Below are 72,089 nucleotides of genomic sequence, written 5' to 3' on the forward strand. Positions count from 1 at the left end.
ATGGTTTTTTCCCAGATACAAAATACCTCCTGGAAAAAATCCTGCCTTTGCAGCGTGTCATTCCTGGGGTTTTTACTGGAGCTCGGAAGACAGTGAAAGCAAGTAACACAACCGGAGGCTCCAAGGCAGTGCTGAGCAAGCTGCAAGGCCTGCACATAGCTGGGGCTGGGCTGATGTTTGAGGTGGTTACTTCAGCCCTCTCACTATGGGCAAAATTTCACTCCACATTTCCCTCCACAAACCAAAACTGGAAAAATGTCTGGTTTCAACTGGGCAGAATGTGCAATTCCAGCCCTCCATAGAGATGCACTGTTCACCACGGGAAGGGTAGGGGCTGAACCAGCAGCACTGGGGTTTTGCCTCTTTCCTTCACACCTACTTTGCCTTTTCTTTCTCCTACCAAGCAGGACTCACGCAATATCACAGTGCCACATATGGGTCCCCTCCAACCAATTCACCAAAGCTGGGTTTTTACAGTGCAATTTCTTTTTAAGGCTGATTCCCAGGTCTGGAGGGTGGGAAATGGGGAAAACTGGGGGTTTGTAACTGCACCTAGTACTTCCCATAGTTTTCTAGGAGACTGGCTGCCAATGCCATGAATCAGCTCTCAAATTCCATCAGCTCAGCTTGGTTATCAGATGAGTCATTGCTCCTCCTTGAGCTTTTGTTCTGAAAGTAAGCTTCTTGACACTTAGTAAGCACGGCAGAGCTGGTGAAAACACCAAGCAGTGCATCACACCCACTTACAGGTTGGTCTCACTGAACTAACCCAGCCCTGGCAGCGGGATCTACAAGCTCTCTTTCATTTTTCACATCACAAGATGAGGAATGGGTAGGCAGGAAGAACCATGTGAGTTAAGTGATTTCCAGCAGGGCACTTCTGTAAAGCAGTTTTAATATAATACAATTGTGATCATGAAATTCACTTCCATGACCAAAGCGTTTGGTGGTTGTGCGTAAGAAGCAGCTACTTGGCCATAGACAGAGCAGAATCCAAAGAGCTCCAGAGGTACCATGCTTTTAGTATTACTGTAAGGATGACCCAGAGCAGAGTTTCTGTCTCACCATTGTCCTTTCCAGCATGTTTTTTGCAGTCCTGCACTGAAATTGCCACTGCTCGAAACAGAAGCAAAGTGGAGGAACACCAGTGAAATAATAAAGAGCAATAATAATAATAATAATAACTGTTGTTCGACCACACAGCTGTGTTGGAACAGCAGAAGCCAGTACCCACAAGCAGAGTGTGCGGGAAAGCGGCACCCTGTGCCCTGGCCCAGGAACCAAACACGGGGAAGGCAGCTGTGAACACAGACTGTTTATTTGAAGTGGGGACCTAAAAAGGGGATGGGGGGTGCGGTGAAGGGTGGGAATTACATATTGACAGTTAAAAAATAGTAAAATGATAGCAAAACTATGGTAAAAACGTTAGTTTAATTGTTACAACGAGGGTAGAACAAAAGTATAACAAAAAAACCCTACGATAAAACAACTACCATTTAAAAACAAAATCACTACAGTTTAACAACAAAACAACTACAGTTTAACAACAAAAGAACATTAGAACAGGTGAAGAACAAACATAGAACAATAAAATCTTCAATGCATCTTCAGAGCCGTGGACGTTTTGCTGCTGATGGCCCAAAACGCCACTTGGCGTCGGAGCGGTCCTCCTCCTTGGGGAAGAACAAAAACCAAACAGGACAGGTTTAGTCACATCCACGTACATCACGGTTTAGAAGCAAGGAGCTGCTGTAACAGCTCAGCTATAAAACCAAAGTGTTATTCCATTAAAGAACATTTAAATATTTGTGGGTTTTCTGTAATTTAGACTCCACCCGACACACACACAGAGTTCAGAGTAAAGGAGCAGGCAGCTATGCCCTCCTGGGGGTGGTGGGGACAATGCGGGCAGGGGGGGCAGCTCCCGGGTAACCCCTGGCTCTGGCAGCCTCTGCCCCTCTCCCACTGAACGGCCCCAGGGGAGACAGCACTGCAGCTCCTGGGACATAGTAAACCCCAAACAGGTGGGGATGGGCCAGATTGAAAACAATTTGGATGTGGGGAGGATCCCCATCCGCTCTGGACTCCCCAGCTGGCTCCAGAGCACCCAAACATGGGGAGGGGCAGTGGCAGAGAGGGGAAAAGGAGGGAGCGCAGGGATTGTCAGGACTGGAGCAAAGGTTTGCACCTTAGGAAACACGGCAAAATAAAGCCAGGAAGGAAAGGCTGCAGAGATGCAGAGACGTTCATCCAGCCTTGGGGGTGGAACGCTTCCAGTAGGAAGAGTTCAGTTCACCCCAAGCCACCCTGGGCGCTGCCACCCAGCACGGTTTCTTGCTGGCAGAAAAGAAGGGGCCTGACCCCATCACTCTGGTCCCCCGTAGGGGCTGCTCTGGATCAGAGCCCCACGGGTGGGGGGCCAGCAGCACTGGCCATTACTTATTATGGAAATGATGGGTCGTGCCTTTAGCCGCTTGCAAGTTCCCTGGGTCCTGGATCTTGCCGGCATCAAAGAGGCAGGGGTGGATGAACCTGGAAGCACAAAGTTTTGCTCAGGTCTCTGCAGCCACACTCCGAGCTGGCACCGGGGCTACCACAATCCCTATCCCAGGGGGTATGGAAGGTTTTACATCCCCAGAGCCCAGCAGCCACCACTCAAGCCGGCTCCTACAGCACAGCCTGGCCCTTCCACCATCCCCCAGCCCAAGGGGACAACATGACCCATCAGCTCCTCCAGGCTGAAGCACCAACTCCCTCACTACCAGGGGAAGCGACGCCTTCTCCAAGGCCTGAGGGGCGCTGGCCAAGAAGGGTGCAGGAGTTCCTGGAAAGCAACACACCACTGTGAGCCAGGGTCAGCAAAGGAGGAAGAGCATGGCTTTAGGGAGCTGGCAGCACCCGCAGGAGCCGATGCATCCTGTGCATCCAGATGGGGCAAGGAGCGACATTTCAGATTCCCCTCCCCGCCTCAGGGCTGGGGACCGGGGCAGCGAGTGAGGGAAGCACCTTCCCTTCACAAGACAAGGCTCTGCACAGCTTCAGCACCAGCTCCTCGGGGCTGCTGAGCCTGGGAAGCTCAGCCAGGTCTGGCAGGAAAGCTGCTGCCTAAATCTAACCCTGCCCTTCACCCCCGCAGAAGCCCCATCCGCCCCGACTCATCTCCCAGCACAGGCAAGCTCCCGCTTCTGGGCTGCTTGGTGTCAGTAAGGCCGGTGGTGCTGGAATTGCCTAGACCAGAAACCACCGATGTTGCGGTCGCAGACACTGCCCGTTTGCGGCTGGTGCCCGAGGAGCCCTGGGCGATGGCTGTGCCCAGGGACATACCTTCTCCACTGGTGCTGGGAACCTCATCTGCTGGGAGGGAGCACGAAATCAAGACCCACAACTTGCTGTATGGGACTACCCGTTAGCAGAGCCTGCCAGCATGAACAGGTCACAGCTCCGGCCCTGGGGAACCTTGCCCATCACCCTGGGGACTGCGGGGCACAAGATCTCCTGCCCGAGCCTTCACCAGGCTCTAGGAGTTCCAGACCCGGGCACCAGGCAGCACCGGCCCAGGAGCTTCCTCAGCCTGCGCTGCGCGGACACCCCACAGCCCTGCCAGCCTGCGCCATGGCTGTCTCCTCCTTGTCGTGCCCTTCATATTCCCAGTCTGCCCTTACCCGCCTTATACCCCAGGAGTTGGCACAACCGCTGCTGCGCTGCCTTCCTCTCCTCCTCTATGATGTCCTTCGTGATGGGGTAGCCGGGGTCAGGCCAAGGGGGCTGCCAATACAGAGCAGTAGCTTAGCTCCTTCTCAGGGAAGCCAGCAGAGCCGTTATGAAGGAGGTGGGGAAGCAGGCTGGCGCCAGAGCCAGGAAGCTGTGGTTCTGCCACAGCCACCGCAGAGCTCTGGTCCCCGTTCATTTTGATACCCAGCTTGGGGCTGAGGGCACAGCATCCTTGCCCAGCCAGTACCTGCTCCGGTAGCGGGCAGCGCAGTCACGCACAGCCCACCACATACTGGGGCAGGGGAGAGCATCACCTCCCACTCAGCCAAGGACAAGTCCTCCTGCCCCAAGGCAGGCAGGTAAGCCTGCCCCCAGCCCTGCAGGGATTGCACTGGGCACATTCTGTCCCCAGACGAGGGCAAAAGAGGCTGCAAGACAGCGACTTACCAGCACCAGTGGTTCATTACCCCAAGGCACCAGCAGGCAGATGCTCCTCCCTCGTGGCCTTCCGTTTCCTGGCGATGGCTGCGGGCTCGGGGACTTCCGCAGCTTCTCCTCAACCCTCTTGACAGCTACAGGGGGAGACAAGTTAGGAGCAGCTCCCAGCAAGGGCGTTTGGCCTGTACCGAGGGGTTCTCTCTTCTCATTCCCCTCTGGATGCCCATCTTGGAGGGCAGAGCCAGGGAGACGGCCTTCAGCCGCGGACAAGGCTGCGATGCCCTGGGGCAGCACCAGGCCACAAGAGATCCACGGGGAAGCTGTCACAAGAGCCCAATGGGGCTTCACAGGCCAGTGGCCCCATCCACCTCCACAGACACTCCTTGCACGCTGCCCACCCGAACCACAAACCACACAAACTGCCAGACGTGGCCACATCTCGCACTTTGCCACGGGACCCTATCCACAGTGGGCACATGGGAGAAAACGCCACTGCCTCAGGGCCAGCACGTTCCTAGTTTCCAGGGGACAACTCAAGCCCATCCCACCTGCAGACCTGAGCTACCTCGTGTCCTGCAGCTGGCCTGCACCAGTGCCAACCCTGGCACAGAGCTGAGCCCCACCTGCACTCACCTTCCTCCATCTGCACAGCCCTGGGCGCTGTCACTGGCGCATAGCTCCATCATTGCACCTGTGCAAGTGGGAGAGAGCCAGTTAGGGTCCGCCCCCTGCCCTGAGAGCAGGACAAGACCCAACACGCCAAGGACTCCCACAAGCAGCCCTGCTGTGTTTCTTTGTCGTCTTTGCCAAAGAGCGGAGCTCAGGGCAACAGCCTTGAGTCACCGCAGCAGCTTGACCGTGGCTCCAGGCAGAGGAGCTGCTCCGCTCCCCTCCAAAGGGCCCCGGCTCGGGCAGCTCAGGGCAGTAGCTGGGGATCTCGGGTGGGAGCCGCTGCTCCTCACAGGGCCCTGGTCAGATCCACCCTGTCCTGCTGTTCCACATCACTGCAGGGGAACAAGGCTGCAGGGATGCTGATCAGCACAACACCAGGGCTTCCCCACAGCTGGGTGACCCAGCAGCCATGTCTCAGGGGCCTGGAGCGCCCCGGCTCCGGTGGAGCACAGGACTTGGGTACTGGGATGGCTGGGAAGGCGAACTCTTTCTTCCCAGCTGGCACCGACAAGCAGGCCCTCGCTGGATGACTCTGGCACCTCACAGCAGACTCCTCTGCAGGTCTGTGGGGACACCCCCACACACATCCACTTCTCCTGGAACACAGGAAGAGACCAGTAGTAACTAATTTGGTTCTGGGGAGCACAGCCTCCCGTTCTCCTCATCACCGTAGAGTAAATCCCAACTCCCAGGCACTGGCTACAGAGCCCAGAGCCTCTCTTGGTTCAATGCTGCTCAACTCCCCTCCAGAACATCCATGGAGGGCAAAGTCTGAGCACCCCAAACTGGATCCACTCTGGGAGCAAGCAGCCTCCAGGCTCTTTATGACCGAGGCGATGGGGAGGGAGGATGCTGCTGGCCCAGACACAGCAAACCCTTCCCTACTGACCCACCCTGGACAAAACCTTTCCCTGCACAGCTGCAGAGCTCCATTAGCCACGACTACGTCCCACTCCCACATCTGCAAGCCCAGCCCAGGATGTGAGCAGTGTTTTATTACAGCTCAGCAGGTGCTGAGGAGACCCGCATCCAAGTGGAAACACAGGGCTCCCAGGCATGCTGCTGCCTCCGGCAGAAAAGCTGTCAGCACAGAAAAGAGATTTTGTCTTCCCCTTTTCCCTGGATGTGTCCTCCCTGCAGTGGGGCCAGGGCAGAGTGTGGAGAAGCAAAGAGCTGCGCGCTGGGCTGCGGAGCGTGGCTGGGCTTCGGGCCCATGGCGAGCCCCTGGGCATCTGACTGTCCCAGCGTACCGGCGGGAAAACAGTCCTAGGGCTCCAGTCTGGCGGCAGCGGGAACTGGCGGCGCACGGTCGGCGGCGGGGCTCTGCGGGGACAGAACGGTCAGCACCACTGTTAGCGGTGGGAGGATCCGATCCCGTCCTCCCTCGGCGCTGCCTCAAGGCAGGAGTGGCTGGACTGGGTGCTCTCAGCACAGGCGGTACCTGCGTAGTGTGGCATTAGTGTTGGGGTTAGGATTAGGTTTAGGGTAGGTTAGGGTTAGGTTGAGGGGTTAGGGTTAGGGTTAGGGTTAGGGTTAGAAGTTAGGGTTAGGTTTATGGTTAATGGTGGGGGCTTAGTGTTAGCTGTACAGTTAGGGTAAGGTTTTGCGTTAGGTTTAGCTCTTAGGGTTAGGGTTAGGGGTTAGGATTAGGGGTTAGGGTTATGATTAGCGTTAGTCTTAGGGTTAGGGTTAGATTTAGGGTTAGTTTCGCCTAGGAGTAGCTTTTTGAACTAGATCTTTGGCTCAGTTAGCAGAGTTGAAACGTTACTGCTCTACTCTCTCTGCTGCTGCTCTGCAGAGATTGGGCTTCGGAGAGGTTTTATTGAAGCGTAGTTTTAGGGGCCAAAGCCATTAGAGATAGCAATTGTAACAGTTTCAAAGCTCTCTGACTGTTTGCTAGGGATGCCCAGGAAAAGCTGACTGGTCATGCTATTCAACTATAGTAGCAGAGTCCATACTTCACTGTTCTGCTCACACTGATCCTGCTCAGCTGAGAGTGGGAACCAGAGAGGTTGCATTCAAATGCAGTTTTATGAGATAAAGGGAGGACTTGCAGCAATTTGTATGTTACAGTTGCAATTCTGACTGTGTGCTGAATATGGTCAGCAGGAGCTTTCCTTCCTGGGTCTTCTGCTCTTTTAGCAGAGCCCAAACTTCACTGCTCTACTCACTCTGCTGCTGCTCACAGAGGGAGGGCACAGGAGATGCTGGATTCAGTTTTACTTTGAGGTAGGAAATTAGGAGCGACAGCAATGTGTGTGTCACAGTTGCAATGCTCACTGTATGCTGAAGATGCCCAGAAGAAGCATTCTGGCCTTGCTCTTTGACTGTGGTTGCAGAGTCCAAACTTCACTCTGCTCACTCTGCTGCTGCTCAGCACAGACCGGGCACCGGAGAGGTTGCTTTCAAATGCAGTTTTAGGAGATAAATTGAGGAGTGACAGCAATGTGTGTCACAGCTCCATATCTCATGACTAGCACATCCTGGGCATGTGCTGAAGATGCCCAGCAACAAATTTCACTCCTGCCTCTTTAGCTCTGGGAGCAGAGTTCAAAAGATCGTGCTTTACTCTGCTGTGCACAGCCGAAAGCAGGCACCGGAGATGTTGAATTCCAATGCACTTTGAGGTACGAAAGTGAGAAGTGACAGCAATGTGTGTGTCACCCTTGCAAAGCCAAATGTGTGCTGAAGATGCCCAGCAACAAGTTTCAAACCTGGCTCTTTTCCTGTGGCAGCAGAGTTCAAACGTTCGAGCTTTAGTCTGCTGTGCTCAGCAGGCACCAGGCACCAGAGATGCTGGATTCAAATGCACTTTAGGGTAGGAAAGTGAGGAGAGACAGCAATGTGTGTGTAACCCTTCAGAGCTCAATGTGTGCTGAATATGCCCAGCAACAACTTTCAAAGCTGGATGTTTTCCTGTGGTAGCAGAGTTCAAAAGTTTGAGCTTTACTCTGCTGTGCTCAGCCGGCCCCAGGCACCAGAGATGTTGAATTCAAATGCACTTCGAGGTAGGAAAATGAGGCGCGGCAGCAATATGTGTGTCACCCTTCAAAGCTCACTGTGTGCTGAACATGCCCAGCAACATATTTCACTCCTGCCTCTTTAGCTCGTGAAGCAGAGTTCAAACGTTTGTGCTTTACTCTGCTTTGCTCAGCAGAGAGCAGGCACCGGAGATGTTGGATTCAAATGCACTTTGAGGTAGGAAAGAGAGGAGAGACAGCAACGTGTGTGTCAACCTTGCAAAGATCTCTGTGTGCTGGAGATGGCGAGAGAGATCTTTCACTCCTGGTACTTTTCCTTTGGGAGCAGAGTTCAAACGTTCGTGCTTTACAGTGCTGTTCTCAGCCCATACCAGGCATCGAAGTTGGATTCATATGCGCTTTGAGGTAGGAAAGTGAGGAGAGACAAGAATGTATTTGTCACCATTGCAAATCTCACACTCTGCTGAGGATGCCCAGCAGCATCTTTCACTCCTGCCCCTTTGTATCTGGGAGCAGAGTTCAAACGTTCGTGCTTTACCCTGCAGTGCTCATCTGGCAGCAAGCACCGGAGATGTTGGATTCCAATGCACTTTGAGGTAGAAAGTGAGAAGTGACAGCACCGTGTGTGTCACCCTTGCAAAGCGCACTGTGTGCTGAACATGCCCAGCAGCATATTTCACTCCTGACTCTTTTCCTGTGGGAGCAGCGTTCAAGCGTTCGTGCTTTACTCTGCTGTGCTCAGAGAGCACCAGGCACCAGAGATGTTGGATTCAAATGCACTTTGAGGTAAGAAAGTGAGGACAGACAGCAATGTGTGTGTCAATCTACAAAGCTCCCTGTGTGCTGAAGAGGCCCAGCAACATATTTCACTCCTGGTTCTTTGGCTGTGGGAGCATAGTACAAACGTTCGTGATTTACTCTGCTGTGCTCAGAGAGCAGCAGACACCAGAGATGTTGGAATCAAATGCACTTTGAGGTAAGAAAGTGAGGAGAGACACCAATGAGTCTGTCACCCTTGCAAATCTCCCCGGGTGCTGAACATGCCCAGCAACATCATTAACACCTGGATCTGCAGCTCTGGGAGCAGAGTTAAAACGTACTTGCTTTAATCTGCTGTGCTCAGAGAGCACCAGGCGCCAGAGATGTTGGATTAAAATGCACTTTGAGGTAAGAACGTGAGGAGAGACAGCAATGACTGTGTCACCCTTGCAAAGCTCACTGGTTGCTGAACATGCCCAGCAACATCTTCACTGCTGACACTTTTAATGTGGGAGCAAAGTTCCAACGTTCGTGCTTTACTTTGCTCTGCCCAGCCGAGAGCAGGCACAGGAGATGTTGGTTTCAAATACACTTTCAGGAACGAAAGTGAGGAGAGACAGCAATGTGTGTGTCTCCCTTGTAAAGCTCACTGTGTACTGAAGATGGCGAGGGAGATCTTTCACTCCTGGCTCTTTAGGAGTGGAAGCAGAGTTTAAAAGATTGTAACCTACTCTGCTGTGCTCAGCCGAGAGCAGGCACCGAGTAAGATGGATTCAAATGCACTTTGAGGTAGCAAAATGAGGAGAGACCGCATGTCTGTGTCACCCCTGCAAAGCTCACTGTGTGCTGAAGATGCCCAGCAACAACTTTCACTCCTGACTCTTTTCCAGTGGCAGCAAAGTTCAAACATTCGTGCTTTGCTCTGCTGTGCTCAGCCGAGATCAGGCACCGGAGATGTTGGATTTGAATGCACTTTGAGGTAGGAAAGTGAAGAGAGACAGCATGTGTCACCCTCGCTAAGCTCACTGTGTGCTGAAGATGCCCAGCAACAACTTTCAAACCTGGCTCTTTTCCTGTGGCAGCAGAGTTCAAACGTTTGTGCTTCAATCTGCTGTGCCCAGCCGAAAGCAGGCACCGGAGATGTTGGATTCAAATGGACTTTGAGTTAGGAAAGTGAGGAGAGACAGCATGTGAGCGTTACCCTTGCAAAGCTCAATGTGTGCTGAAGATGCCCAGCAACAACTTTCAAACCTGGCTCTTTTCCTGTGGCAGCAGAGTTCATACGTTCGTGCTTTGCTGTGCTGTGCTCAGCCGAGAGCAGTTACCGGAGATTTTGGATTCAAATGAACTTTGAGGTGGGAAAGTGAGGAGAGACAGCAATGTGTGTGTCACCCTTGCAAAGCTCACTGTGTGCTGAAGATGGCGAGGGAGATCTTTCACTCCTGGCTCTTTAGGTGTGGAAACAGCGTTTAAAAGCTTGTGACCTACTCTGCTTTGGTCAGCCGAGAGCAGGCACCGGAGATGTTGGATTCAGATGCACTTTGAGTTAGGAAAGTGAGGAGACACATCATGTGTGCGTCACCCTTGCAAAGCTCACTGTGTGCTGAAGATGCCCTGCAAAAACTTTAACTCCTGGCTCTTCGGCTGTTGGGGCAGAGTTCGATTCGTAGTGCTCTACTCTGCTGTGCTCAGAGAGCACCAGCCACCAGAAATGTTGGATTCAAATGCAGTTTGAGGTTGGAAAGTGAGGAGAGACAGCAATGTTTGTGTCACCCTTGCAAAGCTCACTGAATGCTGAAGATGCCCAGCAACAACTTTCAAACCTGGCACTTTTCTTGTGGTAACAGAATTCAATCGTTCGTGATCTAGTCTGCTCTGCTCAGTCAGCGCCAGGCATTGAAGATGTTGGATTCAAATGGACTTTGAGGCAGGAAAGTGAGGAGAGACAGCAATGTGTTTGTCACCCTTGTAAAGCTCACTGCGTGCTGAACATGCCCAGCAACATCTTTCAAACCTGGCTCTTTTCCTGTGGGAGCAGAGTTCAAACGTTTGTGCTTTACTCTGCTGCTCTCAGCCGATCAAGGCACTGGTGATATCGGTTTCAAATGGACTTTGCAGTAGGAAAATCAGAAGTGACAGCAATGCGTGTGTCACGCTTGCAAAGCTCACTGTGTGCTGCAGATGCCCAGACAGATCATTCAAACCTGGCTCTTTGGCTTTGAGAGCAGAGTTAAAATGTTCGCGCACTACTATGCTGTTCTCAGATGAGACAGGGCACCGGAGATGTTGGATTGAAATGGACTTTGAGGAAGGAAAGTGAGGAGAGATAACAATGTGTGTGTCACCCTTGCAAAGCTCACTGTGTGCTGGAGATGCCCAGCCAGATCATTCATGGCTGTTTGGCTCTAGGAGCAGAGATCAAATGCCCGTGGTCTACTCTTCTCTGCTCAGCCGAGAGCAGGCATCGGAGTTGTTGAATTCAAATGGACTTTGAGGTAGGAAAGTGAGGAGAGACAGCATGTGAGTGCCACCCTAGCAAAGCTCACGGTGTGGTGAATATGCCCAGCAACATCTTTCAAACCTGGCTCTTTTCCTGTGGGACCAGAGTTCAAACGTTCGAGCTCTACTCTGCTGTTCTCAGCCGACACAAGGCACCGGAGATGTTGGATTCAAATGGACTTTGAGTTAGGAAAGTGAGGAGCGACAGCAAAGTGTTTGTCACAGTTGCAAATCTGTCTGTGTGCTGAAGGAACTTTTTGACCAAGCTCTTTGCCTCTGTTAGCAGAATCGAAACTTTACTGCTCTACTCACTCTGCTGCTGCTCAGCAGAGATGGGGCACTGGAGATTTTGGATTGGATTGGACTGTTAGGACATAAAACCATTAGAGATAGCAATATATGTGTCATAGTTGCAAATCTGTGTGCTGAAGATGCCCGGAAGAAGCTTTCCCTCCTGGCTCTACTGTTCTGTTTGCAGAGGCCAAACATTACCTTTCTTCTCACTCTGCTGCTGCTCAGCAGAGAGCGGGCAAAAGAGAGGTTTTATTCAAATGGAGTTTCAGGTGATAAAGTGATTAGCTATAGCAATGTGTGTGTCACAGTTGCAAATCTGACTGTGTGCTGAAGATGACCAACAGAAGCTTTCCGGCCTGGCTCTTCGGCTGTAGTAGCAAAGTCCAAACATCACTGTTCTGCTCACTCTTCTGCTGCCCAGGAGAGAGTGGGCACCGGAGAGGACAGATTCAAATGGACTTTTAAGAGATAAAGCTGTTAGCTATAGCAGTGTGTGCGTCACTGTTGCAAACCTCACTGTGTGCTTCTCAAAAGCAGCTTTCTGGCCTGGCTCTTCAACTGTGGTAGCAGAGTCCAGATTTCACTGTTCTGCTCGCTCTGCTGCTGCTCACAGAGACCGGAAACCTGAGAGGTTAGATTCAAACACTGTTTTGTGAGATGAAGTGAAGAGTGACAGCGATGTGTGTGTCACTGTTGCAAATCTGACTGTGTGCTGAAGATGCCCAGCAACATCTTTCACTCCTGGCTCTTTGACTGTGTTATCAGAGACCAAACGTTAGTGCTATACTCACTCTGCTGCTGCTCAAACAAGAGCAGGCATTGTAGAGGTTGGATTAAAATGGACATTGCTGTAGGAAAGTGAGGCGTGTCAGCAATGTGCGTCGCAGTTGCAAAGCTCACTGTGTGCTGAATATGATCAGCAGGAACTTTCCCTCCAGGGTCTTCTGCTGTTTTAGCAGAGTCCAAGCTTCACTGCTCTACTCACTCTGCTGCTGCTCACAGCGAGCAGGCACTGGAGTTTCTGGATTCAGTTTTACTTTGAGGTAGGAAAGTGAGGAGCAACAGCAACTTATGTGTCACAGTTGCAAAGCTCGCTGAGTGCTGAAAATGCTCAGAAGAAGCTTTCCCTCCTGGCTCTTCTGCTCTGTTTGCAGACTCCAAACGTTACTTTCTCTCTGCTGCTGCTCAGCAGAGAGCAGGCACCAGAGAGTTTTATTGAAATGGAGTTTTAGGAGGTAAAGCAATTAGTGATTGCTATGTATGTGTCACAGTTGCAAAACTCACTGTGTGCTGATCAGAAGCGGCTTTCTGGCCTGGTTCCTTGGCTTTGTTGACAGAGTCCAAACTTCACTGTTCTGGTCACTCTGCTGCTGCTCAGCAGAAAGTGGGAACCAGAGAGGTTGTATTCAAATGCAGTTTTATGAGATCAAGCGGGGAGTGACAGCAATGTGTGTGTCACAGTTGCAAATCTGACTGTGTGCTGAAGATGCCCAGCAGAAGCTTTCTGGCATGGCTCTTCAAATGTGGTAGCAGAGTTCAAACTTCACTGTTCTGCTTACTCTGCTGCTGCGCAGCAGAGAGCGATCAATGGAGAGTTTTTATTGAAATGGAGTTTCAGGAGATAAAGCAGTTAGCGATAGGAGTCATGATGTGTGTGTCACAGTTGCAAAGATCACTGTGTGCTAAAGAAGACCAGAAGGAGCATTTTGACATAGCTGTTCGGCTCTGTTAGCAGAGTCCAAACGTTAACTGCTCTTCTCACTCCGCTTCTGCTCAGCAGAGAACAGGCACACAAGATGTTTTAATAAAATGGAGTTTTAGGACATAAAACCGTTATCGACATGAACGTGTGTGTCACAGTTGCAAATCTGACTGCGTGCTGAAGATGCCCAGCAGAAGTTTTCTGGCCTGGGTGTTCCACTGTGGTAGCAGAGTCCAAACATCACTGTTCTTCTCACTCTGCTGCTGTTCAGCAGAGAGTGGGCACCGGAGAGGTTGCATTCAAATGCAGTTTTAGGAAATAAAGTGAGGAGTGACAGCAATGAGTGTGTCACAGTTGCAAATCTGACTGTGAAAGAAGATGCCCAGAAGCAGCTTTCTGGCCTGGCTCTTCCACTGTGGTAGCAGAGTCCAAATTTCCGTGCCGTACTCACTCTGCTGCTGCTCAGCAGAGAGCGGGCATCGGAGAGGTTGGATTCAAATGGACTTTTAAGAGATAAAGCTATTAGCTATAGCAACGTGTGTGTCACTGTTGCAAACCTCATTGTGGGCTGACATCTGTTGGAACGATGGTACTGCATGGTACAAGTAATCCAGGAGGTTCCTCGATTGTGTGGAAGACAGCTTCCTTCTGCAAGTAATAGAGGAGCCAACAAGGAGAGGTGCCATGCTTGAACTTGTGCTCACCAACAGGGAAGGGCTTGTTGAGAATGTGGTACTCCAGGGCATCCTTGGATGCAGCGATCACAAGAGGGTCGAATTTGAGATCCCCAGGACAGTGAGAAGAGTGTGTAGCAAGCTCACTGCCCTGGACTTCAAAAGAGCAGACTTTGGCCTCTTCAGGAGCCTGCTTAGTAAGGTTCCATGGGATATAGCCCTGGAGTGAAGAGGGTCCCAAAACTCTTGGTTGATATTCAAGGATCACCTGCTACAAGCTCAGGAGTGCTGCATCCCAACTAGAAGGAAGTGCAGCAGGAGGGCCAGGAGACCTCCTTGGTTGGATAAGGAGCTGCTGAGGAAAATTCAAAGGAAAAAAGAGGCTTATAAAAAATGGAGGCAAGGACAGGCGGCCTGGGTAGAGTACAGGGATGTTGTCGGGGAAGCTAGGGACCAGGTTAGGAAGGCTAAGGCCCAGTTAGAATTAAACCTAGCCAAGTATGTTAAGCAGAACAGGAAGGGATTCTACAGGTGCATAGCAAACAAAAAACAGACTAGGGACAACATAGGCCCCCTGAGGAAGCTCTTGGGAGAAATGGCTACACAGTATTTGGAGAAAGCCGAGGTTCTGAATGACTTCTTTGCCTCGGTCTTCACTGGCAAAGGCTCGGACTGCACCACCCAGGTCTTAGAAGGTAGACGCAGGGACTGTGAGAATGAAAACCTTGGGCCCACTGTAGGAGAGGATCTGGTTTGAGACCATCTCAAAATCCGAATGCGCACAAGTCCATGGAGCCTGATGGAATCCATCCGCGGGTCCTGAAGCAGCTGGCGAATGAAGCTGCTAAGCCACTGTCCATCATATCTGAAAAATCATGGTAGTCAGGTGAAGTTCCCCACGACTGGAAAAAGGGAAATATAACCCCCATTTTCAAGAAGGGGAAAATGGAAAACCCGGGGAATTACAGACCAGTCAGTCTCACCTCTGTGCCTGGTAAAATCTTGGAGCACATTCTTCTGGAAGGCATGCTAAGACACATGAAAAACAACAAGGTGCTTGGTGACAGCCAGCATGGCTTCACTAAGGGGAAATCCTGCCTGACCAATTTGGTGGCCTTCTATGATGGGGCTACAGAATTGATGGACAAGCGTAAAGCAGTTGATGTCATCTACCTGGACTTGTGCAAAGCATTTGACACTGTCCCACACAACATCCTTCTCTCTAAATTGGAGAGATATCAATTTGATGGATGGACCACTCAGTGGATAAAGAACTGGCTGGATGACCGCACACAAAGAGTTGTGGTCAATGTCTCGATGTCCAGCTGAAGACCGGTAACGAGTGGTGTCCCTCAGGGATCGGTGTTGAGACCGGTCTTAACATCTTCATCGCTGACAAGGACAGCGGTATTGAGTGCGCCCTCAGCAAGTTTGCCGATGACACCAAGCTGTGTGGTCCGGTTGATAAGCTGGAGGGAAGGGATTCCATCCAGAAGGACCTTGACACGCTTGTGAGGTAGGCTGATGCCAACCTTATGAAGTTCAACCAAGAAAAGTGCAAGGTCCTACACGTGGGTTGGAGCAATCCCAGACACAGCTACAGATTGGGCAAAGAAGAGATTCAGAGCGGCCCTGCAGAGAAGGACTTGGGGGTGGTCAGTTCTGTGAGATAAAGTGAAGAGTGACAGCGATATGTGTGTCACTGTTGCAAATCTGACTGTGTGCTGGAGATTCCCAGCAGAAGCTTTCTGACATTACTCTTTGACTGTGTTATCAGAGACCAAACGTTAGTGCTATACTCACTCTGCAGCTGCTCAAACAAGAGCAGGCATTGTAGAGGCTGGATTAAAATGGACTTTCCTGTTGGAAAGTGAGGCGTGTCAGCAATGTGTGTCACAGTTGTAAAGCTCATTGTGTGCTGAAATGCCCAGAAGAAGCTTTACCTCCTGGCTCTTCTGCTCTGCTTGCAGAGTCCAAACTTTACCTTTCTTCTCACTCTGCTGCAGCTCAGCAGAGAGTGGGCACCGGAGAGTTTTTATTGAAATGGAGATAAAGCGATTAGCGATAGCAATGTGTTTCACAGTTGGTAAGCTCACTGTGTGCTGAAGAAGCCCAGGAGGAGCTTTTCGATCACCATTTGAGGTTTGAGACATGAAGGATCTCCTACAGGTATGACACAAACAGTGGTTACTAACTAACTGCACTGGTTAGCACTGGCGCAAGATGCATATGCAGGTCCTGAAGACAAAGTGGTGGTTGTTGTAGCATGAAGAGGAACCTGAATTTGGTCATGTTTCCTGACACTGGCGAAGAAAACTCAATTTACTTTTCCAGTCTTACCCTTACTAACATATATGGCACTTGAAGAAATCTGTGGTTCATTTTGCCCATCATTTAAGAATTTCATCCAATGATAAAGGTATTGAACAAAATCACATAATCATGGAATCCCAGACTGGTTTGGTTGGAAGGGACTTTAAAGCTCATCCAGCTCCAACCCCCTGCCACAGGTAGGGACACCTTCCACTAGAGCAGCTTGCTCCAAGCCTCTGTGCTCAATCTGGCCTTGAACACTGCCAGTGATGGGGCAGCCACAGCTTCTCTGAGCACCCTGTCCCAGCACCTCAGCATCCTCACAGGGAAGAACTGCCTAAGAGCTCACCTCAATCTCCTCTCTGGAAGGTTAAAACCATTCCCCTTGTCCTGTCCCTACAGGCCCTTCTTCAAAGCCCCTGTCCAGGTTTCTTGTAGCCCCTTTAGGGACTGGAGCTGCTCTAAGATCTCCCCTTAAGGAGCCTTCTCTTGTCCAGGCTGAACCAGCCCAGGTCTCTCAGCTTCGGATGTTTATCTCCTGGGCTGTGGGTGAAGGCCAATGATCCACAGAGGGCATGGATGAGAAATTAATAAGATGTACTATCCTTTCACATACTGTTTGTTTGCAGTCAAAGCAAAGTGCAGCAGCTTGTTATTGGAAGCAATCAAGACTTGCTGCCATGCATGAAATAACTCATATGTCAATAATATTCTTTGGATGCATAAAATTAAATGCAAGTAGAGTTGGTGTATTTAAACATGTTGGTTAATTTTGTAAGTTCTTTAATGAAATGTGTCCTCATAAATACCACCATGAAACACAAACAAAAGCGTCGAGGCTCAAGGTTTCACATGAACATATAAAACAAGTTTTTACCTGGATTCAAAGCTCTTATTCAGACCTGATTTCATTTCTAGAAGCATATATGTGTCTACTTCATGGTTAGCCTTCCCTGGAAAAGGGATTCCAAGTGGGATCACCTGAAGAACTGGGAAAGAGCTAGCCGCCACTTTCTCCACAGTGCTCTTCAAAGAACAAAAACAAAAAGGCAGACGATAATGCTTCTGAACAGAAGAATGCATTGAGAGATACAGTCTTTGAATGTGATTCCTGTTCTCATTTGTTTCTCTTTCAAAAGACAACACCTGATTCCCAGGCTGATTCCCAGGTCTGGAGGGTGGGAAATGGGGAAAACTGGGGGTTTGTAACTGCACCTAGTACTTCCCATAGTTTTCTAGGAGACTGGCTGCCAGTGCCATGAATCAGCTCTCAAATTCCATCAGCTCAGCTTGGTTATCAGATGAGTCATTGCTCCTCCTTGAGCTTTTGTTCTGAAAGTAAGCTTCTTGACACTTAGTAAGCACGGCAGAGCTGGTGAAAACACCAAGCAGTGCATCACACCCACTTACAGGTTGGTCTCACTGAACTAACCCAGCCCTGGCAGCGGGATCTACAAGCTCTCTTTCATTTTTCACATCACAAGATGAGGAATGGGTAGGCAGGAAGAACCATGTGAGTTAAGTGATTTCCAGCAGGGCACTTCTGTAAAGCAGTTTTAATATAATACAATTGTGATCATGAAATTCACTTCCATGACCAAAGCGTTTGGTGGTTGTGCGTAAGAAGCAGCTACTTGGCCATAGACAGAGCAGAATCCAAAGAGCTCCAGAGGTACCATGCTTTTAGTATTACTGTAAGGATGACCCAGAGCAGAGTTTCTGTCTCACCATTGTCCTTTCCAGCATGTTTTTTGCAGTCCTGCACTGAAATTGCCACTGCTCGAAACAGAAGCAAAGTGGAGGAACACCAGTGAAATAATAAAGAGCAATAATAATAATAATAATAACTGTTGTTCGACCACACAGCTGTGTTGGAACAGCAGAAGCCAGTACCCACAAGCAGAGTGTGCGGGAAAGCGGCACCCTGTGCCCTGGCCCAGGAACCAAACACGGGGAAGGCAGCTGTGAACACAGACTGTTTATTTGAAGTGGGGACCTAAAAAGGGGATGGGGGGTGCGGTGAAGGGTGGGAATTACATATTGACAGTTAAAAAATAGTAAAATGATAGCAAAACTATGGTAAAAACGTTAGTTTAATTGTTACAACGAGGGTAGAACAAAAGTATAACAAAAAAACCCTACGATAAAACAACTACCATTTAAAAACAAAATCACTACAGTTTAACAACAAAACAACTACAGTTTAACAACAAAAGAACATTAGAACAGGTGAAGAACAAACATAGAACAATAAAATCTTCAATGCATCTTCAGAGCCGTGGACGTTTTGCTGCTGATGGCCCAAAACGCCACTTGGCGTCGGAGCGGTCCTCCTCCTTGGGGAAGAACAAAAACCAAACAGGACAGGTTTAGTCACATCCACGTACATCACGGTTTAGAAGCAAGGAGCTGCTGTAACAGCTCAGCTATAAAACCAAAGTGTTATTCCATTAAAGAACATTTAAATATTTGTGGGTTTTCTGTAATTTAGACTCCACCCGACACACACACAGAGTTCAGAGTAAAGGAGCAGGCAGCTATGCCCTCCTGGGGGTGGTGGGGACAATGCGGGCAGGGGGGGCAGCTCCCGGGTAACCCCTGGCTCTGGCAGCCTCTGCCCCTCTCCCACTGAACGGCCCCAGGGGAGACAGCACTGCAGCTCCTGGGACATAGTAAACCCCAAACAGGTGGGGATGGGCCAGATTGAAAACAATTTGGATGTGGGGAGGATCCCCATCCGCTCTGGACTCCCCAGCTGGCTCCAGAGCACCCAAACATGGGGAGGGGCAGTGGCAGAGAGGGGAAAAGGAGGGAGCGCAGGGATTGTCAGGACTGGAGCAAAGGTTTGCACCTTAGGAAACACGGCAAAATAAAGCCAGGAAGGAAAGGCTGCAGAGATGCAGAGACGTTCATCCAGCCTTGGGGGTGGAACGCTTCCAGTAGGAAGAGTTCAGTTCACCCCAAGCCACCCTGGGCGCTGCCACCCAGCACGGTTTCTTGCTGGCAGAAAAGAAGGGGCCTGACCCCATCACTCTGGTCCCCCGTAGGGGCTGCTCTGGATCAGAGCCCCACGGGTGGGGGGCCAGCAGCACTGGCCATTACTTATTATGGAAATGATGGGTCGTGCCTTTAGCCGCTTGCAAGTTCCCTGGGTCCTGGATCTTGCCGGCATCAAAGAGGCAGGGGTGGATGAACCTGGAAGCACAAAGTTTTGCTCAGGTCTCTGCAGCCACACTCCGAGCTGGCACCGGGGCTACCACAATCCCTATCCCAGGGGGTATGGAAGGTTTTACATCCCCAGAGCCCAGCAGCCACCACTCAAGCCGGCTCCTACAGCACAGCCTGGCCCTTCCACCATCCCCCAGCCCAAGGGGACAACATGACCCATCAGCTCCTCCAGGCTGAAGCACCAACTCCCTCACTACCAGGGGAAGCGACGCCTTCTCCAAGGCCTGAGGGGCGCTGGCCAAGAAGGGTGCAGGAGTTCCTGGAAAGCAACACACCACTGTGAGCCAGGGTCAGCAAAGGAGGAAGAGCATGGCTTTAGGGAGCTGGCAGCACCCGCAGGAGCCGATGCATCCTGTGCATCCAGATGGGGCAAGGAGCGACATTTCAGATTCCCCTCCCCGCCTCAGGGCTGGGGACCGGGGCAGCGAGTGAGGGAAGCACCTTCCCTTCACAAGACAAGGCTCTGCACAGCTTCAGCACCAGCTCCTCGGGGCTGCTGAGCCTGGGAAGCTCAGCCAGGTCTGGCAGGAAAGCTGCTGCCTAAATCTAACCCTGCCCTTCACCCCCGCAGAAGCCCCATCCGCCCCGACTCATCTCCCAGCACAGGCAAGCTCCCGCTTCTGGGCTGCTTGGTGTCAGTAAGGCCGGTGGTGCTGGAATTGCCTAGACCAGAAACCACCGATGTTGCGGTCGCAGACACTGCCCGTTTGCGGCTGGTGCCCGAGGAGCCCTGGGCGATGGCTGTGCCCAGGGACATACCTTCTCCACTGGTGCTGGGAACCTCATCTGCTGGGAGGGAGCACGAAATCAAGACCCACAACTTGCTGTATGGGACTACCCGTTAGCAGAGCCTGCCAGCATGAACAGGTCACAGCTCCGGCCCTGGGGAACCTTGCCCATCACCCTGGGGACTGCGGGGCACAAGATCTCCTGCCCGAGCCTTCACCAGGCTCTAGGAGTTCCAGACCCGGGCACCAGGCAGCACCGGCCCAGGAGCTTCCTCAGCCTGCGCTGCGCGGACACCCCACAGCCCTGCCAGCCTGCGCCATGGCTGTCTCCTCCTTGTCGTGCCCTTCATATTCCCAGTCTGCCCTTACCCGCCTTATACCTCAGGAGTTGGCACAACCGCTGCTGCGCTGCCTTCCTCTCCTCCTCTATGATGTCCTTCGTGATGGGGTAGCCGGGGTCAGGCCAAGGGGGCTGCCAATACAGAGCAGTAGCTTAGCTCCTTCTCAGGGAAGCCAGCAGAGCCGTTATGAAGGAGGTGGGGAAGCAGGCTGGCGCCAGAGCCAGGAAGCTGTGGTTCTGCCACAGCCACCGCAGAGCTCTGGTCCCCGTTCATTTTGATACCCAGCTTGGGGCTGAGGGCACAGCATCCTTGCCCAGCCAGTACCTGCTCCGGTAGCGGGCAGCGCAGTCACGCACAGCCCACCACATACTGGGGCAGGGGAGAGCATCACCTCCCACTCAGCCAAGGACAAGTCCTCCTGCCCCAAGGCAGGCAGCTAAGCCTGCCCCCAGCCCTGCAGGGATTGCACTGGGCACATTCTGTCCCCAGACGAGGGCAAAAGAGGCTGCAAGACAGCGACTTACCAGCACCAGTGGTTCATTACCCCAAGGCACCAGCAGGCAGATGCTCCTCCCTCGTGGCCTTCCGTTTCCTGGCGATGGCTGCGGGCTCGGGGACTTCCGCAGCTTCTCCTCAACCCTCTTGACAGCTACAGGGGGAGACAAGTTAGGAGCAGCTCCCAGCAAGGGCGTTTGGCCTGTACCGAGGGGTTCTCTCTTCTCATTCCCCTCTGGATGCCCATCTTGGAGGGCAGAGCCAGGGAGACGGCCTTCAGCCGCGGACAAGGCTGCGATGCCCTGGGGCAGCACCAGGCCACAAGAGATCCACGGGGAAGCTGTCACAAGAGCCCAATGGGGCTTCACAGGCCAGTGGCCCCATCCACCTCCACAGACACTCCTTGCACGCTGCCCACCCGAACCACAAACCACACAAACTGCCAGACGTGGCCACATCTCGCACTTTGCCACGGGACCCTATCCACAGTGGGCACATGGGAGAAAACGCCACTGCCTCAGGGCCAGCACGTTCCTAGTTTCCAGGGGACAACTCAAGCCCATCCCACCTGCAGACCTGAGCTACCTCGTGTCCTGCAGCTGGCCTGCACCAGTGCCAACCCTGGCACAGAGCTGAGCCCCACCTGCACTCACCTTCCTCCATCTGCACAGCCCTGGGCGCTGTCACTGGCGCATAGCTCCATCATTGCACCTGTGCAAGTGGGAGAGAGCCAGTTAGGGTCCGCCCCCTGCCCTGAGAGCAGGACAAGACCCAACACGCCAAGGACTCCCACAAGCAGCCCTGCTGTGTTTCTTTGTCGTCTTTGCCAAAGAGCGGAGCTCAGGGCAACAGCCTTGAGTCACCGCAGCAGCTTGACCGTGGCTCCAGGCAGAGGAGCTGCTCCGCTCCCCTCCAAAGGGCCCCGGCTCGGGCAGCTCAGGGCAGTAGCTGGGGATCTCGGGTGGGAGCCGCTGCTCCTCACAGGGCCCTGGTCAGATCCACCCTGTCCTGCTGTTCCACATCACTGCAGGGGAACAAGGCTGCAGGGATGCTGATCAGCACAACACCAGGGCTTCCCCACAGCTGGGTGACCCAGCAGCCATGTCTCAGGGGCCTGGAGCGCCCCGGCTCCGGTGGAGCACAGGACTTGGGTACTGGGATGGCTGGGAAGGCGAACTCTTTCTTCCCAGCTGGCACCGACAAGCAGGCCCTCGCTGGATGACTCTGGCACCTCACAGCAGACTCCTCTGCAGGTCTGTGGGGACACCCCCACACACATCCACTTCTCCTGGAACACAGGAAGAGACCAGTAGTAACTAATTTGGTTCTGGGGAGCACAGCCTCCCGTTCTCCTCATCACCGTAGAGTAAATCCCAACTCCCAGGCACTGGCTACAGAGCCCAGAGCCTCTCTTGGTTCAATGCTGCTCAACTCCCCTCCAGAACATCCATGGAGGGCAAAGTCTGAGCACCCCAAACTGGATCCACTCTGGGAGCAAGCAGCCTCCAGGCTCTTTATGACCGAGGCGATGGGGAGGGAGGATGCTGCTGGCCCAGACACAGCAAACCCTTCCCTACTGACCCACCCTGGACAAAACCTTTCCCTGCACAGCTGCAGAGCTCCATTAGCCACGACTACGTCCCACTCCCACATCTGCAAGCCCAGCCCAGGATGTGAGCAGTGTTTTATTACAGCTCAGCAGGTGCTGAGGAGACCCGCATCCAAGTGGAAACACAGGGCTCCCAGGCATGCTGCTGCCTCCGGCAGAAAAGCTGTCAGCACAGAAAAGAGATTTTGTCTTCCCCTTTTCCCTGGATGTGTCCTCCCTGCAGTGGGGCCAGGGCAGAGTGTGGAGAAGCAAAGAGCTGCGCGCTGGGCTGCGGAGCGTGGCTGGGCTTCGGGCCCATGGCGAGCCCCTGGGCATCTGACTGTCCCAGCGTACCGGCGGGAAAACAGTCCTAGGGCTCCAGTCTGGCGGCAGCGGGAACTGGCGGCGCACGGTCGGCGGCGGGGCTCTGCGGGGACAGAACGGTCAGCACCACTGTTAGCGGTGGGAGGATCCGATCCCGTCCTCCCTCGGCGCTGCCTCAAGGCAGGAGTGGCTGGACTGGGTGCTCTCAGCACAGGCGGTACCTGCGTAGTGTGGCATTAGTGTTGGGGTTAGGATTAGGTTTAGGGTAGGTTAGGGTTAGGTTGAGGGGTTAGGGTTAGGGTTAGGGTTAGGGTTAGAAGTTAGGGTTAGGTTTATGGTTAATGGTGGGGGCTTAGTGTTAGCTGTACAGTTAGGGTAAGGTTTTGCGTTAGGTTTAGCTCTTAGGGTTAGGGTTAGGGGTTAGGATTAGGGGTTAGGGTTATGATTAGCGTTAGTCTTAGGGTTAGGGTTAGATTTAGGGTTAGTTTCGCCTAGGAGTAGCTTTTTGAACTAGATCTTTGGCTCAGTTAGCAGAGTTGAAACGTTACTGCTCTACTCTCTCTGCTGCTGCTCTGCAGAGATTGGGCTTCGGAGAGGTTTTATTGAAGCGTAGTTTTAGGGGCCAAAGCCATTAGAGATAGCAATTGTAACAGTTTCAAAGCTCTCTGACTGTTTGCTAGGGATGCCCAGGAAAAGCTGACTGGTCATGCTATTCAACTATAGTAGCAGAGTCCATACTTCACTGTTCTGCTCACACTGATCCTGCTCAGCTGAGAGTGGGAACCAGAGAGGTTGCATTCAAATGCAGTTTTATGAGATAAAGGGAGGACTTGCAGCAATTTGTATGTTACAGTTGCAATTCTGACTGTGTGCTGAATATGGTCAGCAGGAGCTTTCCTTCCTGGGTCTTCTGCTCTTTTAGCAGAGCCCAAACTTCACTGCTCTACTCACTCTGCTGCTGCTCACAGAGGGAGGGCACAGGAGATGCTGGATTCAGTTTTACTTTGAGGTAGGAAATTAGGAGCGACAGCAATGTGTGTGTCACAGTTGCAATGCTCACTGTATGCTGAAGATGCCCAGAAGAAGCATTCTGGCCTTGCTCTTTGACTGTGGTTGCAGAGTCCAAACTTCACTCTGCTCACTCTGCTGCTGCTCAGCACAGACCGGGCACCGGAGAGGTTGCTTTCAAATGCAGTTTTAGGAGATAAATTGAGGAGTGACAGCAATGTGTGTCACAGCTCCATATCTCATGACTAGCACATCCTGGGCATGTGCTGAAGATGCCCAGCAACAAATTTCACTCCTGCCTCTTTAGCTCTGGGAGCAGAGTTCAAAAGATCGTGCTTTACTCTGCTGTGCACAGCCGAAAGCAGGCACCGGAGATGTTGAATTCCAATGCACTTTGAGGTACGAAAGTGAGAAGTGACAGCAATGTGTGTGTCACCCTTGCAAAGCCAAATGTGTGCTGAAGATGCCCAGCAACAAGTTTCAAACCTGGCTCTTTTCCTGTGGCAGCAGAGTTCAAACGTTCGAGCTTTAGTCTGCTGTGCTCAGCAGGCACCAGGCACCAGAGATGCTGGATTCAAATGCACTTTAGGGTAGGAAAGTGAGGAGAGACAGCAATGTGTGTGTAACCCTTCAGAGCTCAATGTGTGCTGAATATGCCCAGCAACAACTTTCAAAGCTGGATGTTTTCCTGTGGTAGCAGAGTTCAAAAGTTTGAGCTTTACTCTGCTGTGCTCAGCCGGCCCCAGGCACCAGAGATGTTGAATTCAAATGCACTTCGAGGTAGGAAAATGAGGCGCGGCAGCAATATGTGTGTCACCCTTCAAAGCTCACTGTGTGCTGAACATGCCCAGCAACATATTTCACTCCTGCCTCTTTAGCTCGTGAAGCAGAGTTCAAACGTTTGTGCTTTACTCTGCTTTGCTCAGCAGAGAGCAGGCACCGGAGATGTTGGATTCAAATGCACTTTGAGGTAGGAAAGAGAGGAGAGACAGCAACGTGTGTGTCAACCTTGCAAAGATCTCTGTGTGCTGGAGATGGCGAGAGAGATCTTTCACTCCTGGTACTTTTCCTTTGGGAGCAGAGTTCAAACGTTCGTGCTTTACAGTGCTGTTCTCAGCCCATACCAGGCATCGAAGTTGGATTCATATGCGCTTTGAGGTAGGAAAGTGAGGAGAGACAAGAATGTATTTGTCACCATTGCAAATCTCACACTCTGCTGAGGATGCCCAGCAGCATCTTTCACTCCTGCCCCTTTGTATCTGGGAGCAGAGTTCAAACGTTCGTGCTTTACCCTGCAGTGCTCATCTGGCAGCAAGCACCGGAGATGTTGGATTCCAATGCACTTTGAGGTAGAAAGTGAGAAGTGACAGCACCGTGTGTGTCACCCTTGCAAAGCGCACTGTGTGCTGAACATGCCCAGCAGCATATTTCACTCCTGACTCTTTTCCTGTGGGAGCAGCGTTCAAGCGTTCGTGCTTTACTCTGCTGTGCTCAGAGAGCACCAGGCACCAGAGATGTTGGATTCAAATGCACTTTGAGGTAAGAAAGTGAGGACAGACAGCAATGTGTGTGTCAATCTACAAAGCTCCCTGTGTGCTGAAGAGGCCCAGCAACATATTTCACTCCTGGTTCTTTGGCTGTGGGAGCATAGTACAAACGTTCGTGATTTACTCTGCTGTGCTCAGAGAGCAGCAGACACCAGAGATGTTGGAATCAAATGCACTTTGAGGTAAGAAAGTGAGGAGAGACACCAATGAGTCTGTCACCCTTGCAAATCTCCCCGGGTGCTGAACATGCCCAGCAACATCATTAACACCTGGATCTGCAGCTCTGGGAGCAGAGTTAAAACGTACTTGCTTTAATCTGCTGTGCTCAGAGAGCACCAGGCGCCAGAGATGTTGGATTAAAATGCACTTTGAGGTAAGAACGTGAGGAGAGACAGCAATGACTGTGTCACCCTTGCAAAGCTCACTGGTTGCTGAACATGCCCAGCAACATCTTCACTGCTGACACTTTTAATGTGGGAGCAAAGTTCCAACGTTCGTGCTTTACTTTGCTCTGCCCAGCCGAGAGCAGGCACAGGAGATGTTGGTTTCAAATACACTTTCAGGAACGAAAGTGAGGAGAGACAGCAATGTGTGTGTCTCCCTTGTAAAGCTCACTGTGTACTGAAGATGGCGAGGGAGATCTTTCACTCCTGGCTCTTTAGGAGTGGAAGCAGAGTTTAAAAGATTGTAACCTACTCTGCTGTGCTCAGCCGAGAGCAGGCACCGAGTAAGATGGATTCAAATGCACTTTGAGGTAGCAAAATGAGGAGAGACCGCATGTCTGTGTCACCCCTGCAAAGCTCACTGTGTGCTGAAGATGCCCAGCAACAACTTTCACTCCTGACTCTTTTCCAGTGGCAGCAAAGTTCAAACATTCGTGCTTTGCTCTGCTGTGCTCAGCCGAGATCAGGCACCGGAGATGTTGGATTTGAATGCACTTTGAGGTAGGAAAGTGAAGAGAGACAGCATGTGTCACCCTCGCTAAGCTCACTGTGTGCTGAAGATGCCCAGCAACAACTTTCAAACCTGGCTCTTTTCCTGTGGCAGCAGAGTTCAAACGTTTGTGCTTCAATCTGCTGTGCCCAGCCGAAAGCAGGCACCGGAGATGTTGGATTCAAATGGACTTTGAGTTAGGAAAGTGAGGAGAGACAGCATGTGAGCGTTACCCTTGCAAAGCTCAATGTGTGCTGAAGATGCCCAGCAACAACTTTCAAACCTGGCTCTTTTCCTGTGGCAGCAGAGTTCATACGTTCGTGCTTTGCTGTGCTGTGCTCAGCCGAGAGCAGTTACCGGAGATTTTGGATTCAAATGCACTTTGAGGTGGGAAAGTGAGGAGAGACAGCAATGTGTGTGTCACCCTTGCAAAGCTCACTGTGTGCTGAAGATGGCGAGGGAGATCTTTCACTCCTGGCTCTTTAGGTGTGGAAACAGCGTTTAAAAGCTTGTGACCTACTCTGCTTTGGTCAGCCGAGAGCAGGCACCGGAGATGTTGGATTCAGATGCACTTTGAGTTAGGAAAGTGAGGAGACACATCATGTGTGCGTCACCCTTGCAAAGCTCACTGTGTGCTGAAGATGCCCTGCAAAAACTTTAACTCCTGGCTCTTCGGCTGTTGGGGCAGAGTTCGATTCGTAGTGCTCTACTCTGCTGTGCTCAGAGAGCACCAGCCACCAGAAATGTTGGATTCAAATGCAGTTTGAGGTTGGAAAGTGAGGAGAGACAGCAATGTTTGTGTCACCCTTGCAAAGCTCACTGAATGCTGAAGATGCCCAGCAACAACTTTCAAACCTGGCACTTTTCTTGTGGTAACAGAATTCAATCGTTCGTGATCTAGTCTGCTCTGCTCAGTCAGCGCCAGGCATTGAAGATGTTGGATTCAAATGGACTTTGAGGCAGGAAAGTGAGGAGAGACAGCAATGTGTTTGTCACCCTTGTAAAGCTCACTGCGTGCTGAACATGCCCAGCAACATCTTTCAAACCTGGCTCTTTTCCTGTGGGAGCAGAGTTCAAACGTTTGTGCTTTACTCTGCTGCTCTCAGCCGATCAAGGCACTGGTGATATCGGTTTCAAATGGACTTTGCAGTAGGAAAATCAGAAGTGACAGCAATGCGTGTGTCACGCTTGCAAAGCTCACTGTGTGCTGCAGATGCCCAGACAGATCATTCAAACCTGGCTCTTTGGCTTTGAGAGCAGAGTTAAAATGTTCGCGCACTACTATGCTGTTCTCAGATGAGACAGGGCACCGGAGATGTTGGATTGAAATGGACTTTGAGGAAGGAAAGTGAGGAGAGATAACAATGTGTGTGTCACCCTTGCAAAGCTCACTGTGTGCTGGAGATGCCCAGCCAGATCATTCATGGCTGTTTGGCTCTAGGAGCAGAGATCAAATGCCCGTGGTCTACTCTTCTCTGCTCAGCCGAGAGCAGGCATCGGAGTTGTTGAATTCAAATGGACTTTGAGGTAGGAAAGTGAGGAGAGACAGCATGTGAGTGCCACCCTAGCAAAGCTCACGGTGTGGTGAATATGCCCAGCAACATCTTTCAAACCTGGCTCTTTTCCTGTGGGACCAGAGTTCAAACGTTCGAGCTCTACTCTGCTGTTCTCAGCCGACACAAGGCACCGGAGATGTTGGATTCAAATGGACTTTGAGTTAGGAAAGTGAGGAGCGACAGCAAAGTGTTTGTCACAGTTGCAAATCTGTCTGTGTGCTGAAGGAACTTTTTGACCAAGCTCTTTGCCTCTGTTAGCAGAATCGAAACTTTACTGCTCTACTCACTCTGCTGCTGCTCAGCAGAGATGGGGCACTGGAGATTTTGGATTGGATTGGACTGTTAGGACATAAAACCATTAGAGATAGCAATATATGTGTCATAGTTGCAAATCTGTGTGCTGAAGATGCCCGGAAGAAGCTTTCCCTCCTGGCTCTACTGTTCTGTTTGCAGAGGCCAAACATTACCTTTCTTCTCACTCTGCTGCTGCTCAGCAGAGAGCGGGCAAAAGAGAGGTTTTATTCAAATGGAGTTTCAGGTGATAAAGTGATTAGCTATAGCAATGTGTGTGTCACAGTTGCAAATCTGACTGTGTGCTGAAGATGACCAACAGAAGCTTTCCGGCCTGGCTCTTCGGCTGTAGTAGCAAAGTCCAAACATCACTGTTCTGCTCACTCTTCTGCTGCCCAGGAGAGAGTGGGCACCGGAGAGGACAGATTCAAATGGACTTTTAAGAGATAAAGCTGTTAGCTATAGCAGTGTGTGCGTCACTGTTGCAAACCTCACTGTGTGCTTCTCAAAAGCAGCTTTCTGGCCTGGCTCTTCAACTGTGGTAGCAGAGTCCAGATTTCACTGTTCTGCTCGCTCTGCTGCTGCTCACAGAGACCGGAAACCTGAGAGGTTAGATTCAAACACTGTTTTGTGAGATGAAGTGAAGAGTGACAGCGATGTGTGTGTCACTGTTGCAAATCTGACTGTGTGCTGAAGATGCCCAGCAACATCTTTCACTCCTGGCTCTTTGACTGTGTTATCAGAGACCAAACGTTAGTGCTATACTCACTCTGCTGCTGCTCAAACAAGAGCAGGCATTGTAGAGGTTGGATTAAAATGGACATTGCTGTAGGAAAGTGAGGCGTGTCAGCAATGTGCGTCGCAGTTGCAAAGCTCACTGTGTGCTGAATATGATCAGCAGGAACTTTCCCTCCAGGGTCTTCTGCTGTTTTAGCAGAGTCCAAGCTTCACTGCTCTACTCACTCTGCTGCTGCTCACAGCGAGCAGGCACTGGAGTTTCTGGATTCAGTTTTACTTTGAGGTAGGAAAGTGAGGAGCAACAGCAACTTATGTGTCACAGTTGCAAAGCTCGCTGAGTGCTGAAAATGCTCAGAAGAAGCTTTCCCTCCTGGCTCTTCTGCTCTGTTTGCAGACTCCAAACGTTACTTTCTCTCTGCTGCTGCTCAGCAGAGAGCAGGCACCAGAGAGTTTTATTGAAATGGAGTTTTAGGAGGTAAAGCAATTAGTGATTGCTATGTATGTGTCACAGTTGCAAAACTCACTGTGTGCTGATCAGAAGCGGCTTTCTGGCCTGGTTCCTTGGCTTTGTTGACAGAGTCCAAACTTCACTGTTCTGGTCACTCTGCTGCTGCTCAGCAGAAAGTGGGAACCAGAGAGGTTGTATTCAAATGCAGTTTTATGAGATCAAGCGGGGAGTGACAGCAATGTGTGTGTCACAGTTGCAAATCTGACTGTGTGCTGAAGATGCCCAGCAGAAGCTTTCTGGCATGGCTCTTCAAATGTGGTAGCAGAGTTCAAACTTCACTGTTCTGCTTACTCTGCTGCTGCGCAGCAGAGAGCGATCAATGGAGAGTTTTTATTGAAATGGAGTTTCAGGAGATAAAGCAGTTAGCGATAGGAGTCATGATGTGTGTGTCACAGTTGCAAAGATCACTGTGTGCTAAAGAAGACCAGAAGGAGCATTTTGACATAGCTGTTCGGCTCTGTTAGCAGAGTCCAAACGTTAACTGCTCTTCTCACTCCGCTTCTGCTCAGCAGAGAACAGGCACACAAGATGTTTTAATAAAATGGAGTTTTAGGACATAAAACCGTTATCGACATGAACGTGTGTGTCACAGTTGCAAATCTGACTGCGTGCTGAAGATGCCCAGCAGAAGTTTTCTGGCCTGGGTGTTCCACTGTGGTAGCAGAGTCCAAACATCACTGTTCTTCTCACTCTGCTGCTGTTCAGCAGAGAGTGGGCACCGGAGAGGTTGCATTCAAATGCAGTTTTAGGAAATAAAGTGAGGAGTGACAGCAATGAGTGTGTCACAGTTGCAAATCTGACTGTGAAAGAAGATGCCCAGAAGCAGCTTTCTGGCCTGGCTCTTCCACTGTGGTAGCAGAGTCCAAATTTCCGTGCCGTACTCACTCTGCTGCTGCTCAGCAGAGAGCGGGCATCGGAGAGGTTGGATTCAAATGGACTTTTAAGAGATAAAGCTATTAGCTATAGCAACGTGTGTGTCACTGTTGCAAACCTCATTGTGGGCTGACATCTGTTGGAACGATGGTACTGCATGGTACAAGAAATCCAGGAGGTTCCTCGATTGTGTGGAAGACAGCTTCCTTCTGCAAGTAATAGAGGAGCCAACAAGGAGAGGTCCCATGCTTGAACTTGTGCTCACCAACAGGGAAGGGCTTGTTGAGAATGTGGTACTCCAGGGCATCCTTGGATGCAGCGATCACAAGAGGGTCGAATTTGAGATCCCCAGGACAGTGAGAAGAGTGTGTAGCAAGCTCACTGCCCTGGACTTCAAAAGAGCAGACTTTGGCCTCTTCAGGAGCCTGCTTAGTAAGGTTCCATGGGATATAGCCCTGGAGTGAAGAGGGTCCCAAAACTCTTGGTTGATATTCAAGGATCACCTGCTACAAGCTCAGGAGTGCTGCATCCCAACTAGAAGGAAGTGCAGCAGGAGGGCCAGGAGACCTCCTTGGTTGGATAAGGAGCTGCTGAGGAAAATTCAAAGGAAAAAAGAGGCTTATAAAAAATGGAGGCAAGGACAGGCGGCCTGGGTAGAGTACAGGGATGTTGTCGGGGAAGCTAGGGACCAGGTTAGGAAGGCTAAGGCCCAGTTAGAATTAAACCTAGCCAAGTATGTTAAGCAGAACAGGAAGGGATTCTACAGGTGCATAGCAAACAAAAAACAGACTAGGGACAACATAGGCCCCCTGAGGAAGCTCTTGGGAGAAATGGCTACACAGTATTTGGAGAAAGCCGAGGTTCTGAATGACTTCTTTGCCTCGGTCTTCACTGGCAAAGGCTCGGACTGCACCACCCAGGTCTTAGAAGGTAGACGCAGGGACTGTGAGAATGAAAACCTTGGGCCCACTGTAGGAGAGGATCTGGTTTGAGACCATCTCAAAATCCGAATGCGCACAAGTCCATGGAGCCTGATGGAATCCATCCGCGGGTCCTGAAGCAGCTGGCGAATGAAGCTGCTAAGCCACTGTCCATCATATCTGAAAAATCATGGTAGTCAGGTGAAGTTCCCCACGACTGGAAAAAGGGAAATATAACCCCCATTTTCAAGAAGGGGAAAATGGAAAACCCGGGGAATTACAGACCAGTCAGTCTCACCTCTGTGCCTGGTAAAATCTTGGAGCACATTCTTCTGGAAGGCATGCTAAGACACATGAAAAACAACAAGGTGCTTGGTGACAGCCAGCATGGCTTCACTAAGGGGAAATCCTGCCTGACCAATTTGGTGGCCTTCTATGATGGGGCTACAGAATTGATGGACAAGCGTAAAGCAGTTGATGTCATCTACCTGGACTTGTGCAAAGCATTTGACACTGTCCCACACAACATCCTTCTCTCTAAATTGGAGAGATATCAATTTGATGGATGGACCACTCAGTGGATAAAGAACTGGCTGGATGACCGCACACAAAGAGTTGTGGTCAATGTCTCGATGTCCAGCTGAAGACCGGTAACGAGTGGTGTCCCTCAGGGATCGGTGTTGAGACCGGTCTTAACATCTTCATCGCTGACAAGGACAGCGGTATTGAGTGCGCCCTCAGCAAGTTTGCCGATGACACCAAGCTGTGTGGTCCGGTTGATAAGCTGGAGGGAAGGGATTCCATCCAGAAGGACCTTGACACGCTTGTGAGGTAGGCTGATGCCAACCTTATGAAGTTCAACCAAGAAAAGTGCAAGGTCCTACACGTGGGTTGGAGCAATCCCAGACACAGCTACAGATTGGGCAAAGAAGAGATTCAGAGCGGCCCTGCAGAGAAGGACTTGGGGGTGGTCAGTTCTGTGAGATAAAGTGAAGAGTGACAGCGATATGTGTGTCACTGTTGCAAATCTGACTGTGTGCTGGAGATTCCCAGCAGAAGCTTTCTGACATTACTCTTTGACTGTGTTATCAGAGACCAAACGTTAGTGCTATACTCACTCTGCAGCTGCTCAAACAAGAGCAGGCATTGTAGAGGCTGGATTAAAATGGACTTTCCTGTTGGAAAGTGAGGCGTGTCAGCAATGTGTGTCACAGTTGTAAAGCTCATTGTGTGCTGAAATGCCCAGAAGAAGCTTTACCTCCTGGCTCTTCTGCTCTGCTTGCAGAGTCCAAACTTTACCTTTCTTCTCACTCTGCTGCAGCTCAGCAGAGAGTGGGCACCGGAGAGTTTTTATTGAAATGGAGATAAAGCGATTAGCGATAGCAATGTGTTTCACAGTTGGTAAGCTCACTGTGTGCTGAAGAAGCCCAGGAGGAGCTTTTCGATCACCATTTGAGGTTTGAGACATGAAGGATCTCCTACAGGTATGACACAAACAGTGGTTACTAACTAACTGCACTGGTTAGCACTGGCGCAAGATGCATATGCAGGTCCTGAAGACAAAGTGGTGGTTGTTGTAGCATGAAGAGGAACCTGAATTTGGTCATGTTTCCTGACACTGGCGAAGAAAACTCAATTTACTTTTCCAGTCTTACCCTTACTAACATATATGGCACTTGAAGAAATCTGTGGTTCATTTTGCCCATCATTTAAGAATTTCATCCAATGATAAAGGTATTGAACAAAATCACATAATCATGGAATCCCAGACTGGTTTGGTTGGAAGGGACTTTAAAGCTCATCCAGCTCCAACCCCCTGCCACAGGTAGGGACACCTTCCACTAGAGCAGCTTGCTCCAAGCCTCTGTGCTCAATCTGGCCTTGAACACTGCCAGTGATGGGGCAGCCACAGCTTCTCTGAGCACCCTGTCCCAGCACCTCAGCATCCTCACAGGGAAGAACTGCCTAAGAGCTCACCTCAATCTCCTCTCTGGAAGGTTAAAACCATTCCCCTTGTCCTGTCCCTACAGGCCCTTCTTCAAAGCCCCTGTCCAGGTTTCTTGTAGCCCCTTTAGGGACTGGAGCTGCTCTAAGATCTCCCCTTAAGGAGCCTTCTCTTGTCCAGGCTGAACCAGCCCAGGTCTCTCAGCTTCGGATGTTTATCTCCTGGGCTGTGGGTGAAGGCCAATGATCCACAGAGGGCATGGATGAGAAATTAATAAGATGTACTATCCTTTCACATACTGTTTGTTTGCAGTCAAAGCAAAGTGCAGCAGCTTGTTATTGGAAGCAATCAAGACTTGCTGCCATGCATGAAATAACTCATATGTCAATAATATTCTTTGGATGCATAAAATTAAATGCAAGTAGAGTTGGTGTATTTAAACATGTTGGTTAATTTTGTAAGTTCTTTAATGAAATGTGTCCTCATAAATACCACCATGAAACACAAACAAAAGCGTCGAGGCTCAAGGTTTCACATGAACATATAAAACAAGTTTTTACCTGGATTCAAAGCTCTTATTCAGACCTGATTTCATTTCTAGAAGCATATATGTGTCTACTTCATGGTTAGCCTTCCCTGGAAAAGGGATTCCAAGTGGGATCACCTGAAGAACTGGGAAAGAGCTAGCCGCCACTTTCTCCACAGTGCTCTTCAAAGAACAAAAACAAAAAGGCAGACGATAATGCTTCTGAACAGAAGAATGCATTGAGAGATACAGTCTTTGAATGTGATTCCTGTTCTCATTTGTTTCTCTTTCAAAAGACAACACCTGATTCCCAGGCTGATTCCCAGGTCTGGAGGGTGGGAAATGGGGAAAACTGGGGGTTTGTAACTGCACCTAGTACTTCCCATAGTTTTCTAGGAGACTGGCTGCCAGTGCCATGAATCAGCTCTCAAATTCCATCAGCTCAGCTTGGTTATCAGATGAGTCATTGCTCCTCCTTGAGCTTTTGTTCTGAAAGTAAGCTTCTTGACACTTAGTAAGCACGGCAGAGCTGGTGAAAACACCAAGCAGTGCATCACACCCACTTACAGGTTGGTCTCACTGAACTAACCCAGCCCTGGCAGCGGGATCTACAAGCTCTCTTTCATTTTTCACATCACAAGATGAGGAATGGGTAGGCAGGAAGAACCATGTGAGTTAAGTGATTTCCAGCAGGGCACTTCTGTAAAGCAGTTTTAATATAATACAATTGTGATCATGAAATTCACTTCCATGACCAAAGCGTTTGGTGGTTGTGCGTAAGAAGCAGCTACTTGGCCATAGACAGAGCAGAATCCAAAGAGCTCCAGAGGTACCATGCTTTTAGTATTACTGTAAGGATGACCCAGAGCAGAGTTTCTGTCTCACCATTGTCCTTTCCAGCATGTTTTTTGCAGTCCTGCACTGAAATTGCCACTGCTCGAAACAGAAGCAAAGTGGAGGAACACCAGTGAAATAATAAAGAGCAATAATAATAATAATAATAACTGTTGTTCGACCACACAGCTGTGTTGGAACAGCAGAAGCCAGTACCCACAAGCAGAGTGTGCGGGAAAGCGGCACCCTGTGCCCTGGCCCAGGAACCAAACACGGGGAAGGCAGCTGTGAACACAGACTGTTTATTTGAAGTGGGGACCTAAAAAGGGGATGGGGGGTGCGGTGAAGGGTGGGAATTACATATTGACAGTTAAAAAATAGTAAAATGATAGCAAAACTATGGTAAAAACGTTAGTTTAATTGTTACAACGAGGGTAGAACAAAAGTATAACAAAAAAACCCTACGATAAAACAACTACCATTTAAAAACAAAATCACTACAGTTTAACAACAAAACAACTACAGTTTAACAACAAAAGAACATTAGAACAGGTGAAGAACAAACATAGAACAATAAAATCTTCAATGCATCTTCAGAGCCGTGGACGTTTTGCTGCTGATGGCCCAAAACGCCACTTGGCGTCGGAGCGGTCCTCCTCCTTGGGGAAGAACAAAAACCAAACAGGACAGGTTTAGTCACATCCACGTACATCACGGTTTAGAAGCAAGGAGCTGCTGTAACAGCTCAGCTATAAAACCAAAGTGTTATTCCATTAAAGAACATTTAAATATTTGTGGGTTTTCTGTAATTTAGACTCCACCCGACACACACACAGAGTTCAGAGTAAAGGAGCAGGCAGCTATGCCCTCCTGGGGGTGGTGGGGACAATGCGGGCAGGGGGGGCAGCTCCCGGGTAACCCCTGGCTCTGGCAGCCTCTGCCCCTCTCCCACTGAACGGCCCCAGGGGAGACAGCACTGCAGCTCCTGGGACATAGTAAACCCCAAACAGGTGGGGATGGGCCAGATTGAAAACAATTTGGATGTGGGGAGGATCCCCATCCGCTCTGGACTCCCCAGCTGGCTCCAGAGCACCCAAACATGGGGAGGGGCAGTGGCAGAGAGGGGAAAAGGAGGGAGCGCAGGGATTGTCAGGACTGGAGCAAAGGTTTGCACCTTAGGAAACACGGCAAAATAAAGCCAGGAAGGAAAGGCTGCAGAGATGCAGAGACGTTCATCCAGCCTTGGGGGTGGAACGCTTCCAGTAGGAAGAGTTCAGTTCACCCCAAGCCACCCTGGGCGCTGCCACCCAGCACGGTTTCTTGCTGGCAGAAAAGAAGGGGCCTGACCCCATCACTCTGGTCCCCCGTAGGGGCTGCTCTGGATCAGAGCCCCACGGGTGGGGGGCCAGCAGCACTGGCCATTACTTATTATGGAAATGATGGGTCGTGCCTTTAGCCGCTTGCAAGTTCCCTGGGTCCTGGATCTTGCCGGCATCAAAGAGGCAGGGGTGGATGAACCTGGAAGCACAAAGTTTTGCTCAGGTCTCTGCAGCCACACTCCGAGCTGGCACCGGGGCTACCACAATCCCTATCCCAGGGGGTATGGAAGGTTTTACATCCCCAGAGCCCAGCAGCCACCACTCAAGCCGGCTCCTACAGCACAGCCTGGCCCTTCCACCATCCCCCAGCCCAAGGGGACAACATGACCCATCAGCTCCTCCAGGCTGAAGCACCAACTCCCTCACTACCAGGGGAAGCGACGCCTTCTCCAAGGCCTGAGGGGCGCTGGCCAAGAAGGGTGCAGGAGTTCCTGGAAAGCAACACACCACTGTGAGCCAGGGTCAGCAAAGGAGGAAGAGCATGGCTTTAGGGAGCTGGCAGCACCCGCAGGAGCCGATGCATCCTGTGCATCCAGATGGGGCAAGGAGCGACATTTCAGATTCCCCTCCCCGCCTCAGGGCTGGGGACCGGGGCAGCGAGTGAGGGAAGCACCTTCCCTTCACAAGACAAGGCTCTGCACAGCTTCAGCACCAGCTCCTCGGGGCTGCTGAGCCTGGGAAGCTCAGCCAGGTCTGGCAGGAAAGCTGCTGCCTAAATCTAACCCTGCCCTTCACCCCCGCAGAAGCCCCATCCGCCCCGACTCATCTCCCAGCACAGGCAAGCTCCCGCTTCTGGGCTGCTTGGTGTCAGTAAGGCCGGTGGTGCTGGAATTGCCTAGACCAGAAACCACCGATGTTGCGGTCGCAGACACTGCCCGTTTGCGGCTGGTGCCCGAGGAGCCCTGGGCGATGGCTGTGCCCAGGGACATACCTTCTCCACTGGTGCTGGGAACCTCATCTGCTGGGAGGGAGCACGAAATCAAGACCCACAACTTGCTGTATGGGACTACCCGTTAGCAGAGCCTGCCAGCATGAACAGGTCACAGCTCCGGCCCTGGGGAACCTTGCCCATCACCCTGGGGACTGCGGGGCACAAGATCTCCTGCCCGAGCCTTCACCAGGCTCTAGGAGTTCCAGACCCGGGCACCAGGCAGCACCGGCCCAGGAGCTTCCTCAGCCTGCGCTGCGCGGACACCCCACAGCCCTGCCAGCCTGCGCCATGGCTGTCTCCTCCTTGTCGTGCCCTTCATATTCCCAGTCTGCCCTTACCCGCCTTATACCTCAGGAGTTGGCACAACCGCTGCTGCGCTGCCTTCCTCTCCTCCTCTATGATGTCCTTCGTGATGGGGTAGCCGGGGTCAGGCCAAGGGGGCTGCCAATACAGAGCAGTAGCTTAGCTCCTTCTCAGGGAAGCCAGCAGAGCCGTTATGAAGGAGGTGGGGAAGCAGGCTGGCGCCAGAGCCAGGAAGCTGTGGTTCTGCCACAGCCACCGCAGAGCTCTGGTCCCCGTTCATTTTGATACCCAGCTTGGGGCTGAGGGCACAGCATCCTTGCCCAGCCAGTACCTGCTCCGGTAGCGGGCAGCGCAGTCACGCACAGCCCACCACATACTGGGGCAGGGGAGAGCATCACCTCCCACTCAGCCAAGGACAAGTCCTCCTGCCCCAAGGCAGGCAGCTAAGCCTGCCCCCAGCCCTGCAGGGATTGCACTGGGCACATTCTGTCCCCAGACGAGGGCAAAAGAGGCTGCAAGACAGCGACTTACCAGCACCAGTGGTTCATTACCCCAAGGCACCAGCAGGCAGATGCTCCTCCCTCGTGGCCTTCCGTTTCCTGGCGATGGCTGCGGGCTCGGGGACTTCCGCAGCTTCTCCTCAACCCTCTTGACAGCTACAGGGGGAGACAAGTTAGGAGCAGCTCCCAGCAAGGGCGTTTGGCCTGTACCGAGGGGTTCTCTCTTCTCATTCCCCTCTGGATGCCCATCTTGGAGGGCAGAGCCAGGGAGACGGCCTTCAGCCGCGGACAAGGCTGCGATGCCCTGGGGCAGCACCAGGCCACAAGAGATCCACGGGGAAGCTGTCACAAGAGCCCAATGGGGCTTCACAGGCCAGTGGCCCCATCCACCTCCACAGACACTCCTTGCACGCTGCCCACCCGAACCACAAACCACACAAACTGCCAGACGTGGCCACATCTCGCACTTTGCCACGGGACCCTATCCACAGTGGGCACATGGGAGAAAACGCCACTGCCTCAGGGCCAGCACGTTCCTAGTTTCCAGGGGACAACTCAAGCCCATCCCACCTGCAGACCTGAGCTACCTCGTGTCCTGCAGCTGGCCTGCACCAGTGCCAACCCTGGCACAGAGCTGAGCCCCACCTGCACTCACCTTCCTCCATCTGCACAGCCCTGGGCGCTGTCACTGGCGCATAGCTCCATCATTGCACCTGTGCAAGTGGGAGAGAGCCAGTTAGGGTCCGCCCCCTGCCCTGAGAGCAGGACAAGACCCAACACGCCAAGGACTCCCACAAGCAGCCCTGCTGTGTTTCTTTGTCGTCTTTGCCAAAGAGCGGAGCTCAGGGCAACAGCCTTGAGTCACCGCAGCAGCTTGACCGTGGCTCCAGGCAGAGGAGCTGCTCCGCTCCCCTCCAAAGGGCCCCGGCTCGGGCAGCTCAGGGCAGTAGCTGGGGATCTCGGGTGGGAGCCGCTGCTCCTCACAGGGCCCTGGTCAGATCCACCCTGTCCTGCTGTTCCACATCACTGCAGGGGAACAAGGCTGCAGGGATGCTGATCAGCACAACACCAGGGCTTCCCCACAGCTGGGTGACCCAGCAGCCATGTCTCAGGGGCCTGGAGCGCCCCGGCTCCGGTGGAGCACAGGACTTGGGTACTGGGATGGCTGGGAAGGCGAACTCTTTCTTCCCAGCTGGCACCGACAAGCAGGCCCTCGCTGGATGACTCTGGCACCTCACAGCAGACTCCTCTGCAGGTCTGTGGGGACACCCCCACACACATCCACTTCTCCTGGAACACAGGAAGAGACCAGTAGTAACTAATTTGGTTCTGGGGAGCACAGCCTCCCGTTCTCCTCATCACCGTAGAGTAAATCCCAACTCCCAGGCACTGGCTACAGAGCCCAGAGCCTCTCTTGGTTCAATGCTGCTCAACTCCCCTCCAGAACATCCATGGAGGGCAAAGTCTGAGCACCCCAAACTGGATCCACTCTGGGAGCAAGCAGCCTCCAGGCTCTTTATGACCGAGGCGATGGGGAGGGAGGATGCTGCTGGCCCAGACACAGCAAACCCTTCCCTACTGACCCACCCTGGACAAAACCTTTCCCTGCACAGCTGCAGAGCTCCATTAGCCACGACTACGTCCCACTCCCACATCTGCAAGCCCAGCCCAGGATGTGAGCAGTGTTTTATTACAGCTCAGCAGGTGCTGAGGAGACCCGCATCCAAGTGGAAACACAGGGCTCCCAGGCATGCTGCTGCCTCCGGCAGAAAAGCTGTCAGCACAGAAAAGAGATTTTGTCTTCCCCTTTTCCCTGGATGTGTCCTCCCTGCAGTGGGGCCAGGGCAGAGTGTGGAGAAGCAAAGAGCTGCGCGCTGGGCTGCGGAGCGTGGCTGGGCTTCGGGCCCATGGCGAGCCCCTGGGCATCTGACTGTCCCAGCGTACCGGCGGGAAAACAGTCCTAGGGCTCCAGTCTGGCGGCAGCGGGAACTGGCGGCGCACGGTCGGCGGCGGGGCTCTGCGGGGACAGAACGGTCAGCACCACTGTTAGCGGTGGGAGGATCCGATCCCGTCCTCCCTCGGCGCTGCCTCAAGGCAGGAGTGGCTGGACTGGGTGCTCTCAGCACAGGCGGTACCTGCGTAGTGTGGCATTAGTGTTGGGGTTAGGATTAGGTTTAGGGTAGGTTAGGGTTAGGTTGAGGGGTTAGGGTTAGGGTTAGGGTTAGGGTTAGAAGTTAGGGTTAGGTTTATGGTTAATGGTGGGGGCTTAGTGTTAGCTGTACAGTTAGGGTAAGGTTTTGCGTTAGGTTTAGCTCTTAGGGTTAGGGTTAGGGGTTAGGATTAGGGGTTAGGGTTATGATTAGCGTTAGTCTTAGGGTTAGGGTTAGATTTAGGGTTAGTTTCGCCTAGGAGTAGCTTTTTGAACTAGATCTTTGGCTCAGTTAGCAGAGTTGAAACGTTACTGCTCTACTCTCTCTGCTGCTGCTCTGCAGAGATTGGGCTTCGGAGAGGTTTTATTGAAGCGTAGTTTTAGGGGCCAAAGCCATTAGAGATAGCAATTGTAACAGTTTCAAAGCTCTCTGACTGTTTGCTAGGGATGCCCAGGAAAAGCTGACTGGTCATGCTATTCAACTATAGTAGCAGAGTCCATACTTCACTGTTCTGCTCACACTGATCCTGCTCAGCTGAGAGTGGGAACCAGAGAGGTTGCATTCAAATGCAGTTTTATGAGATAAAGGGAGGACTTGCAGCAATTTGTATGTTACAGTTGCAATTCTGACTGTGTGCTGAATATGGTCAGCAGGAGCTTTCCTTCCTGGGTCTTCTGCTCTTTTAGCAGAGCCCAAACTTCACTGCTCTACTCACTCTGCTGCTGCTCACAGAGGGAGGGCACAGGAGATGCTGGATTCAGTTTTACTTTGAGGTAGGAAATTAGGAGCGACAGCAATGTGTGTGTCACAGTTGCAATGCTCACTGTATGCTGAAGATGCCCAGAAGAAGCATTCTGGCCTTGCTCTTTGACTGTGGTTGCAGAGTCCAAACTTCACTCTGCTCACTCTGCTGCTGCTCAGCACAGACCGGGCACCGGAGAGGTTGCTTTCAAATGCAGTTTTAGGAGATAAATTGAGGAGTGACAGCAATGTGTGTCACAGCTCCATATCTCATGACTAGCACATCCTGGGCATGTGCTGAAGATGCCCAGCAACAAATTTCACTCCTGCCTCTTTAGCTCTGGGAGCAGAGTTCAAAAGATCGTGCTTTACTCTGCTGTGCACAGCCGAAAGCAGGCACCGGAGATGTTGAATTCCAATGCACTTTGAGGTACGAAAGTGAGAAGTGACAGCAATGTGTGTGTCACCCTTGCAAAGCCAAATGTGTGCTGAAGATGCCCAGCAACAAGTTTCAAACCTGGCTCTTTTCCTGTGGCAGCAGAGTTCAAACGTTCGAGCTTTAGTCTGCTGTGCTCAGCAGGCACCAGGCACCAGAGATGCTGGATTCAAATGCACTTTAGGGTAGGAAAGTGAGGAGAGACAGCAATGTGTGTGTAACCCTTCAGAGCTCAATGTGTGCTGAATATGCCCAGCAACAACTTTCAAAGCTGGATGTTTTCCTGTGGTAGCAGAGTTCAAAAGTTTGAGCTTTACTCTGCTGTGCTCAGCCGGCCCCAGGCACCAGAGATGTTGAATTCAAATGCACTTCGAGGTAGGAAAATGAGGCGCGGCAGCAATATGTGTGTCACCCTTCAAAGCTCACTGTGTGCTGAACATGCCCAGCAACATATTTCACTCCTGCCTCTTTAGCTCGTGAAGCAGAGTTCAAACGTTTGTGCTTTACTCTGCTTTGCTCAGCAGAGAGCAGGCACCGGAGATGTTGGATTCAAATGCACTTTGAGGTAGGAAAGAGAGGAGAGACAGCAACGTGTGTGTCAACCTTGCAAAGATCTCTGTGTGCTGGAGATGGCGAGAGAGATCTTTCACTCCTGGTACTTTTCCTTTGGGAGCAGAGTTCAAACGTTCGTGCTTTACAGTGCTGTTCTCAGCCCATACCAGGCATCGAAGTTGGATTCATATGCGCTTTGAGGTAGGAAAGTGAGGAGAGACAAGAATGTATTTGTCACCATTGCAAATCTCACACTCTGCTGAGGATGCCCAGCAGCATCTTTCACTCCTGCCCCTTTGTATCTGGGAGCAGAGTTCAAACGTTCGTGCTTTACCCTGCAGTGCTCATCTGGCAGCAAGCACCGGAGATGTTGGATTCCAATGCACTTTGAGGTAGAAAGTGAGAAGTGACAGCACCGTGTGTGTCACCCTTGCAAAGCGCACTGTGTGCTGAACATGCCCAGCAGCATATTTCACTCCTGACTCTTTTCCTGTGGGAGCAGCGTTCAAGCGTTCGTGCTTTACTCTGCTGTGCTCAGAGAGCACCAGGCACCAGAGATGTTGGATTCAAATGCACTTTGAGGTAAGAAAGTGAGGACAGACAGCAATGTGTGTGTCAATCTACAAAGCTCCCTGTGTGCTGAAGAGGCCCAGCAACATATTTCACTCCTGGTTCTTTGGCTGTGGGAGCATAGTACAAACGTTCGTGATTTACTCTGCTGTGCTCAGAGAGCAGCAGACACCAGAGATGTTGGAATCAAATGCACTTTGAGGTAAGAAAGTGAGGAGAGACACCAATGAGTCTGTCACCCTTGCAAATCTCCCCGGGTGCTGAACATGCCCAGCAACATCATTAACACCTGGATCTGCAGCTCTGGGAGCAGAGTTAAAACGTACTTGCTTTAATCTGCTGTGCTCAGAGAGCACCAGGCGCCAGAGATGTTGGATTAAAATGCACTTTGAGGTAAGAACGTGAGGAGAGACAGCAATGACTGTGTCACCCTTGCAAAGCTCACTGGTTGCTGAACATGCCCAGCAACATCTTCACTGCTGACACTTTTAATGTGGGAGCAAAGTTCCAACGTTCGTGCTTTACTTTGCTCTGCCCAGCCGAGAGCAGGCACAGGAGATGTTGGTTTCAAATACACTTTCAGGAACGAAAGTGAGGAGAGACAGCAATGTGTGTGTCTCCCTTGTAAAGCTCACTGTGTACTGAAGATGGCGAGGGAGATCTTTCACTCCTGGCTCTTTAGGAGTGGAAGCAGAGTTTAAAAGATTGTAACCTACTCTGCTGTGCTCAGCCGAGAGCAGGCACCGAGTAAGATGGATTCAAATGCACTTTGAGGTAGCAAAATGAGGAGAGACCGCATGTCTGTGTCACCCCTGCAAAGCTCACTGTGTGCTGAAGATGCCCAGCAACAACTTTCACTCCTGACTCTTTTCCAGTGGCAGCAAAGTTCAAACATTCGTGCTTTGCTCTGCTGTGCTCAGCCGAGATCAGGCACCGGAGATGTTGGATTTGAATGCACTTTGAGGTAGGAAAGTGAAGAGAGACAGCATGTGTCACCCTCGCTAAGCTCACTGTGTGCTGAAGATGCCCAGCAACAACTTTCAAACCTGGCTCTTTTCCTGTGGCAGCAGAGTTCAAACGTTTGTGCTTCAATCTGCTGTGCCCAGCCGAAAGCAGGCACCGGAGATGTTGGATTCAAATGGACTTTGAGTTAGGAAAGTGAGGAGAGACAGCATGTGAGCGTTACCCTTGCAAAGCTCAATGTGTGCTGAAGATGCCCAGCAACAACTTTCAAACCTGGCTCTTTTCCTGTGGCAGCAGAGTTCATACGTTCGTGCTTTGCTGTGCTGTGCTCAGCCGAGAGCAGTTACCGGAGATTTTGGATTCAAATGCACTTTGAGGTGGGAAAGTGAGGAGAGACAGCAATGTGTGTGTCACCCTTGCAAAGCTCACTGTGTGCTGAAGATGGCGAGGGAGATCTTTCACTCCTGGCTCTTTAGGTGTGGAAACAGCGTTTAAAAGCTTGTGACCTACTCTGCTTTGGTCAGCCGAGAGCAGGCACCGGAGATGTTGGATTCAGATGCACTTTGAGTTAGGAAAGTGAGGAGACACATCATGTGTGCGTCACCCTTGCAAAGCTCACTGTGTGCTGAAGATGCCCTGCAAAAACTTTAACTCCTGGCTCTTCGGCTGTTGGGGCAGAGTTCGATTCGTAGTGCTCTACTCTGCTGTGCTCAGAGAGCACCAGCCACCAGAAATGTTGGATTCAAATGCAGTTTGAGGTTGGAAAGTGAGGAGAGACAGCAATGTTTGTGTCACCCTTGCAAAGCTCACTGAATGCTGAAGATGCCCAGCAACAACTTTCAAACCTGGCACTTTTCTTGTGGTAACAGAATTCAATCGTTCGTGATCTAGTCTGCTCTGCTCAGTCAGCGCCAGGCATTGAAGATGTTGGATTCAAATGGACTTTGAGGCAGGAAAGTGAGGAGAGACAGCAATGTGTTTGTCACCCTTGTAAAGCTCACTGCGTGCTGAACATGCCCAGCAACATCTTTCAAACCTGGCTCTTTTCCTGTGGGAGCAGAGTTCAAACGTTTGTGCTTTACTCTGCTGCTCTCAGCCGATCAAGGCACTGGTGATATCGGTTTCAAATGGACTTTGCAGTAGGAAAATCAGAAGTGACAGCAATGCGTGTGTCACGCTTGCAAAGCTCACTGTGTGCTGCAGATGCCCAGACAGATCATTCAAACCTGGCTCTTTGGCTTTGAGAGCAGAGTTAAAATGTTCGCGCACTACTATGCTGTTCTCAGATGAGACAGGGCACCGGAGATGTTGGATTGAAATGGACTTTGAGGAAGGAAAGTGAGGAGAGATAACAATGTGTGTGTCACCCTTGCAAAGCTCACTGTGTGCTGGAGATGCCCAGCCAGATCATTCATGGCTGTTTGGCTCTAGGAGCAGAGATCAAATGCCCGTGGTCTACTCTTCTCTGCTCAGCCGAGAGCAGGCATCGGAGTTGTTGAATTCAAATGGACTTTGAGGTAGGAAAGTGAGGAGAGACAGCATGTGAGTGCCACCCTAGCAAAGCTCACGGTGTGGTGAATATGCCCAGCAACATCTTTCAAACCTGGCTCTTTTCCTGTGGGACCAGAGTTCAAACGTTCGAGCTCTACTCTGCTGTTCTCAGCCGACACAAGGCACCGGAGATGTTGGATTCAAATGGACTTTGAGTTAGGAAAGTGAGGAGCGACAGCAAAGTGTTTGTCACAGTTGCAAATCTGTCTGTGTGCTGAAGGAACTTTTTGACCAAGCTCTTTGCCTCTGTTAGCAGAATCGAAACTTTACTGCTCTACTCACTCTGCTGCTGCTCAGCAGAGATGGGGCACTGGAGATTTTGGATTGGATTGGACTGTTAGGACATAAAACCATTAGAGATAGCAATATATGTGTCATAGTTGCAAATCTGTGTGCTGAAGATGCCCGGAAGAAGCTTTCCCTCCTGGCTCTACTGTTCTGTTTGCAGAGGCCAAACATTACCTTTCTTCTCACTCTGCTGCTGCTCAGCAGAGAGCGGGCAAAAGAGAGGTTTTATTCAAATGGAGTTTCAGGTGATAAAGTGATTAGCTATAGCAATGTGTGTGTCACAGTTGCAAATCTGACTGTGTGCTGAAGATGACCAACAGAAGCTTTCCGGCCTGGCTCTTCGGCTGTAGTAGCAAAGTCCAAACATCACTGTTCTGCTCACTCTTCTGCTGCCCAGGAGAGAGTGGGCACCGGAGAGGACAGATTCAAATGGACTTTTAAGAGATAAAGCTGTTAGCTATAGCAGTGTGTGCGTCACTGTTGCAAACCTCACTGTGTGCTTCTCAAAAGCAGCTTTCTGGCCTGGCTCTTCAACTGTGGTAGCAGAGTCCAGATTTCACTGTTCTGCTCGCTCTGCTGCTGCTCACAGAGACCGGAAACCTGAGAGGTTAGATTCAAACACTGTTTTGTGAGATGAAGTGAAGAGTGACAGCGATGTGTGTGTCACTGTTGCAAATCTGACTGTGTGCTGAAGATGCCCAGCAACATCTTTCACTCCTGGCTCTTTGACTGTGTTATCAGAGACCAAACGTTAGTGCTATACTCACTCTGCTGCTGCTCAAACAAGAGCAGGCATTGTAGAGGTTGGATTAAAATGGACATTGCTGTAGGAAAGTGAGGCGTGTCAGCAATGTGCGTCGCAGTTGCAAAGCTCACTGTGTGCTGAATATGATCAGCAGGAACTTTCCCTCCAGGGTCTTCTGCTGTTTTAGCAGAGTCCAAGCTTCACTGCTCTACTCACTCTGCTGCTGCTCACAGCGAGCAGGCACTGGAGTTTCTGGATTCAGTTTTACTTTGAGGTAGGAAAGTGAGGAGCAACAGCAACTTATGTGTCACAGTTGCAAAGCTCGCTGAGTGCTGAAAATGCTCAGAAGAAGCTTTCCCTCCTGGCTCTTCTGCTCTGTTTGCAGACTCCAAACGTTACTTTCTCTCTGCTGCTGCTCAGCAGAGAGCAGGCACCAGAGAGTTTTATTGAAATGGAGTTTTAGGAGGTAAAGCAATTAGTGATTGCTATGTATGTGTCACAGTTGCAAAACTCACTGTGTGCTGATCAGAAGCGGCTTTCTGGCCTGGTTCCTTGGCTTTGTTGACAGAGTCCAAACTTCACTGTTCTGGTCACTCTGCTGCTGCTCAGCAGAAAGTGGGAACCAGAGAGGTTGTATTCAAATGCAGTTTTATGAGATCAAGCGGGGAGTGACAGCAATGTGTGTGTCACAGTTGCAAATCTGACTGTGTGCTGAAGATGCCCAGCAGAAGCTTTCTGGCATGGCTCTTCAAATGTGGTAGCAGAGTTCAAACTTCACTGTTCTGCTTACTCTGCTGCTGCGCAGCAGAGAGCGATCAATGGAGAGTTTTTATTGAAATGGAGTTTCAGGAGATAAAGCAGTTAGCGATAGGAGTCATGATGTGTGTGTCACAGTTGCAAAGATCACTGTGTGCTAAAGAAGACCAGAAGGAGCATTTTGACATAGCTGTTCGGCTCTGTTAGCAGAGTCCAAACGTTAACTGCTCTTCTCACTCCGCTTCTGCTCAGCAGAGAACAGGCACACAAGATGTTTTAATAAAATGGAGTTTTAGGACATAAAACCGTTATCGACATGAACGTGTGTGTCACAGTTGCAAATCTGACTGCGTGCTGAAGATGCCCAGCAGAAGTTTTCTGGCCTGGGTGTTCCACTGTGGTAGCAGAGTCCAAACATCACTGTTCTTCTCACTCTGCTGCTGTTCAGCAGAGAGTGGGCACCGGAGAGGTTGCATTCAAATGCAGTTTTAGGAAATAAAGTGAGGAGTGACAGCAATGAGTGTGTCACAGTTGCAAATCTGACTGTGAAAGAAGATGCCCAGAAGCAGCTTTCTGGCCTGGCTCTTCCACTGTGGTAGCAGAGTCCAAATTTCCGTGCCGTACTCACTCTGCTGCTGCTCAGCAGAGAGCGGGCATCGGAGAGGTTGGATTCAAATGGACTTTTAAGAGATAAAGCTATTAGCTATAGCAACGTGTGTGTCACTGTTGCAAACCTCATTGTGGGCTGACATCTGTTGGAACGATGGTACTGCATGGTACAAGAAATCCAGGAGGTTCCTCGATTGTGTGGAAGACAGCTTCCTTCTGCAAGTAATAGAGGAGCCAACAAGGAGAGGTCCCATGCTTGAACTTGTGCTCACCAACAGGGAAGGGCTTGTTGAGAATGTGGTACTCCAGGGCATCCTTGGATGCAGCGATCACAAGAGGGTCGAATTTGAGATCCCCAGGACAGTGAGAAGAGTGTGTAGCAAGCTCACTGCCCTGGACTTCAAAAGAGCAGACTTTGGCCTCTTCAGGAGCCTGCTTAGTAAGGTTCCATGGGATATAGCCCTGGAGTGAAGAGGGTCCCAAAACTCTTGGTTGATATTCAAGGATCACCTGCTACAAGCTCAGGAGTGCTGCATCCCAACTAGAAGGAAGTGCAGCAGGAGGGCCAGGAGACCTCCTTGGTTGGATAAGGAGCTGCTGAGGAAAATTCAAAGGAAAAAAGAGGCTTATAAAAAATGGAGGCAAGGACAGGCGGCCTGGGTAGAGTACAGGGATGTTGTCGGGGAAGCTAGGGACCAGGTTAGGAAGGCTAAGGCCCAGTTAGAATTAAACCTAGCCAAGTATGTTAAGCAGAACAGGAAGGGATTCTACAGGTGCATAGCAAACAAAAAACAGACTAGGGACAACATAGGCCCCCTGAGGAAGCTCTTGGGAGAAATGGCTACACAGTATTTGGAGAAAGCCGAGGTTCTGAATGACTTCTTTGCCTCGGTCTTCACTGGCAAAGGCTCGGACTGCACCACCCAGGTCTTAGAAGGTAGACGCAGGGACTGTGAGAATGAAAACCTTGGGCCCACTGTAGGAGAGGATCTGGTTTGAGACCATCTCAAAATCCGAATGCGCACAAGTCCATGGAGCCTGATGGAATCCATCCGCGGGTCCTGAAGCAGCTGGCGAATGAAGCTGCTAAGCCACTGTCCATCATATCTGAAAAATCATGGTAGTCAGGTGAAGTTCCCCACGACTGGAAAAAGGGAAATATAACCCCCATTTTCAAGAAGGGGAAAATGGAAAACCCGGGGAATTACAGACCAGTCAGTCTCACCTCTGTGCCTGGTAAAATCTTGGAGCACATTCTTCTGGAAGGCATGCTAAGACACATGAAAAACAACAAGGTGCTTGGTGACAGCCAGCATGGCTTCACTAAGGGGAAATCCTGCCTGACCAATTTGGTGGCCTTCTATGATGGGGCTACAGAATTGATGGACAAGCGTAAAGCAGTTGATGTCATCTACCTGGACTTGTGCAAAGCATTTGACACTGTCCCACACAACATCCTTCTCTCTAAATTGGAGAGATATCAATTTGATGGATGGACCACTCAGTGGATAAAGAACTGGCTGGATGACCGCACACAAAGAGTTGTGGTCAATGTCTCGATGTCCAGCTGAAGACCGGTAACGAGTGGTGTCCCTCAGGGATCGGTGTTGAGACCGGTCTTAACATCTTCATCGCTGACAAGGACAGCGGTATTGAGTGCGCCCTCAGCAAGTTTGCCGATGACACCAAGCTGTGTGGTCCGGTTGATAAGCTGGAGGGAAGGGATTCCATCCAGAAGGACCTTGACACGCTTGTGAGGTAGGCTGATGCCAACCTTATGAAGTTCAACCAAGAAAAGTGCAAGGTCCTACACGTGGGTTGGAGCAATCCCAGACACAGCTACAGATTGGGCAAAGAAGAGATTCAGAGCGGCCCTGCAGAGAAGGACTTGGGGGTGGTCAGTTCTGTGAGATAAAGTGAAGAGTGACAGCGATATGTGTGTCACTGTTGCAAATCTGACTGTGTGCTGGAGATTCCCAGCAGAAGCTTTCTGACATTACTCTTTGACTGTGTTATCAGAGACCAAACGTTAGTGCTATACTCACTCTGCAGCTGCTCAAACAAGAGCAGGCATTGTAGAGGCTGGATTAAAATGGACTTTCCTGTTGGAAAGTGAGGCGTGTCAGCAATGTGTGTCACAGTTGTAAAGCTCATTGTGTGCTGAAATGCCCAGAAGAAGCTTTACCTCCTGGCTCTTCTGCTCTGCTTGCAGAGTCCAAACTTTACCTTTCTTCTCACTCTGCTGCAGCTCAGCAGAGAGTGGGCACCGGAGAGTTTTTATTGAAATGGAGATAAAGCGATTAGCGATAGCAATGTGTTTCACAGTTGGTAAGCTCACTGTGTGCTGAAGAAGCCCAGGAGGAGCTTTTCGATCACCATTTGAGGTTTGAGACATGAAGGATCTCCTACAGGTATGACACAAACAGTGGTTACTAACTAACTGCACTGGTTAGCACTGGCGCAAGATGCATATGCAGGTCCTGAAGACAAAGTGGTGGTTGTTGTAGCATGAAGAGGAACCTGAATTTGGTCATGTTTCCTGACACTGGCGAAGAAAACTCAATTTACTTTTCCAGTCTTACCCTTACTAACATATATGGCACTTGAAGAAATCTGTGGTTCATTTTGCCCATCATTTAAGAATTTCATCCAATGATAAAGGTATTGAACAAAATCACATAATCATGGAATCCCAGACTGGTTTGGTTGGAAGGGACTTTAAAGCTCATCCAGCTCCAACCCCCTGCCACAGGTAGGGACACCTTCCACTAGAGCAGCTTGCTCCAAGCCTCTGTGCTCAATCTGGCCTTGAACACTGCCAGTGATGGGGCAGCCACAGCTTCTCTGAGCACCCTGTCCCAGCACCTCAGCATCCTCACAGGGAAGAACTGCCTAAGAGCTCACCTCAATCTCCTCTCTGGAAGGTTAAAACCATTCCCCTTGTCCTGTCCCTACAGGCCCTTCTTCAAAGCCCCTGTCCAGGTTTCTTGTAGCCCCTTTAGGGACTGGAGCTGCTCTAAGATCTCCCCTTAAGGAGCCTTCTCTTGTCCAGGCTGAACCAGCCCAGGTCTCTCAGCTTCGGATGTTTATCTCCTGGGCTGTGGGTGAAGGCCAATGATCCACAGAGGGCATGGATGAGAAATTAATAAGATGTACTATCCTTTCACATACTGTTTGTTTGCAGTCAAAGCAAAGTGCAGCAGCTTGTTATTGGAAGCAATCAAGACTTGCTGCCATGCATGAAATAACTCATATGTCAATAATATTCTTTGGATGCATAAAATTAAATGCAAGTAGAGTTGGTGTATTTAAACATGTTGGTTAATTTTGTAAGTTCTTTAATGAAATGTGTCCTCATAAATACCACCATGAAACACAAACAAAAGCGTCGAGGCTCAAGGTTTCACATGAACATATAAAACAAGTTTTTACCTGGATTCAAAGCTCTTATTCAGACCTGATTTCATTTCTAGAAGCATATATGTGTCTACTTCATGGTTAGCCTTCCCTGGAAAAGGGATTCCAAGTGGGATCACCTGAAGAACTGGGAAAGAGCTAGCCGCCACTTTCTCCACAGTGCTCTTCAAAGAACAAAAACAAAAAGGCAGACGATAATGCTTCTGAACAGAAGAATGCATTGAGAGATACAGTCTTTGAATGTGATTCCTGTTCTCATTTGTTTCTCTTTCAAAAGACAACACCTGATTCCCAGGCTGATTCCCAGGTCTGGAGGGTGGGAAATGGGGAAAACTGGGGGTTTGTAACTGCACCTAGTACTTCCCATAGTTTTCTAGGAGACTGGCTGCCAGTGCCATGAATCAGCTCTCAAATTCCATCAGCTCAGCTTGGTTATCAGATGAGTCATTGCTCCTCCTTGAGCTTTTGTTCTGAAAGTAAGCTTCTTGACACTTAGTAAGCACGGCAGAGCTGGTGAAAACACCAAGCAGTGCATCACACCCACTTACAGGTTGGTCTCACTGAACTAACCCAGCCCTGGCAGCGGGATCTACAAGCTCTCTTTCATTTTTCACATCACAAGATGAGGAATGGGTAGGCAGGAAGAACCATGTGAGTTAAGTGATTTCCAGCAGGGCACTTCTGTAAAGCAGTTTTAATATAATACAATTGTGATCATGAAATTCACTTCCATGACCAAAGCGTTTGGTGGTTGTGCGTAAGAAGCAGCTACTTGGCCATAGACAGAGCAGAATCCAAAGAGCTCCAGAGGTACCATGCTTTTAGTATTACTGTAAGGATGACCCAGAGCAGAGTTTCTGTCTCACCATTGTCCTTTCCAGCATGTTTTTTGCAGTCCTGCACTGAAATTGCCACTGCTCGAAACAGAAGCAAAGTGGAGGAACACCAGTGAAATAATAAAGAGCAATAATAATAATAATAATAACTGTTGTTCGACCACACAGCTGTGTTGGAACAGCAGAAGCCAGTACCCACAAGCAGAGTGTGCGGGAAAGCGGCACCCTGTGCCCTGGCCCAGGAACCAAACACGGGGAAGGCAGCTGTGAACACAGACTGTTTATTTGAAGTGGGGACCTAAAAAGGGGATGGGGGGTGCGGTGAAGGGTGGGAATTACATATTGACAGTTAAAAAATAGTAAAATGATAGCAAAACTATGGTAAAAACGTTAGTTTAATTGTTACAACGAGGGTAGAACAAAAGTATAACAAAAAAACCCTACGATAAAACAACTACCATTTAAAAACAAAATCACTACAGTTTAACAACAAAACAACTACAGTTTAACAACAAAAGAACATTAGAACAGGTGAAGAACAAACATAGAACAATAAAATCTTCAATGCATCTTCAGAGCCGTGGACGTTTTGCTGCTGATGGCCCAAAACGCCACTTGGCGTCGGAGCGGTCCTCCTCCTTGGGGAAGAACAAAAACCAAACAGGACAGGTTTAGTCACATCCACGTACATCACGGTTTAGAAGCAAGGAGCTGCTGTAACAGCTCAGCTATAAAACCAAAGTGTTATTCCATTAAAGAACATTTAAATATTTGTGGGTTTTCTGTAATTTAGACTCCACCCGACACACACACAGAGTTCAGAGTAAAGGAGCAGGCAGCTATGCCCTCCTGGGGGTGGTGGGGACAATGCGGGCAGGGGGGGCAGCTCCCGGGTAACCCCTGGCTCTGGCAGCCTCTGCCCCTCTCCCACTGAACGGCCCCAGGGGAGACAGCACTGCAGCTCCTGGGACATAGTAAACCCCAAACAGGTGGGGATGGGCCAGATTGAAAACAATTTGGATGTGGGGAGGATCCCCATCCGCTCTGGACTCCCCAGCTGGCTCCAGAGCACCCAAACATGGGGAGGGGCAGTGGCAGAGAGGGGAAAAGGAGGGAGCGCAGGGATTGTCAGGACTGGAGCAAAGGTTTGCACCTTAGGAAACACGGCAAAATAAAGCCAGGAAGGAAAGGCTGCAGAGATGCAGAGACGTTCATCCAGCCTTGGGGGTGGAACGCTTCCAGTAGGAAGAGTTCAGTTCACCCCAAGCCACCCTGGGCGCTGCCACCCAGCACGGTTTCTTGCTGGCAGAAAAGAAGGGGCCTGACCCCATCACTCTGGTCCCCCGTAGGGGCTGCTCTGGATCAGAGCCCCACGGGTGGGGGGCCAGCAGCACTGGCCATTACTTATTATGGAAATGATGGGTCGTGCCTTTAGCCGCTTGCAAGTTCCCTGGGTCCTGGATCTTGCCGGCATCAAAGAGGCAGGGGTGGATGAACCTGGAAGCACAAAGTTTTGCTCAGGTCTCTGCAGCCACACTCCGAGCTGGCACCGGGGCTACCACAATCCCTATCCCAGGGGGTATGGAAGGTTTTACATCCTCAGAGCCCAGCAGCCACCACTCAAGCCGGCTCCTACAGCACAGCCTGGCCCTTCCACCATCCCCCAGCCCAAGGGGACAACATGACCCATCAGCTCCTCCAGGCTGAAGCACCAACTCCCTCACTACCAGGGGAAGCGACGCCTTCTCCAAGGCCTGAGGGGCGCTGGCCAAGAAGGGTGCAGGAGTTCCTGGAAAGCAACACACCACTGTGAGCCAGGGTCAGCAAAGGAGGAAGAGCATGGCTTTAGGGAGCTGGCAGCACCCGCAGGAGCCGATGCATCCTGTGCATCCAGATGGGGCAAGGAGCGACATTTCAGATTCCCCTCCCCGCCTCAGGGCTGGGGACCGGGGCAGCGAGTGAGGGAAGCACCTTCCCTTCACAAGACAAGGCTCTGCACAGCTTCAGCACCAGCTCCTCGGGGCTGCTGAGCCTGGGAAGCTCAGCCAGGTCTGGCAGGAAAGCTGCTGCCTAAATCTAACCCTGCCCTTCACCCCCGCAGAAGCCCCATCCGCCCCGACTCATCTCCCAGCACAGGCAAGCTCCCGCTTCTGGGCTGCTTGGTGTCAGTAAGGCCGGTGGTGCTGGAATTGCCTAGACCAGAAACCACCGATGTTGCGGTCGCAGACACTGCCCGTTTGCGGCTGGTGCCCGAGGAGCCCTGGGCGATGGCTGTGCCCAGGGACATACCTTCTCCACTGGTGCTGGGAACCTCATCTGCTGGGAGGGAGCACGAAATCAAGACCCACAACTTGCTGTATGGGACTACCCGTTAGCAGAGCCTGCCAGCATGAACAGGTCACAGCTCCGGCCCTGGGGAACCTTGCCCATCACCCTGGGGACTGCGGGGCACAAGATCTCCTGCCCGAGCCTTCACCAGGCTCTAGGAGTTCCAGACCCGGGCACCAGGCAGCACCGGCCCAGGAGCTTCCTCAGCCTGCGCTGCGCGGACTCCCCACAGCCCTGCCAGCCTGCGCCATGGCTGTCTCCTCCTTGTCGTGCCCTTCATATTCCCAGTCTGCCCTTACCCGCCTTATACCCCAGGAGTTGGCACAACCGCTGCTGCGCTGCCTTCCTCTCCTCCTCTATGATGTCCTTCGTGATGGGGTAGCCGGGGTCAGGCCAAGGGGGCTGCCAATACAGAGCAGTAGCTTAGCTCCTTCTCAGGGAAGCCAGCAGAGCCGTTATGAAGGAGGTGGGGAAGCAGGCTGGCGCCAGAGCCAGGAAGCTGTGGTTCTGCCACAGCCACCGCAGAGCTCTGGTCCCCGTTCATTTTGATACCCAGCTTGGGGCTGAGGGCACAGCATCCTTGCCCAGCCAGTACCTGCTCCGGTAGCGGGCAGCGCAGTCACGCACAGCCCACCACATACTGGGGCAGGGGAGAGCATCACCTCCCACTCAGCCAAGGACAAGTCCTCCTGCCCCAAGGCAGGCAGGTAAGCCTGCTCCCAGCCCTGCAGGGATTGCACTGGGCACATTCTGTCCCCAGACGAGGGCAAAAGAGGCTGCAAGACAGCGACTTACCAGCACCAGTGGTTCATTACCCCAAGGCACCAGCAGGCAGATGCTCCTCCCTCGTGGCCTTCCGTTTCCTGGCGATGGCTGCGGGCTCGGGGACTTCCGCAGCTTCTCCTCAACCCTCTTGACAGCTACAGGGGGAGACAAGTTAGGAGCAGCTCCCAGCAAGGGCGTTTGGCCTGTACCGAGGGGTTCTCTCTTCTCATTCCCCTCTGGATGCCCATCTTGGAGGGCAGAGCCAGGGAGACGGCCTTCAGCCGCGGACAAGGCTGCGATGCCCTGGGGCAGCACCAGGCCACAAGAGATCCACGGGGAAGCTGTCACAAGAGCCCAATGGGGCTTCACAGGCCAGTGGCCCCATCCACCTCCACAGACACTCCTTGCACGCTGCCCACCCGAACCACAAACCACACAAACTGCCAGACGTGGCCACATCTCGCACTTTGCCACGGGACCCTATCCACAGTGGGCACATGGGAGAAAACGCCACTGCCTCAGGGCCAGCACGTTCCTAGTTTCCAGGGGACAACTCAAGCCCATCCCACCTGCAGACCTGAGCTACCTCGTGTCCTGCAGCTGGCCTGCACCAGTGCCAACCCTGGCACAGAGCTGAGCCCCACCTGCACTCACCTTCCTCCATCTGCACAGCCCTGGGCGCTGTCACTGGCGCATAGCTCCATCATTGCACCTGTGCAAGTGGGAGAGAGCCAGTTAGGGTCCGCCCCCTGCCCTGAGAGCAGGACAAGACCCAACACGCCAAGGACTCCCACAAGCAGCCCTGCTGTGTTTCTTTGTCGTCTTTGCCAAAGAGCGGAGCTCAGGGCAACAGCCTTGAGTCACCGCAGCAGCTTGACCGTGGCTCCAGGCAGAGGAGCTGCTCCGCTCCCCTCCAAAGGGCCCCGGCTCGGGCAGCTCAGGGCAGTAGCTGGGGATCTCGGGTGGGAGCCGCTGCTCCTCACAGGGCCCTGGTCAGATCCACCCTGTCCTGCTGTTCCACATCACTGCAGGGGAACAAGGCTGCAGGGATGCTGATCAGCACAACACCAGGGCTTCCCCACAGCTGGGTGACCCAGCAGCCATGTCTCAGGGGCCTGGAGCGCCCCGGCTCCGGTGGAGCACAGGACTTGGGTACTGGGATGGCTGGGAAGGCGAACTCTTTCTTCCCAGCTGGCACCGACAAGCAGGCCCTCGCTGGATGACTCTGGCACCTCACAGCAGACTCCTCTGCAGGTCTGTGGGGACACCCCCACACACATCCACTTCTCCTGGAACACAGGAAGAGACCAGTAGTAACTAATTTGGTTCTGGGGAGCACAGCCTCCCGTTCTCCTCATCACCGTAGAGTAAATCCCAACTCCCAGGCACTGGCTACAGAGCCCAGAGCCTCTCTTGGTTCAATGCTGCTCAACTCCCCTCCAGAACATCCATGGAGGGCAAAGTCTGAGCACCCCAAACTGGATCCACTCTGGGAGCAAGCAGCCTCCAGGCTCTTTATGACCGAGGCGATGGGGAGGGAGGATGCTGCTGGCATGTGATTCCTGTTCTCATTTGTTTCTCTTTCAAAAGACAACACCAGATTATTTAAAGTGTTAATTCTCATTCCCAGATTTTCACATTGGAAAGGAGCAAGGTCCTAACAACCATCCCAATTCCAGCGTACTCTCCTCCTCGTTGTGAGCAAACTGAGCAAAGCCTGAGATGAGCAGTTGCTTTCATTTCACTTTGACCTTCCTTGCTCAAGTCTGGTTCCCGCGTCTTCCAGGGAAACGGCTTTAGCATCATACATCAGTGCTCCATGGCAGGAGTGAGTCACAGGGAAGTCTCTCCACCCTAATGGCACATTGGAGCCAGCCTCTTGTTTCAGTGCAGCCAACTAAATAGATACAAGATGTCCTGCAAAGAGCTAAAGCAAGACAGCCATTGCTTAAGCTTATCTCAGATTTCGTATGCATTAAGAATATCACCTATAAAACAGGTGCCAAACATGACTTACAACATAATTTACACTGTCATTATCATGTCACAGAATTCAAGAATGGCAAATTGCAGTTAGATACAATAACATTTTGTAACATAAAAAGATACACTCTGGATCTTGGGAACTGCAGGAAACGTCTGCACAGGAAGTATGTCCTTCTGTAACCAACCCTTTAATTTTCCAGAAACATCTCTTACACTGGTCATCAACACAGTGCTGATTCAGCACAGCAGGGGTTCCTTAGTCCATGCTCTCTCTGGGGCTGTGCCCAAAACTGGGGCTGGGTTGCCCAAAACTGGTTCAGGAGTGCGGCAGTTCTCTCTTGGCCTGCACACACACAGTGTGCACGGGACACATAAGGTGGGTGGATCAGATCTTTACCTGATGCGAAGGGGCAGAGAGCAGCTTTCCTCAAGGAGCGGCCTGCTCGTGGCACCCCTGGACCAAAAGCACAGGACCTCGGTTCAGCCTCCTGAGAGCCCATCCCTGGTGGGACACGATAGTCCTGCCGCCATCCCCAGCATGCCCAGCAGCTGCCCCAGCGTGGGCTCCATCCCTGTCTGCACTCCCCTGCTGGGTCAGAACCCGCTTCCTGTCCCCTCCTGGCACAACCCAGCCAACCTCACCCCACTGCATCCCTGCTCCCGACCTGCCAACTAGCTCGATCCCAACCCACAGCCCTGCCCTTCCCACTCAATCCCCAACGTTACTGTTTCTTCTACTTTCTCCGATTTTTCATTTTTCTTTGTTCTTACTTTGCTCCTAGTATGGGCAGAAGAGGGGGGAGGATGGGGAGCCGACGGGACAGGGTCAGGTGAACTTGGAGGATTAGTATTCCTTTGTTCACCTTCCATGTTTTGTCCCTGATAAGGAGGTGGTAAGTGGTCTAACGGCTCCCAAGGTGGTTTGTTTAGTTTGTCCCCTTTACTCTACTTTCTTTTAGGGGAAATAATGAGACCGTTACAGACGATCCTTTCCATAAGGCTGCATACTCACTCTCTTCCTGACTAAAAGGTTCTTTTCCATTTACATATAAATTTAAAGCCTGACCATATCCAATCATCAAAAGACCCAAATATCGGCCAATACAAATGGTCAGGTCGGATTTCCTCTTTTGTCCATACTTCCATGCAGTAGTGGACCATTTTTTCCTTACTTTTTCCCTCCTGGGATGGCCAAGAGCCCCAGTATTTAAGCATTAACCCCAAGGGACTGTCTGGGGGTATATCTGGTAATTCGCTCCCTATCTTATTCCTGGGACCTCTCCGTGGGCCCCCTTCTGGGTTAGAGTTACGACTCTTACACTGACCCACTTCCCGCCGGGTGTATCTCCTTTCAATCAACCGCTACCACTTTTTCAATATCGCTTCCCTCCTTCAGCGGCCAAGTCCCTCGCGGGAGAAACGCGCTTAGAAGAGGTCCACACTCGCTTCACAAATCCGATATCCTGGCCCGTGCTTTACAGACCCAGGATGCTTGGTCTGTGTCTCAGTTACACCTATTATCATGCAGTTACGCAACTTTGTTGCGTTTCAGACATACATGCAAGAACATTCACTCTGTCTCTACACCAACCAGTTCCCTCAAGGATGCTTGGAATTACGGCGAGAGGAACACACCGGCCTTCCCACCCATGTGTCACACACGTCATGCATCACACATCATACAGATGTCACACTCATGTCACACATACACACGTCACAAACTTCAGACATGTCATACATATCATGTCCCATGTCGTGTCATAAATGTAACATACATCACACACATCACACACATGGCACACACTTGTCACACATGTGCCGCACACATCGTACACGTGTCACACGTCACAGACATGCCTCACATCACGCATGTGTAACACACATTACACACGTGTCACAGATCTCACACATCAGACATGTCACGTGTCACACATTACACACGTGTTATGCATGCCACACACATCACACAAGTGTCATACACATCACACACTTGTCAGCAAGATCAGAAATGTCACACACATCACACGTGTCACACATATCACATCATAAGCATCACAGAAGTGATGACACATGACACATGTCACACAAGTGTCATACAAATATCACAAATTTGTCACACACATGTCACACATCATATACACAACATACACGTCACGTGTGACACACGTCACACCTGTCATGTGTCACACATATAACCATGTCACACATGTCACACACATGTCACGTATCACATGTATCACAAATGCCAGACACGTCACACGTCACCAGTATTTCACAGATGTTATACAAGTGTCACATCACACATGTCATAAATATAAGACATGTCACACGCATCACACCTGTCACACTTGTAGCATCATAAACATCACCTGTCACACACGTGTCACACATGTCACATAATAAACATCACACAGGTCACATGTGTCACACAACACACACGTGACATATACCACATGCGTGTCACACACGTGTCACAGACACGTCATACACACATCACACATGTCATGCGCACATGCACAGACACATGCACATACACGCACATACATGCATACACACACACACACAGATGCACACAAATACACACGCAAAAGGAAAGGAGAATACAAAAGAAACCCAGTGTGCATGAATGTTTCTTTACACACACTGATGACAGAAAAAGAGGAATTTGAAGGACCACAATTCCAAATCTTATTAGGTGTCATACAGGTCAGCACACAGCACACAGTTTATGGCTTATTTCAGAACACAAATGTCAAGATACAGCATTCCAGCACTTCTCAAACAGTGCTCAGAAATATTTTTATAGGGGCTTTGTTTGTTTGGTTTTGCTTTTTCTTTTGGGCTAATATTACATAATTTCAGTCTGTTGAATCTTGAATAAGCAAGAAAGCCAGTCAATTTTGCGTCACTAAAACCACAGAATGATTATGCATTTTTCTTATGCAAGCCCAGATTGTATTCTTGTCCCTTAGCTAATTACACTAATGGAAAATTAACCTATCCAAGGGGGAAAAAAACAAAACCCAACATCATCAACAACAAAGCAGCAGCTTATTTCTCTGCTGTACTAGCTCACATAGGGATCAGATAATAACTGTAATCAGTCTAGGACTGAAGGGTGAAATAGCCTCCATTAGTGTAAGCAAGCCGTTAGGTCAGCTCAATCTGAGCTCTGAAACCTCATCTAGAAAAAGAACCCACAAAAAAAAACAAAAAACAAAAAAAACCTCCACCAAACAAAAACAAAGAAAGAAGCCCCTGAAATGAAAAAAACTATTCTTCAAAGAAAAAATGAATAAGAAAGGAAAATTTCAAAACTTTCAATTCTATCTATCATGGCCAAGGAGATTCAGATCTTCTATATTTTAACAAAACTTCCTTTACAGATCAAAAGCCCTTTTGTATCTCTTGCTGTTCTCATGGGGAAAAAAGAAATCTTCAATTTATTCAGTATGTTCCTTTCAACAATTAGTACAAAAAAATTTTAGGAAATGGATACTGGAGTTTTGTGGGTGCTTACTCAATCAACAATGAGTAATGTGTATAGATAATTTGTCCAGCCAAGTACAGCTATGCTGTGGAGGTTCCAAGTATGCACATTTACAATCTATCTACAGAAAGGGAGAGGAACTAAAAAGTAATTTCAGAAAGTTCATTTAAACAAATTTTACAGTGTGAGTCGCTGTGATACTTATTCCTCCCAAGGGGTTGGCACTTGCATTTTGTTGTGTATATGTAGTTGTTTTGTTATTGTTGTTCTGAACACTAAAAGATCTCTCAAGTCACATGCAGCTCAACTGAATGTGTCTTCTGAACAGAGAAAGGTTAATCTGGCAAATGCTCCATATCTGTTACTTCTCAAAGAGCTGCTTGCATTGGTTGAATAGAGATTCGGAAACACAGCTTTGATAATCTAGAGGAATTTTCATCATCTTCAGTATCCTCAAAGTGAAATAATTTTCTTAGTTTCAAGTAGTAAACATCTCTATAAAGTAAGGGCCTGTGGAAATGCTATAAAGATTATATAGCTGGAGCCTGTTGCTAGATCGTGGCTCAAAGTTTCTGAAATTGCATGTTTAGCTTCACAAATATTGAGCAATTGAGGTCAACATAGTATTCACTGCTCCAAAGGCACACCTCACTTTGAGAAACTGGTTTACTTTAAGCAATGTTTGGTACAACCAGATCCGTGTTACATTGCACCAATTCTATTTTATTTTTTTTTTTCCCACAGGCAGAATGTCTCATGTTGTAAGACCTTTTCCTGAGTCGTATGAGTTTCTGACTGCTTCAGATTTTATGGCAAATGTGAAATCTCCTACCGCAAGGAAATAGAATAGAAATAGAAGATATATGAAACTGTAGCATTTAAGCCGGCTAGCTTCTGGAAGTTTAAGTCAATTTCAGAACTTCAAAGTTATTTCTTCAGAGAAATTATGTGGAACTTTCACCTATTATTCTTCTGGTGTGAGTTTAATATAAACAGCAATTTAGTTATTGTAGCAATGGGAAACTAAGCAGTAACTAATGATAACTAAAGTTAGCACCACACCAAAAGGTTTACACGGTAATATGAACTGTCCTTGGTTCAGCAGTAGCAGTCATTTTTCTCCTTCTTAGTAGCTTGTGCAGTGCTGTGTTTTTGACTTTCAGCCTGGGAACAACACTAATAACACTAATGTTTTCAGCTGTTGCTAAGTAATGTTTACTCTGACCAAGGACTTTCTGAGTCTCGTGCTCTGCCAGGGAGGAGGGGAAGCTGGGAGGAAGCAGAGGCAGGACACCTGACCCGAACTACCCACAGAGGTATTCCATAACACAGCATGTCATGCCCAGTATAGAAACTGGGTGCAGTTACCTGGAAGGCCTATATCTCTGCTCGGATTGGGCTGGGTATCGGTGGGTGGTGAGTGGTTGTATTCTCTTTCCTTCTTATTTCCCTTATCATTATTATTATTGGTGGTAGCAGTAATGGTTTTGTTAACCTTAGTTACTGGACTGTCATTATCTCAACCCGTGGGAGTTACATTCTTTCGGTTCTCCTCCCCATCTCTTCGGGAGCTGGGGGAGGAAGAAGAGTGGGGAGAGAACGAGCAGCTGCGTGGTTCTGGGTTGCCGGCTGGGCTTAAACCACGACATACTCCAAACTGAAAGTTTCTCTGACCGACTTTTATGGTAACAATTTGGCGCCCGAACGGGGAAACCCAGCCATGTTTCCCACGTATCTGTGGAGTGTCTGGGACCTTCATGCCAGCATGAGGGGTTTTTCCCTGAAAGGAACCACAGCTCCCCGGGCTGAGTTGGGACCTCTGTAAGACCCTGGTTTAATTTCTTTAAAATGGCATTCTTTTTGGTCCCTTTCCATGTAAGGAGCAGCGGAACACCCTGCATGTTGGGTAAAAGGTAGTTTGGTTTTGGTGGTCTGGACTTTGGTATTTGGTGGCAGTCAGGATCATGGGTACCACTGCCTCCAAAGGGAGGATTCTGAAAAGGTCCCCCACTGGGTTGCATTTTGTAACAATTTGGGTGGAGGTCAGGATCACTACCTCCCTAGGGGGGTTTGAAGAAATACCCACTGGGTTGCATTTTGCAACACTGGAAACAAATTGGTGAACTCCTGGGTGGCTTGGTCACTTGGGAGACTTCAGAACAAAGTGGTGGACCCCTGAGGAGTTCAGTTACTCAGGTGACTCTGGTAAAATACTGTTATCAATGGTGGATGTTATTCTTGAGACGAGAAGGAAAGTGGGATGAAGTAGCTTATGCAGAAATGTTTTTCACTTTGAGATATCATCTGGAACAGCAAAAGGATTTTAGCTTTAGTTTTGCACCCCAGGACCTGTTAGTATTGTCCTTGGAGAAAGACAGTAAAATTTGCTTAAACGCTGTTGCTCTTGGCGCAGCATAGGACAGTTATGCACCAGACTTTGAGGAATGCGGAGGATCTGGACTTGATGGTAGCCGCCCAGAGAAGGAGTATTGTGAGCAATGGGGTTGAAGGTACTGACAATGAGAATTAAGCACAAGCACCAGCACAGGCACCAGAGATATTAGAGGGGGCTGAAGGATTTAGCCCTACAGCAGGGCAAACTAGAGGAAAATGAGGGGAAACTCTGATTGCGCCTTTAAGACAAGCTGTGGGCCACGATGGTCTGGTCATGATGAAGATTCCGTTCACCATTACAGATTGGAATATTTGGAAACAAGTGGCTGGTAATCATGCATCATGCTTTTGAGAGTGTTGACAGGAATATGATTATTCATATGGCTTGGACAGCGGTAATGCAACAAATAACAGAAGGCATATGGGCAGGTACAGTGAATCTTCAAATACCTACCCCCAATCCTAACTGAGACCCTAACCGGGACCAGGACAGGCAGGCTTTGAAACAATACTGGAGGTAGATTTTATTTGGTATTAGGAATGTGGTCCCCAGGGCAGTGAGCTGGTCTGAGCTATATAAAGTAAAGCAAGATACAAATGAATCACCGTCTGGATTTGTGGAAAGATTAAAAGAGGTGATGCATAAATATACTACTATTGATCCTGAATTTGAGGAAGGAAGGAAAGGACCAATATGATTTGGGAAAGATAATGAATGTGGCCTGGGAGACCTATCGCAATTAGTCCACCACTAATTTCAGTTCCCTGAAATGGTTCAAATGGTGGTGGAAAGGGGTTTGAGTCCCTGATTATTAATATACTTAATATAATAATTCATATTGTGAGGAATGTGGGTGTGATTCGTGTCAGTAACTTAGAAAGCTATTGAATTTATTTTTGCATTTAACTGTATTAACCAAGATAAACTTTAAACTAACACATGCTTATGCGAGGTTGTAACCTCAAGCACGGACGTATAGATATGCTGATGCTAAGCCTGATGCTAACTGCAGATATCCGGTAATGTAAACAAGGCTTGACACCTATTGTGTAGAAGTCACAAAACAGGAAGATTTGAGACCTTCGATTCAACAATCTTCAAGGAAGGAAGATAAAGACCTCTAGCAGCAGACTGGCGCAGACTCGGATCATACCATAAAAGGACACTTTACAATATGTGAAAGGACACGTATACCAGACACAAAAGAGTATAAAAAGAGAGAATCTTTGAGAGTAGGTGTGCGTCGTAGGTGGAGCGGAGACTCCCCGGCGCACCGAGCGCTGCTTGCTTATTGCCTCTCAATACTAATCAATTGTAAATAAAATTAATCAGACAAATTCACGTCTGTGGCAAGTTTTTATAACAATATGATCATTAATATAATACAATATTGTGTATTGTGGGTTATAGTGTGTCAGGTTTCAACTTGGAATTTTTTAATGTATATGTGGGGGCATAAGATAAGCTTCAGAGCAAAACTGAAATGTTTAAGGGAAAAAAAAGAAAAATTGTTGGCTGTAGCTATCACACAAGAAACCAGGAAAGGGGGGAGCAGCCCGGGAGGAGAGGAAAGAAGGATTACATGAAAAGATTTGTGAACAAACTCCGTATGTTGCACTGGAAGAGAGAATGCCCTCAGAATCAAAATAAACACTAGAGATTTAGTGGAACATCAGGACAGGCAGAGAGAACTATTACTTTAGATGAAGACTGAGGAGGAGTGGGGGAAGATGCTAAACTCTCCCCAGGAGAGCCCCTGGCTACAGTTAGGTTGGGAAATGAGAGTGTAAAATTGGTGACCCCGACGTGATCTCTGTGTGGCTGCTTGGGACTGTAGCTCTTACGAGATACGCCCCCACAAATTGTGGCTCGGGAGTTGTAGTCTCGGGTAGTCTCAAGAGATCAACGAACAGAGAGGCAATAACCAAAGAAATCGAGCTCCCGGAAAACTGTAGTATAAAATACCCGTAATTCTTGTGCGCGAAGGCCCGGACGAGAACAACGGACTGTAAGTATGTTTCGGTTGGGTGGGAAGGCCGGTGTGTTCCTCTCGCCGTAACTCCAAGCATCCTTGAGGGTGAAAAAGCCCTAGATCAACTGCTCCTAGATCTAAAGCCTTCACCTCGATGACCAAAGCAAATCAGCAGCAGAGCAAATAAAGATTCTGCCCGCTCTCAACAGACTGAGACTTGAAATGACTTGGCATAAAATAGAGAAGCCCTAAAGCCACCCACTCTGGTAACTCAATGCATCTCCTGCTACAAGCACCTTGCAGCACAGATGGAATCCTGGATCAGCTCCCTCACAACACTGTCTCTGTATCTAGAATAGTAAGCATTTATGAAGAAACCTAATGACTTCATTGTAGCAAGGCAGGTGTCCAAACCATGGGAAATCAGGAGAGCAGCAGCAGCAACTGAAATCCCTGCTGACAGTCTCAAACAGAAAAGCTGTGATTAGCTGGGGTCCACCAGGGCACAACGCGTTAAGCTCTATCTGCAGAACAAAAGGAGGGCAACTAGCCCTGCTCCTGCTGCAGATCTCACTGCTTTCACGGAGAGAGAATTTCAGTCTCTAGATCTTTCAGCATTTTAAAGCTATGGTGAACAGTCTCATTTCCAAAATAACTCCAATCTTAGAATGGAAGTGAGAAACAGGGAATTCCTTGGCTAGTTTCTAAACGGGTATTTCCATCTTCGTCACTTTCCCTATGAATGAAGATGCAGTGTGAATTAAGGACCTTCCGGGTGACCCCCAGTTTCTTTACTCCCCTCAGAACTGAGCACGACGTGCTGTGGTATGTAGGGAATACTCCTTTGGCTAGCTCAGGTCCGGTGTGCTGTTTCTGCTCCCCTCCAGCTACTTATGCCCCTCCTCACCGGCAGAGGACAAAGGACCAAAACGTCCTTGATCAAGTGTGATAAGCACATAAAAGTATTGGCTTTCGCAAATCATAGGTGTTGCCATGTGGATATAATTGTATCAGTTCGCAAAGCTTGCTAAAGATGCAAGATTAGACAACAAGTTGAAAATGGCCAGAACGCTTGACCAAAATGGAGTCACATTGATTACAGGGTTAACCAATGTACAAGGGGATAATACAGGGAAATCCGACTAATATACAGGGGAGTGTATAAAGGGGTTAGAAGAATTCGCTTGCTTAAACAAAAGTATTGTCTGTTGTAAACACCTATCATGCCTACTAAGCAGAACAAGGCACAAACTACTGATAAGGGGAGAAGCAGAGGTCTGGTTCTACTGATAAGTAACTACAGACAAGGAAAAGCAGATGCCTGAGTCTATTGATAAGGGGGAGAAACAGATGGTTTATGGCTGGGATACCAACCAAACCCCAAGGCTATGCATGAAGATTAAAAGGTGAAAAGTTTAAGAAGAGGAAGACTCATTTACTTCATCTTTAAGACCCCTGCCCATGACCAGAGGGGGCACTGCACAGGCACAAAGGACCTTCTAGCTCATTATAATATGAAGCGGGGATAGATACTAAATATGTATATGCGTATCAGTAATCTAATGCATATATATATACCTTAAGAGAATAAATGTAAAGGGAAAAACGACCCTGTGTGTGCATACTTTGGAGGAGCTATTCCCATGCACCTCAGCGCTGAATAAAAAGCATACCTACTTTACAACTTTAACGAGTTGTGGAGTCAATCTGTTAGCGTAAGAATAAATACATAACCACCGGAATGGTTATATGAGGTGCTTTATTGCAGCGCGGGGAAACCAGGGGCACTCGCCCAAATCTGGCTTCAACCTCGTCACATCGTGTCCACAATTTATATCCTAAAAGTTTCACAGTTAATACATATTCATCATAGGTTACAACATTTAACTAATACATATGCATTAGGGATTGCCACATCCATCTATTACGACATCTTTTCTTTTTGGCGCCCAACGTGGGGCCCGAAGGGTTGAGATAAGGACAGATCTGACCGGATTAATAGTCACTCGTCACAATGCTGATTTATTGGCTCTCAAAGCTGTTCCTCTTGGTCTCACAGGTTCAGAACTCTGTACATTACATACAGCCGGTATTTGCTGTGGTACTGTTTTTCAAGTGTGGGGCTTGGGCTAAGGTTTTTGTCTCATTGTACTTTATTATAATGACTTGTAATACAATAGAATCATTGATCATGAAACTGATTGGTCTTATGTTCCCAGTGTGGTCACCACCTTTATACTTTGGGAGGTATATAATACAGGTGCTTAGCAATTTCACATCTTTTTTCTCCTTCTCGGGTGGTCAACCTGTGAAGGAAACATTCTTTTACCCTCCTAGCCCCCCTCTCAGACCAGCTACAGCATCATTTGAGAGTTTCGAAGTTCTTGAATGGCCTTTTAATATTGTTGAGACCTGTTTCCTGATTGTGATGGGGATTTCCATGTTGGCACGCATACGGAGTATGTTTTGCCCACAACCATCTCGTTTGATTTCAAGAGTTAAGCAGAGTCAGGTTTGGGCCTTGTCTGGGGTTAAATGACGATATGGGAGGAACAAGAGATCTTCCCCAAGGCTGGACAGTCATGAGGCAGGGTGTGTGGGACAGTATGAGCGAGTATCTGGTCCACTGGGCCCCTCCAGTGCTTTGGAAGCGTCGGAGATGGAAGGCAGCTCTATGGAGTCCCCAGCAACAAGCTGCAGAAACTGCTGAAGGGGACAGTGAATTATTTTGAGCTTGGTGGGCCCATGACACTTCAGGCCATCAGGGCAGAGATGCGACACAGAGATGGACTCATGATCGAGGGGTGGACTTAGCAATGGACACTACTGACCAGGTTATTCACGAGTGTGAACACTGCACACAGCCTCTCCTGCTCTGAGAGGCTGTTACAAGAGATGGAGCCTGACATCATGGACCACATGGACTCAGCAGCTTTATAGGTCCATGCACTAAGAAATGATCTTTATCTCTATGTGTATGTAGACGTATATATATATGTAAGAGTGATGGTATATTGAAAATGTGGGATCTGAGCATGACGTGAATGGTATGGAATAAGGGGTGGATACTGTCCTGGGTTCAGCAGCAGCAGTTATTTTTCTCCTTCTTAGTAGCTAGTGCAGTGCTATGTTTTGCTTTTTTGGCCTGGGAACAGTGCTGATAACACCGATGTTTTCAGTTGCTGCTCAAATGTTTGGTCTGCCCAAGGACTTTCTGAGCCTCATGCTCTGCCAGGGAGGAGGGGAGGCTGGGAGGAAGCAGACACAGGACACCTGACCCAAAGTGACCAAAGAGGTATTTCATACCACAGCACGTCATGCCCAGGATGTAACGGGGAGTTACCCCGGAAGGGTGGGAACGGTAGGGTTGGACAAGGTATCGGTCGGTGCTCGGCTGGGGGGAGTGGGGCGAGTTATTGGTCGGCTGGTGCTGAGGTGTTGTATTCTTTCTTCTTGTTATTTCCTTTATCATTATTATTATTGGTGGTAGCAGCAGTGATTTGTGTTATACCTTAGTTACTAAACTGTTCTTATCTCAACCCGTGGGAGTTGCATTCTTTTCGATTCTCCTCTCCGTCCCTCCAGGAGCGGGAGGAGGGCAAGAAGGGTGGGGGGAGTGAGTGAACGAGGTTTGTGGTTCGGTTTAAACCACAACAGGAATACTAGCACAGGACTTGGGCCTGTACAGGAGAGCAGTTAAGCAATTGGACTCTGTAGCTGAAGGATGGCCTGGATACCTCAGGGCCGTTGCAGCAGTTGTACTAAACATCCAAGATTCACCTTGGGCCAGAAAATGACTGTGCTGGTATCCTATACAGTGTCTGCAGTGCTGAAAGCGAAAGGTGGGCACTGGCTTTCCCCACAAAGGTTTCTGAAATATCAAGCCATCACGGTGGAACAAGACAATGTAGAGATAGTGGTAACTAACATTGTCAACCCAGATTCTTTCCTCAGCAGAAACGAAGGAGAACCAGTACACCACGACTGCCTGCAGACTATTGAGGCCACATATTCCAGTTGTCCGGATCTGAAAGATACCCCTTTAGATGACGCAAAAACCTGGTTTACTGATGGGAGCAGCGATGTCATCAGTAGAAAACAGCATGCTGAAGTAATAGAATCCAGACCATTACCCGTAAGCACCTCTGCACAGAAGGTGGAACTGATTGCTCTGACTAGAGCTCTGGAACTGGCAAAAGGGAAAAACATAAATGTCTGTCCAGACTCAAGATATGCATTCAGAGTTGTGCATGCACATGGTGCCATTTGGAAGGAGAAGACTGTTGAATTCACAAGGAAAAAAACATTAAACACACACAAGAAATATTGAGACTGTTGGAAGCAGTCCAACTACCTGAGAAGGTGGCAATTATGCACATCAAGGCACACCAGAAGGTGAGCTCAGAATTAGAGGAAGGAAAAGAGCTGGTGGACAGAGAGGCAAAAGAAGCAGCAAAAGATGAGATTACAATTGAAGGAGCTTTAATTCCTGATGGGAAAATTTCTCTGGAAGGTAAGCCAAACTATAATAAGGAAGATCAGAAATTGATTATAGATCAAGATGGAATATTTAATGAGGAAGGGTGGGCTAGTACACCACAGGGGAAGATAATTGTTCCCTCATCTTTCTTATGGTCCTTAGTAAAGAATGCATATCAAAAACACACTGGGGAGTGGATGCCTTGTATAAATATTTGATAAGCAAAATTATGGCTAGAACTCTGTATGCTACTATTCAACAGGTAACTCACCAGTGTGATCTCTGCCTCCAAACAAACCCAAAAAGTAATCCTAAACCCAAAACAGGTCAAACTGGGAGGGGCAATGAACCAGGACAACAGTGGCAGATCGACTTTACAGAACTGCCAAGAAAAGGGGGGTATAGATACTTGTTGGCACTAACGGATACCTTTTCAAATTGGCCAGAAGCCTTTCCAACTAGAACTCAGAAAGCCTGAGAAGAAACGCAATTGATACAAAGAACATAGGCCTTGACACAGAACAAGGCATTTATCATTTTGAAATCCATCCAGACATTACTCAAAGGACTGTACTTGTATATATTGTACTTGCATATACTGTATATATGTGTGTGCTTGTGACTGTTAAGAATAATTCTAATTTTTATATGCTACCATCCAACAAGTAACTCAACAGTGTGATCTTTGCCTTCAAACAAACCCCAAGATTACTCCCAAACTTAAAATAGGACAAATTGGCAGAGGTAATGGACCAGGCCAACAATGGCAGATTGACTTCACAGAACTGTCAAGAAAAAGGGGGTACAGACATTTGTTAGTACTAACAGACACCTTTTCAGGTTGCCCAGAAGCCTTTCCAGCTAGAGGCACACAAGCCCGGGAGGTAACAAAGATGTTGTTACAGGAAATAATACCACAATATGGAGTTCCAGCCACTATATCTTCAGACAGAGGACCACATTTTGTTTCAAAAGTGGTACAACAAATTAACAAACATTTAGGTATTGATTGGCAACTTCATACTCCCTACCATCCTCAGTCAAGTGGTCAGGTGGAGAAAATGAACCATCTAATTAAATAACAAATAGTGAAATTGGGTGAGGAGGCCAGTCTACCTTGGCCCCAAACACTTCAAGTAGCTCTGTTGAGAATTCAAACTAAACCAAGAACTCGAGAAGGGCTGAGCCCTTTCGAAATTCTGTATGGAAGGCCATATGGAGTCCAACAGGGAACATCTCTCCAAGTGGGAGAAGAGACTATGAGTAACTATATAATAGAGCTAGGAAACAACTCAGAAAAATTGAAGAATATGTGGCTGGAACTCAACTGGATAGTCCCATACATAATATACAACCTGGAGATTATGTGTATATAAAATCTTTCAGACCCACAGGGGAAAAAGATCTCGAACCAAGGTGGAAAGGGCGGTTCCAAGTACTACTCACAGCTTTCACAGCTATCAAAATTAGAGTACTAGTTTGGACACAGGATGGCAGCAGCACTACCAAAAAAATCCCAAACAGCATGCTTTTCTCCCCAAAAAATTCTGCAAATTCCCCCCCAGCCTTGCAGACCCAGAATCTGAGGGTTCATAACACCGATGGTTTTATTAGTTGCTAAGTAATGTTTACTCTGATAAAGAACTTTTCATTCTCATGCTCTGCCAGTGAGGAGGGGCACAGGAAGCTGGGAGGAAGTGGAAACAGGACACCTGATCCAAACTAGCCAAAGGGGTATTCCAAACCACAGCACGTCATGCCCAGGATAAAAACGGGGGGGGGAGTTACATGGAAGGCCCAGATCGCTGCTCAGGTTGGGCTGGGTATTGGCTGGTGGGTGCTGAGCAGTTGAATTGTGCATCCCTTGTATTTATTCTTTTCCTTTTCCTCTTTTAGTTTCATATTCTCTCCCCTTGTTATTTGCCTTATCATTATTATTATTGGTGGTAGCAGTACTGGTTTTGTGTTATACCTTAGTTACCAGACTGTTCTTATCTCAAGCCATGGCAGTTACATTCTTTTGATTCTCCTTCCTATCCCTCTACGAAGAAGTTGGGGGGATGAGCAAGCAGTTGCCTGGTTCTGAATTACTGGCTGGGCATTCTGGAAATGTCTTCTCTCTGCTTCCCTGAGGAGAAAAAACAATGCGCCTCCTGGTAAAGCTTCTCTTGCAAAGAACGAAGCAAGCGCTCCCATCGAATACCACTGAGCATGGAAGCATAAAACCACCCATCACCCCCTTGCAACCAGGCTGGAATGTAGACTCCTGGAGTGCTGTCTGCACTGGCCAGGAGATACTCACTCAACCCTCCCACATCTGAGCTCCTGCTCCCAATGTTGCCAGGAGCATGATGGTAACACAGTAAGTATAAAGACACCTGCACACCAGGTACACGATGGAAAAGCTGTAACCATGGTAACTTCACATGCACGTAACTGCACAACAATGGTTCTTGAGAAGCTGTACCTTCTTCATAGCCTGAGAGCAAGCATTCCAAAATGCCTGGGTGGGCACACAGAAAAGGTACTTAACACTTAACATGTTAAGACATATCTGGGGAAAGTCTTGCACTTCTATCAAGTCCCCGTGGGCTTAGCAAGGCTAGAGGTAGCAGAAAAATGACTGAAAGACGAAAGCTGCGCTCTTCAAATCATCTCCCCCTAGCCCAAACAACTCTTCTGCATTCAGATCAGCCAATCTGCACAAGTTACAAAGGTGCAACGGGCCATTAAAAACTACACTGAGAGCAATGGGTGGTGGGACTTTCAAACACTGGCATACAGATTTACCAAAAGCCACCTGGTTGGTCACACCAGGGGATCTGCCAACAGTGCTGCCCCACCCCAATCAGAACTTTTATGTACTGTAGAGAGGCATAACATTCCTGTGGTCCACATAAAGAATCTGTTGGGGAAGACAGTCTGGGTTATTCCTGCTTCAGGTAAAGGCAAGCCTACCCGTGGGACTGCTTTTGCTCAGGAACCCGGATATACTTAGTGGGTGTCCTGGGTTCAGAGGTAGCAGTCAGTTTTTCTCCTTCTTAGTAGCTGGTGCAGCACTGTGTTTTGACTTTCAGCCTGAGAACATTGCTGATAACACAAATGTTTTAGTCTGACCAAGGACTTTCTGAGCCTTATGCTCTGCCAGGGAGGAGGGAAAGCCAGGAGGAAGCAGAGACAGGACACCTGACCCAAACTAGCCAAAGAGGTATTCCATACCACAGCACGTTACCCAGAAGGACTAGGGCACTGCGGGGTTGGACGAGGTATCGGTCGCTGCTCGGTTAGGTGGGGTTGGGGTAGTTATCGGTAGGCTGGTGTTGAGGTGTTGTATTCTCATCCCTTGCTATTTCCTTTATCATTATTATTATTGGTGGTAGCAGTAGTGATTTGTGTTAACCTTAGTTACTAAACTGCTCTTATCTCAACCCGTGGGAGTTGTTACATTCTTTCGATTCTCCTTCCCATCCCTCCAGGAGCAGGGGGAGGGCAAGAAAGGGGGGGAGTGAGTGAAAGAGCT

Source organism: Lathamus discolor, chromosome 12 (genome assembly GCF_037157495.1).
Source record: "Lathamus discolor isolate bLatDis1 chromosome 12, bLatDis1.hap1, whole genome shotgun sequence".
Taxonomy (NCBI): domain Eukaryota; kingdom Metazoa; phylum Chordata; class Aves; order Psittaciformes; family Psittacidae; genus Lathamus; species Lathamus discolor.